General features: G+C 39.1%; 1 protein-coding gene across 2 annotated transcripts; it reads right to left on the bottom strand.

Annotated features, from left to right (window-relative positions):
* Window positions 1–9516: 9516 nt before the first annotated feature.
* On the bottom strand, window positions 9517–52529 carry si:dkey-51a16.9 (RING finger protein 122). 2 transcript variants are annotated; one of them, XM_055163012.1, is made up of 8 exons: window positions 52108–52529; window positions 50598–50715; window positions 42920–43054; window positions 27657–27810; window positions 25039–25078; window positions 24419–24460; window positions 19016–19098; window positions 9517–12627 (listed from the first exon to the last, which is right to left on the bottom strand). In XM_055163012.1, exons 4-8 carry the CDS (start codon window positions 27764–27766, stop codon window positions 12525–12527), a joined length of 378 nt encoding a protein of 125 aa, XP_055018987.1. In that variant the 5' UTR covers window positions 27767–27810; window positions 42920–43054; window positions 50598–50715; window positions 52108–52529; the 3' UTR covers window positions 9517–12524. The 2 variants fall into 2 exon arrangements, with proteins under 2 accessions (XP_055018987.1, XP_055018988.1); XM_055163013.1 differs by lacking the exons at window positions 50598–50715; window positions 52108–52529 and adding an exon at window positions 43456–43542.
* Window positions 52530–56773: the final 4244 nt, after the last annotated feature.

Below are 56773 nucleotides of genomic sequence, written 5' to 3'. Positions count from 1 at the left end.
CTACTACTTCTACTTATCACTCCTAATTTTACTACTACCACTACTAATACTACTATATATATATATATATATATATATATATATATATATATATATATATATATATATATATATATATATATATATATATTTTTTTTTTTTTTTTTTTTTACGAATAAAAATGGTTATTACTACATACTACTAGATGTACTACCACTACTCCTCCTACTACTACTATTACTATTACCACTACTGCTGCTACTTTGATTGGAGTACTCCTGTTACTACTACTACCCCTTCTAACTTCTACTACAGTAACTATAACTACTACTGTCTGTATAAACGGACAGTAAAACTTCCATTTTCAAAGAAGCCAACAGCTCTTTTATTTTGAGGTCCGGACGCCGCTACTTCCTGTGTGTTCCTGGTCACGTGTAACTTGACTTTTTCCCGTTGAGTTTTTCTCTTAAAACAAAAACAAACTCCGCATTTACTTTCAGGTCACGTGGCACAGGCTCCTATACGTCTGTACGTCTTTACGTCTTTACGTTCACTCTCAGTCCATTCACAAGAGTCTGAGCCAACTTTCAAAACGTGTTCAGACTTCATTTAACACTTTTAATACGACTAGAGTTCATGTGGGTTCACGGAGCTGCACTTTTCCCTTTTGTAGCCTGTTTTAGTGCCAATATCAAACGATTATGTATTTATTTATTTTATAATTAGAGACAGGCATTTTTGGAGTGTATGATGATAAGTTTATTTGGATGTTTCCATAATTGCATTATCATACAGTAAATGATAAATTGCAACATTATGCAGGAATCAACAGATACATAAAGACAATTATTTTACGTTGCTCATCACAACTATAATCTCCAAAAAGAAAAAGAAAAAGGGGAAAAAAAATCTATTATTCCAAAAAGGAGTGGGGAGAAGTAACGCTTTTCTACCCCCACCCCCTGTTACAATCCCACTAAAGCAATAATGTGCTTCTGCCAGACTCTTATAGTACGTCACATTACTTCAAATACAAAAATAAATATAGCGTAATTTACATTCAGATAACAATCAACTTAAATTCGTTCTTGTGCATACAGAGCTATAATCATTTCTTTATATTTATGTTTAAACATTATTTGTGTGTTTTGTATTCATATGTATGTGTGTACTCATATTTTTGTGTAGACTGAATTGAATTTTTACTTTTTAAATGAAGCTCCTATTTTTAAAGTTCTTATTACTATATTAAGATCAGAGCGCATCTTTCTGAATGCCTTGCCTAAATTAATTCAATTCTGTAGTTGTAACTCGATAGATACAAAGACAGATAGAGAACACTGATGCTTTTGGGATGAGGCAGTGAGAGGTCAAACAAAGGGTAGTTTTGTTTGTTAAATCCATTGTAATACCCCAGTTTGTCCTCCGAGGGGCGCCATTGTCAAAACAAAATACTGTATGAAGTAGAGATGTGAGTTTTTAGAAAGGCTGTCAATACTACTACTATTATATTACTACTACTACTACTAATATTATTACCACTACTATGTCTACTACTATTACTACAACTACTGCTTGTACTACTATTATTACTACAACAGCAACAACTAGTACTACTGCTGTTGAGATGGTGTTACTGCCACTATTACAAAGTGTACTGCAAGTACAAGGCCATCAATACTAGGCTATCAATACTACTACTACTACTACTACTACTACACCTTTACTACTACTACAGAACTACTACTGTTACTACTGTAATTATATCTGTGATTACCACTAATTCTACTACCATTAATTCTACTACTACCACTACTACTAACTACAAACTAATCCTACTAATACTAATACTGCTACTACTACTACTACTACCACTACTGCTGCTACTTCAATTGGAGTGCTGCTGTTACTACTACAGTAACTACTACTACTACTACTACTACTTCTACTACAGTAACAACTACTACTAATATCTAATATACTAGTAAGTAAAATTCCTACTACTTATAATATCTATCTATATACTGCTACTACTACTACTACTACTGTAATTATTTCTGTGACTATTATTACTACTTCTACTTATCACTCCTACTTCGACTACTACCACTACTAATACTACAGTAAACTAGTGTATAAGTATTTGTTTACCAATAAACCATTACTACATACTACTAAATGTACTCCCACCACCACTACTACTACTACTACCACTACTGCTGCTACTTTGATTGGAGTACTCCTGTTACTACTACTACCCCTACTACTATAACTACTACTACTAATACAACAGTAACTATGACTACTACTACTTATACTATCTATTTACTACTGAGCAAATACTACTACAACAGCTATTACTACTACTACTACTACCACTACTACTACTACTATTACTTGTACTATCTACTGCTACTTCAGTTGGAGTACTCCTGTTACTACTACTACTAGCCTACTATTACTAAACCTACCAAAGTAACTACTACTACTACTACTACTACTACTACTACTACTACAACTACTTCTTATATTATTTATCTACTACTGCACAACTACTGCAGCAGCTATTACTACTACTACTACTTTTACTATACTATTTAACTTATCTACCTTTCTATCTACTACTACTAGTACCACTACTACAACAACAACTACTAAAACTACTATGACTTATAATATTTATCTATCTTTTGCTGGTACAACGACTGCTAGTACTAGTACTCCTTGTACAGTGAGTATTTGCTCGTGTCCTGGTCTGGAATGCTGTCACAGACCTCTTACTATAATGAATGATCTGCTCTCCAGGAAAACACAAACTTTTGGGAATCGCCGTAACGTTTTGACCGCAGAGTTTGCTTTGGTCCTGCTCCTCTTTCACTCGTCGCTGGATTTGGAGTTCTGTGTCGGGAAAAGGGACAATAAAAGAGCGGGGAAAAAAGGAAAAGTTCAGAGGCTCTTGTTTACATGTGGGGAAAAGCACGCACAAGACGAGAATACACTAACATGGGAAAAACAGTTAGATTTTCAAACGCTTTGGTCAATGTTTAGATGTAAAAAGTTCTTTAACTTCAAGATTTTTATACAAGTCTACTATCAAAGGGCTCATATTACGCTATTTTATGATGAATGTTATAATGTTTTTTCCTTTTCTTCATGTCATTTAGATCAACTTGAGCAAACTGGAGGCTTGTTTTTAAGTCTTGTACGTCTTTTGTCACGCTATGGACATCTCTGAACAAGTTGTGAGCAAACATGGAGTCCACAATCACTTGAACACATGATCTGAAGCTTTTTTCTTGTTGATCAAGAAGTTCTTTACAAAAGGACTTTTGCTGTTCCCGCAGCTCCTGAACCATAAGCCATGTAACAGAGTCATCTTCACCCTTTTTTTTTTGTCATTTTGATGATGATTTGAATTGAAGATCCAGGTGGAGTAGGCCAAAGAGGTGGAGTAGGTCTTTGTTTTCAGTCGGCCAGGTATCACTTTAAACAGTGACCATCCACTTTTCTTTTATCTACAATTCAGAAATATAGTAAATAACGTTTGCAAAAATGTGGAAATTACTTTGTAGAAGTGACAAAATGGTATAGAGCAGCATGAGCACCAGTGTGTTTTTAAACTTCATACACTTTTACTAGAATCATTTGGATAATCTCAACTCTGGAATTACCAATCTTTATTGTACTAAAGGTAAAAGGAGCTGTTCACTTGAAAACTACCACTTCATGACATCACAAGGTGGAGCAGAGTATTTTGAGCTTTAGAGATGGAGACAGACTAATAATGCAGGGTTACTCAAACATAAGGTATGTGAATGAAACAAAACACAACTCCAGGTCTGTTTTTGAGGAGGTGACATCATTCTAACATGTCTGTCCCGTGGGCTCGTCTCTCCCCTGGGCCCTGTGTCCTGGTGGAGGTTGGTGCTTGGGCATCATCTCTCCCCAGGGCCCTGTGGTGGTTCCTGGTAGCAGCGGACGTCTCTCTGCTCCTGGTGTAGACGGCTCTTCTGATCTTTCTGTTAGCCTATTTTTTATGTGTATTTTTCTGTATTTTAGCATGTTAGTATAGTGTGTGTGTGTGTGTGTGTGTGTGTGTGTGTGTGTGTGTGTGTGTGTGTGTGTGTGTGTGTGTGTGTGTGTGTGTGTGTGTGTGTGTGTGTGTGTGTGTGTGTGTGTGTGTGTGAGTGTGTGAGTGTGTGTGTGTGTGCATGTGTGTGACTGTCTGGGTTGTTTGGTTGTGTGTGGGTGTGGATGGAAGAAAACGTGGGCTTGTTTTTGCTCACTGTAAAGCACTTGTGTTAAATTTTTTTTGTATGAAAAGCACTTTATAAATAAAGTTTGATTGCTTGATTGATTGATTGAACTTAAACAGGCTTCAAGATGGAACTGTTGAGCTCCATCCTCAGGAGTTTATGCTACACTTTATTCTACGAGTAAACCTGTGGAGAAATCTGTCCTCTGCATTTGACAGATTTGATTTCCACATTCAAACAGCCCCACAGTGGAGAGTTTTAAGTCTCATCTTAAGATCCACTTTTATTCTCTGGCTTTTAACGCTACATGAGTTGTGTGCTCCTCTGTGTCTTTTATTTATTTTAATAATTTTTAATGTATTTTATTGGTTTTATTTATTTATTGCTTTTCTGTGAATTTGCTTTATTTTTTTTTGACTGGTTTTATTATTTTAAGACTAGTATGATTATTTTAGCTGTTTATTTGATCATTTTATTATTGTTGTTATTATTATGTGTTTGTGCAGCACTTTGGAAACTGTTTGTTTGTGAAATGTGTTATAGAAATAAAAGTGGACTGGATTTGACCCATCCTTCAGTGTCTCTGGTTTAAACCTGCATTTGACCCTATCTTTCAATGTCTCTGGGTTAAATTGGCATTTGACCCATCCTTCAGTGTCTCTGGGTTAAATTGGCATTTGGCCCATCCTTTAGTGTCTCTGGGTTAATCCTGTATTTGACCAATGTTTCAATGTCTCTAGGTTAAACTGACATTTGACCCATACTTGAATTTGACCCACGCTTCAATGTCTCTGGTTTAAACCTGCATTTGACCCCACTTTCATTGTCTCTGGGTTAAATTGGCATTTGACCCACCCTTCAGTGTGTCTAGTTTAAACCTGCATTTGACCCACAAATAAGTGTCTCTGAGTTAATCCTGCATTTGACCGATCTTTCAGTGTCTCTAGGTTAAACTGACATTTGACCCATCCTTCAGTGTTTCTGGCTTAAACTTGAATTTGACCCATCCTTCAGTGTCTTTGGTTTAAATCTGCATTTGACCCCTCTTTCAATGTCTCTGGGTTAAAGTGGCATTTGACCCATCCTTCAGTGTCTCTGGGTTAAACCCGCCTTTGCCCCATCTTTCCCTCAGTGTCTCTGGGTTAGACGTGTCGGGAGCAGTGGGGGTGGTCAGGAGCACCTCAGCCGGAGGAAGTCTTAGGTTAAATAGAAAAACCAGTCCGGTCCATATTGAGTCCAGGTTCCATGAAGTCGCCTTAAAAAAACAAAACCATGTCCAGGATTTCACTTTTGGCTGCACAAGTCGTTCTCCTGCTCTTTAATCTTTCTCATCTCTTTTCTTTTTTGTCTGGTACAAATTTGACAGAAATTTAGAGATTGTCAAATATTTTCTAAAAGCAGAGTTGTTATTGAGGTGTTATTAAAAAGATAAGCTCTGGTTTAACGCTGCAGCGAAAAGACTAAAAAGGAAACACAAGAAAATGTATCAAACTCACAGAGAAATACCACATGATTATAGAAGAGGGAGGAGGCCTAACACGATAATCACTATATCCACTTCTCCACTTATATTTCTTTTCTTTCACAAACCAATTTCTTTACATGTTCTCCCTGTGTGTGAGTGGGCTTCCTTTGGGTGCAGCTACAGAGTTCTTATTCAAAATATGAAGAGATAAGGCCTAGTTGAAGCAACACCATATCATTTTCTAGAAGTGGCATGTCAAGTTAAAACTTCAAAAACATTCTCCATGGAGTTTTAAGCCTCACTGTTGAACATTATCTCCAAGATCACAAAGGAAAGCACAGTTGGGGGTGTTGAAATGTTATTAAAATTTCAAACACAATTTTTATACCAAGTTAATCAACATTTGAGGGTGAGGGTTTGGTTCCATGTTCAACCAGTGGATACTTGTCTTGTGTACTTAAGCAATACACTTCCACATTATTCATCCAAGTACAAAAGTGCTATGTATGGTTTGGTGATGATTAGTACTGCAGTTCTTTGAAGCTCCCAAATTTTCAATATGAGCACATCACCCCCATTTTATCCTCCCTTCACTGACTGCCCGTGCACTTTAGGATCCATTTTCTGAGCTCTCTGAGCTCCTCCATCCACTCACCCCTGCAGGTCTCCTCAGTGTCGACCAGCTCTCCTGAGTGTCGCAGCTCCTCCTGAGTGTGCCGACCAGCTCCTCCTGAGTGTGCCGAACACCAGCTCCTCCTGAGTGTCAGCTCCTCCTGAGTGTGCCGAACACCAGCTCCTCCTGAGTGTGCCGAACACCAGCTCCTCCTGAGTGTGAGTGTGCCGAACACCAGCTCCTCCTGAGTGTGCCGAAGACCAGCTCCTCCTGAGTGTGCCGAACACCAGCTCCTCCTGAGTGTGCCGAACACCAGCTCCTCCTGAGTGTGCCGAAGAGCCGGAAACTCAGGGGGACAGAGCCTTTGTGGTGGCTGCACCAAAACTAAGGCATGAGCCTTTGCACATTAGACAAGATTCTTTTCTACCTGTTTTTAAATCTCATCTTAAAATGCACTTGTTCACTTTGGCTTTTGACACAGTTTGAGACACTGACATTTCATTAGATTGTTTTTTTTAGTTTCTGTTTGTATTCATTTGTTGTTTTACAGTTTTTATTGTTTTTATTAGATTCTGTTTTTAGTCATATGTTGTTTTATTGTTTTTATTAGATTCTGTTTTTATTCATTTGTTGTTTTACTGTTTTTATTGTTTTCATTAGATTCTGTTTTATTCATTTTTTGTTTTATTGTTTTTATTGTTTTTCTATTTAATTATGTTCTCTAGCACTTTGGACAACCTGTTTTGTTTTTAAAGTGCGTTATAAAGTTAAAGTAATAATAGTAGTGGTAATAGTAGTAGTATAAAGTAATAAAGTTGCAGTTGCAGTTCCAAATTTAATTTCAATGACACCACAAAGTGACATTTCAGATATGTCTGAAGAAGAGCTTGGCCTGAAACGTCACATTGTTGTGTCACTGAAATAAAAATTGTGAGCTTCAAAAAACTGCTTTCTTCTTTTGCACAATTTTTGTTTTTGGACCCACGCAGTTTTTGTTTTTGTTGGATGTGCCTGTCTCTGTGTACCAGTATTGGCAATGATTAAACCACTGACGCAGATCGGCTAATTTGATTTTAATTCCGTTTACTTGATTGACTGCGTCATCATTTTTACTGACCGTTTCTTAAGAGCAGTATGTCCTCTGTAATATTTCCTGTCATCTTTCCGTTCCATTAAAAACCACTAGATCAACAGTGTAATTGAAACCACGCAGTCTCCCTCTCATTCATCTTCATGCGGCCAGAGACAGTGTGATATAAGAGATGATTTATTCCAACATATATCTGCCGCTCCTTTGTGATGTCTGACAGCTGTTCCAGATGTTTCCGATCAGTCACCACAGCCTGTGAAACTGCACATGTGGAAATCCAAGTGAAGTGGTGACATCCGAGTGTATACAAAGGCTTATAGGAGGAAACTGTAATGTTGTCTAGTCAGCGCAAAACACCACTTTAAAAGGCACAGGAGTGGACTAATGACAGGGAGGAACGGGCCCGGGGCAGAGGGGGACCCACTCTGAGGGAGGCACATTCAAAGTATCGGGGCAAGAACGCCCGCACTAAATGACACTATCTAGTATAATCATATACAGTGAAGTACTTTTAGTCAGTTGAGTCACTTTTGTCAACATCCTTTTCCTCTCATTTTAGGACATCAGACTTTTTACTAGCACTTTCTTAGACTTAGACTTAGACTTTACAGATCCACAAAGGAAATGATTTGGACACAGTAGTTTACTCATCACAATATAATATAATAATAAAGAGTAAAAAATATAAATGGTAATATTAAATTCTAAACAAGCAGCAAAAAACATCAAGAGACAGAAAAATAGGTAATAAAATATAAGATCTCAGCTTTATACCACATATATACATGTCAGCTGTAATTGTACCATAAAATTGTGTATTTTATTATAATTATTATTATAGAAGTTATAGAAGTTATTATTAAGAAGTTATTAGAAGTTATAGAAGTATTATAGAAGTTCTTGATTTACTGGTCAGTCTTTGTTCCTACTCTCACCTATGGTCATGAGCTCTGGGGTAATGACTGAAAGGACGAGGTCGTGGATACAAGCGCTCGAAGTGAGTTTCCTCCGCAGGGTGGCCGGGCGCTCCCTTAGAGATAGGGTGAGGAGCTCAGTCACACGGGAGGAGCTCGGAGTAGAACCGCTGCTCCTCCACATCGAGGAGAGCCAGTTGAGGTGGCTCGGGCATCTGTTCCGGATGCCTCCTGGACGTCTCCCTCAGGAGGTGTTCATGTCCCACCGGGAGGAGGCCCCGGGGAAGACCCAGGACACACTGGAGGGACTATGTCTCTTGGCTGGCCTGGGAACGACTCGGGGTCCCCCCCAGAGGAGCTGGAGGAAATGTCTGGGGTGAAGGAAATCTGAGAGTCCCTGCTTAGGCTGCTGCCTCCACGACCCAACCCCAGATAAGCGGAAGAAAATGGATGGATAACACATGGCTTTAAAGGTCCCATGTTACACAGAACTAGCCAGTCTGGTGCCACCTAGTGCCTATGCTCAATTTCTTTTCTCTCCAGGGACTAGGTCAGGAATCAGAATAAACTAGATGGTTTTCAGAAACCCCAGAAGTGCGAGTTCGGGCACCAGCCAATCAGCAAAGAGCCATGCATTCTGTGTTGTCAACGATTCCCGAGATTGACGATTTAAAGCTGGAATACAGAGAATGTTTGGTGAATTTTAATCAAGGGGAAAGACGTTATTGCCCTTTTTCCTATGGGATTTAGGAAAAGCTTCATATACAAGTTAACCCCGTTAGCGGCGACTGCTTAAATGATTAAAAGTACCCACCTACCGTCGAGCGAACAAATTCTACCATTGTGAGGTCAGACGGTTTCTACGAAGTGAAACCAGCTGATGAATCAGGCTAACACAAAACTGTCTCTCAGGAGCTTTAGGTCATGTTCTAATGTTGTCATCAAAAACAAACCTGGAGTTACAGTATGTTGTGTTTCATTCGCACATGTTTGAGTAATTCTTTATTATCAGTCTGTCTACATTTCCTAAGCTCAAAATGCTCTGTTCCACCTTGTGATGTCATGAAGCTGTAGTTTTCAAGTTTCCTTTTACCTTTGGTTCAATAGATATTGGCCATTCCAGAAATGAAATGATCCAAATGATTCTAGTGAGGGTGTAATGATTGATTGGCCCGAATAATGATGAAACTCTCAGAGAGTTTGACAAACACACGAGTCTTTATTGAAACCAGTTAGACAAAAAAACAACATTAGAAATAACTTAAAACCAGTGAGTCCCGTTTAGTTCAATCTTTAAAACTACATTATACAGTATTTCACTAAATGTGTCATCGAGTTTCCCCTGCTTTCCCTTCTCCACTTTAAACAACAGAAGTTTTACAATCTTCTTAATGTTTTTGGTTTCCGCTGCATATTTCGAGTTCCATTTGAAGTCCCGGGTCCATAAAGACTTCTTCAAAAGCCAAAACTATGTCATAAGATTTCACATTTGGCTGCAGAGGTTTCCCAGTCCATAATCTGTCCTTTTCATGTCTGAACGGTGCAAATTGGACAGAAATCTGGAGATTGTCAAATGTTTTCCAAAAGCAGAGCTGCTGTCGAGGCGTTCAGAAGATTAGCTTTGGTTTAAGGCTGTGGCGAAAACAAAGATTTTATGACTATTTCAAAATTCCGCTTGCATGTTCTCCCTGTGACTGAATGGGTTTTCTATGGGTGTATCTACTATATATAGTTTCTAATCAAAACATGAAGAAATGAAGGTTACAGCTGGTTAAAGTAGCACCGTGTAACTTTCTGGAGGTGGCATGTCAAGTTAAAAACATACTTCAAAATATTCTCCATGTAGATAGATAGATAAACAAATATTTTATGACATACTGTGCAATGTTAGACCCACAGGAACAGCAACATCTCCATGGAAACAAACAGGAAGAGGCCAGGTTTGTGGACATGAAAGCCTGCTCAGAGTAACGACTACTGACAGTTTTTCAGTGCAATTAAAAGAACTAAAATGAAATAAAGATGCTTTTATTTTTGTGTATTTGTTTTTCTCAAAGTTGCACGGTAGTTTCCTTTCTCTAGAATTTCCAGTTTTCCCAATGAAGATTCAGATGGGCATGATTGACAGGTGGATTAGCCAATCAGGAACACGCATGTTATGTACGAGGGGTGTAAGAAAAAAAATCAATTCAATGATATATCCTGATACTTCATTGCACCATTCTGGAATTGATTCAAAATAGATCCAAATCGATTTTAAAATTTTCACAAAAATTCATTAGTTACATTCACTGTTCTCATGATTTAAAAATAAAAATATAAAGTTATATTTCATACAATTGTGTTCCCTTAAAGGTGTAGTTGACTGTATTATTAGAAGTAATTATTCATAAATCGCAACATCATCCATTGTTTTAGTATCGGGATATATTGAATCATGACATGTGAATCATGATATGTTTTGTATCGTCAGACTCAAGGTAATGCATACCCCTAGTATGGGTGTATCAAAACAATTATGTCTCATTATGAGGGTGAAAAAGAAAGCAAATATGACAGGGGACTGAAAAACGGCAGGTTTCCACAGAAACGATGAGTAAAACAAAAACTAAACTTTTTCCATTTGAGGGGTGACACATGTGATTTTGTTTCTAAATGATGGGTGACCAATGCGCTCTTTTCACACTTACGTCACAAACCTGGAAGACGTTTGGAAACATGCGATGACAAATTCCAACAGGCTCTGTTCGTGGTAGTAAGTCTGACAAAATCTAGGAAAAATCGGAAAATGTCCCAGTTTTCTTCATCTCCGTGTCATGTGGTGTTCCGCTGTGTTCCACTCATCAACAGTTATAACTAGGGGTGCAACGATATCCAAGTCTCATGATACGATATCGTCACGGTATGAACCTCACGGTACGATACTTATTACGATATCGTGGGAAAGCTCACGATATGAGATGTAACAATATCCAAATCTCTTGGTATTGTGATATTTTGTGGAGCTAATAAAAGTGTTAATATACTACTTTTTCCTTTAAAATGCCTTGACAAGACTTAATCCAAAGAACTAAGACTCAAAAGTGTTAGAACTGTTATTTCTTCTTGTAGTCCGCATTGAAATGGAGCAAAGGATCATGGTCTATGTAGTTGCCTCTGTTTTTTCTTAGCTCTTGCTGCACCATAACTCTTCATTTAAACAAAGAGACTTGTAATTCGATATATTGTGATGGTCCACGATATTATTGTAAGAACTCTGACGATAGGATATCACGATATTTCGGTTATTGTTACATCCCTAGTTATAACCATAGCTCAGTTTTGATCATTTCCCCACTGACACACAACTCTGAGCGCACAGGGTACATGTGATTAGAAGAGACGAGGCACCAAATTCCGGATGATTCCAAACAGCACATACGTCTGCAGTCTTTATTTTACCACTGATCACATTTACTTCAGTGGGTTTGATCACAGTCGGTCGGTGAGCCCAGTATTGGGAACTACACCGGAAGTTGTTATTGCATGTTTCCAAACATATTCCTGGTTTGTGACGTAAGCCTGAATAGAGCCTATGCATTCCTGAAATAAACAAATGTGATTGGAAATGGATGATGTCTGAATCTGTCTGGAGTCGCGACGGAGGGCGTGGTGACCAGAATAAGGTCCCTCTATTTAAAACATACAAAGAAAATGGTTTAATCGACTAATGAACTTTTAATTGCACCTTTAAGGCTGTAAATGTCTTAAGAGGCCGACGAGCGCAGGGTCCAGCAGTTCTGCTTTAGGAAAGACCAGCACCATAAACATCCATCAGTCCTTAAGGCACCAGGGCTCTGTGCGATATGTAAACAGTCTGTGTGGTGTTACAGAAGGGCGACAGTAGGGGGCGCTCTACCCCCGGGAGCAGATGTAAACAGTCTATCCTCCTCATTCTCTGTACATTAGAGGAGTCTGTTACAGCACTCTCCCTCAGCTCCATGTCACAGTTGTGTCTGTCCTCCTCTGGTACAGTGTAAGGACAGTAGGTGGCGCTCTATCCGTGCTCTGGGTCACTTTGGGGCTCTGGGTGCAGATGTAAACAGTCTGTGCTCCTCTGTTGCAGTATAGGGACAGGAGGTGGCACTCTATCCGTGCTCTGGGTCACTTTGGGGCTCTGGGTACACGTGTAAACAGTCTGTGCTCCTCCGTTGCAGCAGGGGGCGCTCTACCCTTGCTCTGGGTCAGGGGGAGGCTCCGGGTGCAGGCGGCACACTGGTTTGTTGCACATAGGGCACACACTTCTGACCTCCAGCCACTTTAAAAGGCACCTGCAAGAAACAACATATTTTGGAAATTATAAATCTAAAATATGCTTAAAGGTCCTATATTATGCAAATTTGACTCCTGTGAATTTTAAGCCATGTTATAATGTTCCAAACTACTTGCTACAAATACTTCCAAATCTCATAATACTCTGTTCCACCTTGTGATGTCATATAGTGGTAGTTTTCAGATTAACAGCTTGGTAAAGATTGTAAAGATGGACAATTTCAGGTCTGAAACTATATAAACCAGATGATCCTAGAAAAAGTGTATGGAGTTAAAAACACATTTTATATATAATTTCAGCTGACCAAAGTGCTTTACTACATAAAAGTCAACAAAAAACTGAAGAAACAAGAAACGTCCTTCCCCTCAGCTGCTCCTCTTGATGTGGAGGAGCAGCGGCTCTACTCCGAGCTCTGCCTGTGTGACTGAGCTCCTCACCCTATCTCTAAGGGAGCACCCAGCCGCCCTGCAGAGGAAACTCATTTGGGCCGCTTGTATCCGCAATCCTGTCCTGACAGTCATTACCCAGAGCTTATGACCATAGGGGAGGGGAGGAGTGTAGATTGACGATTAATCGAGAGCTTTGCCTTTGTGCTCAGCTCCCTCTTCACTACCACAGTCCGATACAGCGACCGCATCACTGCCAACGCTGCATCGATTTACCTGTTAGTCTCACGCTCCATCCTCCCAAGACAAGACACCTTGATGCATATACAGATATACAGAAAACACGACAAATGTGAAAATTACCATAAAACAGTAAGATAACCTGACTGGCTCAAATTAAATGTCAGGGAGAAGAGGTGAGTTTTCAGTCTAGTCTTAAACTACAGACTGAGAGGATCTGACAGAAAAGGAGGGCTGTTCCATAGTCTGTGTGCTGCCACAGAAAAGCCTCTGTCACCTCTCGTCTTGAGAACAGTTTAGAGCACTTCCTGTATTACCACATGACATCACAAGGTGGAACAGTTTTATGTTGGAGGAAAGAACTCAGCCTAAATCTGCAGGGTTTGTGAGTTAAACATGTGTGACTGAAACAAAACACAACTCCAGGTCTGTTTGTGATGACATGGATCAAAAAACAGCCTAATATGGGCCCTTTAAACGACTTTTACAATAAACGTTGCTGAAAAACATCATAACAACACCAAATCCACGTCAACTAATCTGACAGTTCCACAGCAGACTTCACCTGAGAGCTCTGACCCGTCTCCAGCTCAGGTTCAACTATAGGGGCTCTATTATCTAATATTGTGACATCATGTGAAGGCCATTGTATAGCAGGATACATAATGTGTGCCCTCCTGTGCGACACCGCTCCATTGTACGCCGTTTGTTCCCGGTTAAATGTGAGGATCTGTTTTGGCTCTGGGCACATTCTTAAACAGCAGCAGGTTCAGTCGTGGACACACACAGATCAGCGCAGACGAGAAGAATGGGGACAGGACGCGGTTAAATCACTGTTTAGGGAAACAAATCTGAGGACCAAAAGTACAGAGCGGTGGAAGTGTGAGCGGGGAAACACAAAATGGTCATTATGTCATTGCTCTGCCTGGAATGTTCCACAGTGTGACATTAAACAGCTCTGTGTTACATTTATTGAATTACAGGTGGTTTCATAGCTCAGAAGTACAGCGCAAAAACTCCACAGATCTGAGATATAACTTGGTCTGGTTTGGTCATGGAGATAGAAAAGTTTAATATCATATTGTGAAACATTCCAGATAAAACAATAACACCTCCATTTAGAAACACAAGTGACGGAGCCTTCACCAGAAAAGTTACACAATGCACATTTACAGTAAGTAGATTTCAGGTGTTTATGACTTGTTAGATTGCTCATTTCCCTAGAACTCAGCGCTATTTCCTGCATTTTTTTTTTTTCATTTTTTCCCCACAAACTGACACTTCAAAGCGCATTGTGCAACTCCAAACTTTTTCCTCCAGTGAGCTACTTTTACAAAACAGACATGCCAGAGAGCTACTAGTTTTAGTGGTCACAAGAAATGTAGTATATAACAGAGCCATAGTAAGTCTTAGATGAAGTACAGTTAGATCAGGGTGAGCAGACTAGGGCTGTCACAATAACCACAAAAATGGATCACCGCGGTACTAAGACGTCCACCACACGTGACCACATGACCTGACCCAGAGTCCTGTACGGGTCCATTTTTAGAGATCCCCACCCGCCCGGACCCATTAACATTTCCTCCATTGCCACCCGTGCCCGTGATAACCCAGGACTAACACAGGACTAACTGACTCGTGCTTTGCGGACACCCTGCTCTGCGTGCTTGTGTTTATTTCTCTCTTATGTCCACGGATACCCGAGCCGGTGCAGGACTCTGACCCGAGCTGTCACAGTGAGAGCTGGAGAGATGCAGCGGCACTTGGTACAAACAAAGTCAAATGTTACTTCTCCCACACTACACACACTATATCCACATGACAACCAAGGTACATGTGCATCATCAGAGAGAGTTTTCAGAGCCGCTGGAAATATTATAACTCCAGGGGATGTGGGGTGAGAGAGGGGGTGCGATATCACCGCATACTTCACTGTTGAGCCGCTATACCGCACCGCAAGAGAAATTCCTAACCACAACAGCCCTAGAGCAGACGTCCCTATTTCCCCAGGACAGTCCTAGTTCTGAGTCCTGTGTCCCCTGTCCCAGCAGATTTATACAAAACCACTGATTTGTCCCAGTTTTGCACAAGAAATGTAGCCAGGCTGGTGCCATCTAGTGTCTCCGCGCAATTTCATTTCTCTCCAGCGACTAGGTCAGGAGTCAGAATACACTAGACAGTTTACAAGAACCCCAGAAGTAAAGAGCTGTGAAGCCATGATGTCAAACTCGTCGCGTCTGTCTGGGTCCCTTTTGTGGTACAGCACAACAGTAAACAAAGCGTAGAGATGGATGTAGACGAAGACAGACATTCTGTGATTGCAACGATTCCTGAGATCGAGGATTTAAAGTTGGTGTGAGATTATTTTGACCCCCACAGTATATTGACCCCGGGGTGAACATACCGCTATAGTAAAGTGACCCCCTATAGGATTTTGACTCCCCTTACTTTTTTCTTTAGTAATTACTTTTATTATTGCTACATGATAATTTTTTAAGGTATTTTAAGGAATGTTTTGATGGAGAATAAATGTAATGTATTGTTAAAATTGCATATACATAACAATCTTGTCACTTTTTATATTGTATTTTACATTGTTATGGTTTTTAGTTTGTTATGTTCAGATAATCCTTAATCATAATGTCAATTTAGGCAATGGTTTGTAAAGATAATGACCTTGAATTTAGTCATGTTGTGTTATTAAATCTTTTCATATCCCATATTTAACTACTCAATTGATCAGCCCTGTCTATTTTAACAAGATTCCAAATCATTAAACATCACTTTGATTACCTAAGTCATTAATAACTACTTATCTCATTTTCAGTAAAATATGTTTAAACAACTAAGTCATTTTTAACATTCAAAAGTTATAATCGACATAAAAAATGCATCTGAGTTCTTCAAAAAACACTTTTAAATATGTCAATATGTTTTAATTTGCAGATATAGTATTAATAGTTAAAGTTTTTCTATAGAATTCAAGTTGTTTATTAATCAAATATAGATTTTCATAGGGGGATCAATATTCTATGGGGGGTCAACATACCAGAGTAGGATTCTGACCCCAGGGTCAAAATACTATATAGTATGTTGACCCCGGGGTCACATCACCAAATAGAATGTTTGCTGAATTTTGTCAAGGGGAAAGACGTTATTGCCCTTTTTCCAGGGGGATTTGGTGCATTACACACGTCACGACCAAATAGCAGCGATTGGTTAAATGAAAAAAGTACCCGCCTACCGTTGAGAAAACAAATCCTAATGCTGCGAGGTCAGATGGTTTCCACGAAGTGAAACCGGCTGACGAATCAAGCTACAAGAAATGTCCCAGATGTCCCTACTTTTGACCAATCTGATCCCTGCCAACAGTAAAGAGGATCCTACATTGTCATTTGTTGAGGTAAAAATGACCAAAACACAAAGAAAATGTGACTAGTCATGAATGGGCCGAAACAAGTACAGAAAAGTTTTCCTTAATTATGCACTTGTTTCACAATTTTATTATTACCAACCACCTCAAACCAGGGGTGTCCTAGTTTTAGATTTTGAAAATTTGAGCACCCTGCTGTTTGATGCCTATAAAACATAAACCTTTATCCATTTATTAGTGTATAAAGTCAGGCATCAAAATGACACATGTAGAATGGTTAAATGAATCAGCTACTAGGAAGGAGGTGGAGAACTACAGGTTGGAGACGTCTCGTGTAACTTGTCTGGTAGAGGGTCCGTCATCTGCTTGTCTCCGTGGAGATGTGGCTCGAATGTTCCACAGTATGGCCATAAACCTAAGAATCTCCATGGAGACTTGCAAGCCACATTACAGGTTGGTTTTGTGGACCCTGCTCACAGAAAAAAAATCATGTTTTTTAAGGTATTTTTGAGCAAAAAAGAAGTTGCAGGTTGCAGAGCCGCTTCAGAAAAGTTACACAATATAACAGATAGTATTCCACAAAACCACATACTAATTAGACCAAGTTGTGCATCTGTGTGTTTGCAGTAAAGGGTTAAGTGTGAAGTGTGTCAGTGCTCCCGAGCTCCGCCTGAGCCTGGAGCTGAACACGACTGAACCTGCTGCCGTTTAAGAATGTGCCCAGAGCCAAAACAGATCCTCACATTTAACCGAGAACAAACGGCGTACAATGGAGCGGTGTCGCACAGGAGGGCACACATTATGTATCCTGCTATACAATGGCCTTCACATGATGTCACAATATTAGATAATAGAGCCCCTATAGTTGAACCTGAGCTGGAGACGGGTCAGAGCTCTCAGGTGAAGTCTGCTGTGGAACTGTCAGATGCAAATTAGTTGACGTGGTTTTTGGTTAATATCTCTGTAATTACTAGGACTATCCACATGAAACTTGGCACAAAGTTCAATATCGTCACTGTCGGTTTAAATAAACAATAGTGGTTTTTTTTTTTTAACAACAGCTTGAGCAAGTGGCTGACGCACTGAAGGGTGGGTCAAATGCAGATGGCAAATTATCAACAACCCTCAACATTAAATAATACTTTGACAAATGGAAGATGTGCAGGAGCAAAATACTGAAACAACAGACATGGGTGGTACAAATTAAGAAAGCACCAATATGATCCTGGTGTCAGATTTCAGCTCCAATACTGAACATTTTGGTAGATTGGATATCTGGTTCAAGAAATCAGTTCAGTTGATATTTTGTTCTATAATCTAGTGTAATAAAATGATTCGCAAAACATGTCATAATAATAAACTTGTACTTTACAAAGCTGTTACTGTTACTGTGGCCCAAAGCAAGAAAAATGATCTGACAAAGGCTTTTTTGCTGAAAGGTTATTTAAAAATTAAAAAGAAGAAAAGCTTTTGGACATCGGCCATCTGAGCTCTGCATTTTTTTTTCACTTTAATAAAACAGACTTTTATCATAGACTTTTACTCTTATTTGAGAGCGCTTTTCTGAACACTCAAAGACGCTTTACAGTTCATTATTAATTCACTCCACACTCAGTGGTGGTAAGTTACTATTGTAGCCACAGCTGCCCTGGGGCAGACTGACAGAAGCGAGGATGTTAATCTGCACCATCAGCCCCTTTGACCACCACCATCACTCACGCATACACCACTTTCATACTAGGCAATGTGGGTGAAGTGTCTTGCCTAAGGACACAGTGATAGTTTTTTGTGAATGGCGCCCCCTGTGGCTCCTGATTTTCCCAGTGTCTCCCATCTAAGTCCTAACCAAACCCAACCCTGCTGAGCTTCTGAGATCTGACCCCAGATCAGGCTCTGACAGGCCGGTATGTATGTAAATCAAATACTTTACTCTCACTCACCCATGGATTTGAGCAAACTGTGTTTTGCCCCAGTACAGATGTACTGTATAAGCAGCTCTTGAGGTAAAAATACCTGATACTCAGGATGGGTGTGTTAGCATGCTAGCTGTTGTTAGCTTTACTGCTCTAAACTCTGCTCTGGCTTCTGAAAGTTCTGAAAATCACTTGTGAACTCATCATGGTGAAAAATGTGGATGTTCTGAAGGCATAAGGTAAGTGAGGAAGAACTTTGGACCACTGCAGATTTGTTTTTCACATTTTTAGGACTGTAAAAATCTAATTAATTAATTAACCTCCAGGACCACTACTTTGTACTTATCCTTGAGTAAACTTATTTTGAAGTAGCAATACACTTACTTGAGAAAAATGTATGGCTCCACTAGCACTACTATCTAATGTCATACACAATAATTCATAGTACATTAGTATCATAGGAGTTGTGCGTACTTTTTGTGGAAGGCGTGGGAACAGGGGCACACTCCCAGCTCGTCCTTGGTCCTAAACTCCTCCAGACACACGGCGCACGTTTGCTGAAAAAAAACCAAAGGGGGAATGAGCTATGACCAAAAGTCTCCTCTGACGTGTGCACTCTTATCAAGCAGTTTATTACTCACACGGGATTTAATAACATCGTAAAAATCACGTGGAGTCAAATACAAGAGATAACAGGAGGAAGTGAAACTGTTAAAGGGACTATTTACTATTCAAGATCACTGTGACAACTTTGCATTTTACATTATAGTATAAAGATGCGCTCTGGAACTTTTCAGGTGGAGAGTCAGACACAGACACTTTCTTGTCTCTGAGGAGATTTTATTGCTTTGCCTGGAATTTTCCACAGCATGGCATTAAATGTATCTGTCTCCAGGGAGTCAAGCAGGTGATAAAACCAGGGCAGGTTACAGGTCAGATCTGTGGAGAGGTTTTTCAAGGCAGTTTTTGTTTATTGCGATAGGTTAGTGTTTTTATTATCAAATAAATATCACTCCATTCACAAAAACATTTCTTGGTCCAGGAAAAAATATATCGAAATTCACAAATATAATTCATGATGTACAAATAAACGTAACAAAATTGACAAAAGCATTTCTCTACTTAAAAGAAAATGTTACGTGATTCACAAATGTCAGTGCAGTTACATTTATTTGCAAACCCATGAACCTGCATTTACAAAACACCATACAAATTTGTGACGACCCCTGCGTTTATTTGTGAATTTTTGAGACCTTCCTGATACTTACAGTTGATGAACCACTTTCCCCAGCCATTTTCACCAGTCAACTTGAAAATACTCTGGAACCTATGGACCTAACTACTAGTCTGATTGATCAGCCGGTTTCACTTTGTGGAAACAATTTGACCTCGCAGCATTAGGATTCATTTGCTCGACAGTAGGCAGGTTGTGACGTATGTAATGCACCAAATCCCGTAGGAAGAAGGGCAATAACGTCTTTCCCCTTAATAGAATTCACCAAACATTCTATTTGTTCCTCAATCTGGGGAATTGTTGTCAACACAGAATGTCTGTCTTCGTCTACATCCATCTCGACGCTTTGTTTACTGTTGTGGTGTCCCAAAAAAAAAGGGACCCAGTCATGGCTTCATAGTTCTTCGCTGATTGGCTGGTGTGCGGTCTACAACTTCAGGGGTTCTTGCAAGCCATCTAGTGTATTCTGATTCCTGACCTAGTCACTGGAGAGAAATGAAATTGAGCGGAGGCACTAGGTGGCGCCAGCCTGACTACCTAACTACTACTACTATGCACAATAGTAGCTCAATGTTGTCATAACTTCAGTGTTTGGCTTCTGAAAAAAACAAAACAAAACAAAAAAACATATTTGTGCATCAAACGCTGTCAGGAAGGTCTTAAAAATCCACAAATAAATGCAGGGGTCATCATAAATCTGTATGGTGTTTTGTAAATGCAGGTTCAAGGGTTTGCAAATAAATGTAACTGCACTGACATTTGTGAATCACTTCACATTTTCTTTTGAGTGGAGAAATGCTTTTGTCAGTGTTGTAACATTTATTTGTAAGTCATGAATTATATTTATGAATGTTGTTATATTTGTTTCTAGACCAAGAAATGTAATTGTGAATGGAGTGATATTTATTTGATAATAAAAACCCTAACCTAAACACAAACCCAGATGTGGGCATTATACAGCTCCCAGGTCACATATGGGTCAGTCCGTATGAAATCAGCCGTTTTCAAGGAATCTCCCATGTGAGCCATCTCAGATTTGGATGAAAAAAATTCAGAAAATTTCTAAAATCAAATCAAAATCAAATGAAAGAATCTCAAATTCTACCTCAGTCCCTTGAGTTGTTCCTGAGTTTTTCCTGAGAAATTTTGGGGCCATGCTCACTTTTTCTGAAGCCTTAATTTATAAGCATGTTTGAGAGACCATAACTTCATAAAAAAAATAGAGCTATGAAGCTGAAAATATGTATTATTATAGATTATAGACCATATTTGGGGCTCTACACCATCCACAGAAAAGTGTGAGATTGTTGTCAGAAATGGTCATTGTCTCAAATATTCAGGTTCAACAGTTAGTTTGTAAATATCTGCTTGGAGTAAATAGATCTTGGACTTCAAAAAAAATAAAATAAAATAAAATAATAAAAATAAAAATTTGCGGCAACCAAATTTGAAATTCTGAGGGCACACAACACCCTCTTAATAAAGATACCCAATATTTCACAACAGATTTACAATCTATGACCAAGAATCTGCAATAATACACATTTTCAGCTTCCTAGCTCTATTTTATGAAGTTCTGGTCTCTCAAACATGCTTATAAATTAAGATGTCCGAAAAAGTGAGCATGGCCCCAAAATTTCAACGGGCCATAACTCAGGAAAGACTCAAGGGACTGAGCTAAAATTTGAGATTCTTTCATTTGGTCATTTTAGAATTTTTTTTTTATTTATTTTTTCAGCCAAATCTGAGATGGCTCACAGGGGAGGGCAGCTGAATTCATATGGACTGACTCATATGGACCTTTGTTTGACTCTGACAGGTCTGTTTAAGATCATTTGAAATGACAAAATAAACATATTTTATCATTTTACCTCAGGCATGGTGTGACAAAGTCGTTCTTTGTCCCATTTAACATTCAGATTAGTTAGTTAAACATTTTGATTTTGAAAAGGGGCCTTAGGCCCAGGAAAAGAAATCCTCACTTTGCTTTGAAAGTGACCTGGAAACTCACCGGGGGGAGGTACTTCCTGCTGGGCGGGGGTAGAAAGCAAAGCTGCTGTTGGCAGTTAGGAGAGAGACTTCTGTGGAAATCATTTGGTGCTTTTGATCTGAGTCACTTATTTTCTGTTTTTTGTACTTTATTTTACATTACTCCAGAAGTCTGTTTTAAAATCAATTTTGTCTGGTTAAAGAAAAATGTTTTGTTGTCGTTTTCTTTATCACTCCACCTTTCTCTCTTTCTCTTTTCCACCATCACCCCCTTCTTCTCCTCTCTCATTCTCTCTCCCTCCTCCCTTTCTTCTTCCACTCCTCTCTCTCTTTCCTCCGTGTTGTTGTTGTTATAATGACTCTTTCTCTCTCCTCCCTCTCTCTCTTTTCATGTTGTTTAAACACATTTTATCTATTTTCTTTCTTCCTCTCCGCCCGTCGCTCCTCCGTGTTTTTATAATGACGTGTCTCTTTCTTCCTCTCCATTTGGCCTCCGTCTCTCTCCCTCCTCCTCTCTCTCTTTACGTGTTGTTCTAATGACACATTCCTGTCTTTATTCTTCCTGTCATCATTCTGTCCTCTCTTTCTCTCTTCCATGTTGATATAATGACTCCATCCCTCTCTTCCTCCCTCTTGTACTTCTAATGACTCTCTCTCTTCTCTTCTCTCTCTCATCCATCTTGTTCTAATGACACGTTTCTCCCATCCTTCTTCCTGTTGTCTGTCCTCCCCCTCTCTCTCTCTTTCCTCCATGTTTTATAATGACATGTGTCTCTCTTTCTTCCTCTTCCTATCTGTCTGGTGTCCTTCCTTTTCTCTCTCTATCTCTCTCTTCTCTGATTCTTTCTCTCTCCCTCTCGTTTATGTTTTTATAATCACAGATCTCTCTCTTCTCTCTTCCTATCATCTGGTCTTCCCTTCTGCTTCTCTCCTTGTCTCTTTCTCCATCCATCCATCCCTCCCTCTGCCTCTCTTCCTTCTCCTCTCTCTCTCTCTCTCTCTCTCTCTCTCTCTCCATGTTCTTCTAAACACATCTCTCTCAGTTTTTCTTTCTTCTTCTTCTGCTCCCTTTCTCCTTGTCTCTCTCCCCTCTTTCTTTGTCTCTCTCCCCTTGCTCCCTCTCTCCTCATCTCTCTCCCCCTCTCCTCTCTTTCTGTCTGCTCCCTCTCTCCTCATCTCTCTCTCCTCTCTTCCTGTCTGCTCCCTCTCTCCTTGTCTCTCCTCCTCTCTCCTCCCTTCCTGTCTGCTCCCTCTCTCCTCATCTCTCTCCCTCTCTCCTCTTTTCCTGTCTGGTCCCTCTCTCCTTGTCCTTCATTCCCCCCTCCCTCTCTCCTCTCTTCCTGTCTGCTCCCTCTCTCCTTGTCTCTCTCCCTCTCTCCTCTCTTCCTGTCTCCTCCCTCTCTCCTTGTCTCTCTCTCCCTCTCTCCTCTCTTCCTGTCTCCTCCCTCTCTCCTTGCCCCCCTCCTCTCTTCCTATCTGCTCTCTCTCTCATTGTCTCTCTCTCTCCTCTTGTCCTGTCTGCTCCCTCTCTCCTTCTCTCTCTCTCTCCTCTCTTCCTGTCTGGTCCCTCTCTCCTTGTCCCTGCCCTCACTCTCTGTCTCTCCCTCCTCTCCCTCTATACTCTTCTAATACTCCCAGCTCTCTCTCCTCTCTCCCTGTCTGCTCCCTCTCTCCTTGTCTCTCTCCCTCTCCCTCTCTCCTCTCTTCACATCTGTCTCTCTATATATATTCTTCTAATACCCCTCCTCCTCTCTCCCTGTCTGCTCCCTCTCTCTCTGTCTCTCTCTCTCCTTCTCTCCTCTCTTCCCCCCTCTCTCTCTCCTCTCTTCTCTTCCCTCTGTGTGTGTCTTCTTCCGTCCAAACGTACATTCAAGCTCGGTACATTCTTCCCTCGACATTTTATGGAGGTAATTTCACAGTTTTTTTTTCTTCCCTAATGGCCCCAGCGCTTCTTATCTGAGCGCACAAGATTACAGAGCAAACACGCAACATACACACATCACACACACATCACACAAACATCGCACACACATCACACACGACCATATCCGCCGCTCAAGTCGATTTCAGACTCACCTCAGTTGATCTGTGTGTTTTACTTTTAAAGGTACACTGTGTCACTTTGCTTCCTACTTCACCACCGAATGTGATGACTTTGAGTGAAATGGCATAAACTGAAATGACTTTTTATTTTATTTATTTACTTTTAATTTTATTTACTTTTTATTGCAAAAAAATGGGGTTGTCAAAAGTATCAGATATTAATCGATATTTAAACTAGTATCGAGAGTAGATACTTTAAGCAAGTATAAATACTGAAAAATAAAATCACAGAACTAGATATGGATTGAGTTTTATCAGAACTAGTGTAATAAGCAAATACTGTTATTATGTGTTGAAAATGTCCATGTTGTCTGAAAAAGAGCTCTTAAAATTATAATCAAATTTGGTATCGAGCATCAAGTCAGTTCTTTAGTATCAAAAGTGAGTTTGAAATTTTAGTATGAAAACAACACTACTCAAAAATACCTTGAAATACATTTACTCCTACTATTTGCCATAATACACTGTTTAATAGTGAAGATAAAAGTTCTAAATAATCAGTCAGTGCATCTTGTATTATTTATCATAGTGAAATACATTTAAAAACATACCCCAAGTAGACCCATTTTCTTGCCAGCTCCTTTCAAAACCACCTGTGGATGAGACATAGATGAGGTTAAAGGTCTGATATTACACTAAATGAACTCTTGTGAGCTTTAAGACATGTTACATTGTTTGGCAAAGGAGAAATTCAATTTGTCAACTGGACAAACGTTTATTTAGGTCGAAAACGTTTCACAGTTCATCCACAGCTGTTTCTTCAGTTCAGAACTAAAGAAGCTTCTACATGGATTTTACCCGGATGACTCAGGGATTTTACACACATGTTATAATGTTATTACCTCCACAAAAACACACCTGGAGTTGTGTTTTGTTTCACACATGTCTGAGTAATCCTGTATTATTAGTCTGTCAACATCTCCACAGCCCAAACAGCTCTTTCACCTTTAGTTCAGTAGAGTTTGGCAATTCCAGGGCTGAAATCATCATCAGTGTGTGGAGTTTAAAAACACAGTGGAGCCCTTCCTGTATTACCACAAGGTGGAACAGACTGTTTTCTGTCTGAGAGAAGAGGCTAAAGGTGCAGGGTTTGTGTGTTAAACATTGTGAATGAAACAAAACACAACTCCAATCATGAGGATAACCACTCTGCCACAGTGACAGTTCTTACCTTGTTATAAACATACTGCCGCGCTGCTTCTCGTCTCACTCTGTAAAAAAAAATAAAATAAAATGACTTGAATATAATCTTGTTATGTTGATTTGCTTCTCCTCTGCTATTGTTTTGCAGCAGCAGTAGCAGATAAAGTACAGTGAACTACATATCCCATGATCCTCTGCTGTCCTCTGTTTCATTTAACTGCAGCCAACATGAAGATATTACTGTTACTAAACATGTTTTCAATGTGAATCTTTTAGAATATGACAGTAAGGCCAGGACTGAATGCTTGTCTCTGCTGTTTTAGAGAAAAAGTAGCACATCCTCTGAACTGACAATTACTCTGTGCTACACAAAATTCACAACATCACTGATACCAATAAGGTTTCAGTGATACTGGAGATTTTTTCAAGAAACACTAAGTATAAGTAAGTTTTCAGGTCTAACTATATGCATAGAGATAGTACAGATGTCTGTACTTGAATAAATACTAAATGGGTATGTATGTATTGGTACTTTGGGGCATTTCAGGCAAAACAATAACGTCTCCATGGAAACAAGCAGGTGGCAGAAACAGCAAAAGAGAAGAACAACAAATATACTTGAGGACAAATCTGACATCACATCAGCTGAAAAGTCCATATGGGTTCAGCTCTGGTTAGCCACACACAGTGAGTGTGGTACTGTGCCATTAGATCATTGTTATCATTTTGTTCTTATGAACTGTACAACATGTGATGAAAATTACAGGTTAAAACCTGACTTGTCCCAGGTTCAGTGTGTGGAGAATTCCACTGGTTCAAGTTGGAGCGTGTCTGTGATACTGTCTCTCATCACTTCTCTCCCTGTGGTGTTTTACAGCCTCCTGTTGGAGGCTGCACTGTTGGAAAGGTAAACTAGAGGACAGACCCTGAATCTCTGCATTTGACTATTTAAAGACGTCTTGATGCAGACAGTACACAGCAGACTTATCAGCAGCTCTTGAGCTTGTCAAAATACACGATCTGTACTGGGGCAAGAACAATTGGTCAAAAATTGGGCAGAGCACCTTTAAGAAAACTTTTAATAAATTAAACTTCTCAGAGTAGTTTTCAGAGCCCATACTTTTACTCTGACTTCGCTTGAGTAATATGTTATAACACAGGTCTCCAACCTGTAGCTCGGAAGTTTCCAGTAGCTGGAGACTGGAGGTGTCACCTGCATATCTCCATGGCGATAGACATACACTGTGGAACATTCCTGTCTCCTTTTATTTCATCCCCTGAGGCTGTGTCTCTAGAATAATATTATTTTGTGGCTCTTACTTCAAAATATTTTTGACATTTTGTACGTCACCTGCTTGTCTCAGATACTTTTATTGCCATACTGTGGAACATTCCTGTCCTTTTTCAGTTCTCTTCTCTGTCCTCGTAACAGCTTTCATAAGATGTTGTTTGTCTTCTGTCTGTCCTGTACATGAAGCTCAGTTAAGACGGATCCTCTGTCACTGTACAACTGTACATCTACAAACAGATCACCAGCCACACCAGAGCGACGTTTCCCAAAACCCCTCCTCTGCTCCTCTCACATGCTCCTCTGCATCATCTGCTCCTCTCACACGCTCCTCTGCATCATCTGCTCCTCTCACACGCTCCTCTGCATCATCTGCTCCTCTCACATGCTCCTCTGCATCATCTGCTCCTCTCACACGCTCCTCTGCATCATCTGCTCTCCTCTCATCACTGCTCCTCTGCATCATCTCTGCTCCTCTGCTCCTCTCACACGCTCCTCTGCATCATCTGCTCCTCTCACACTGCTCCTCTGCTCATCTCTGCTGCTCCTCTGCATCATCTGCTCCTCTCACATGCTCCTCTGCATCCTCTGCTTCTCTTCTCTGCATCCTCTGCTCCATCTGACCCTGTCCTCTGTAACATTTTATACAAGTTCTTCCACCAGAAAAGTATCTACAGTGACACTTGCTGCTTTCTGGGTCAAGAACTCATGGTTGAAAAACAACAGAAATATCACTGTACCCTTGTTTGGAAGATTATTCTGCAAAGTTCTGTATTTGACTTTTTAATTATCAACTGTATTTGTTTTTTTTAAAGCACAATATGCATAAAGCTCCTATGTTATGCAAAACTGACTCTCATGAACTTTAAGTCATAATGTTCCCTCCTCAAAAACAGAGTTGTGTTGTTTCGTTTCATTCACACATGTTTCGATAACTCTTTATTATTAGTATGTCTACATCTCCAAAGCTCAAAATGCTCTGTTCCACCTTGTGATGTCATGAAGCGGTAGTTTTTTTAAGTGAACATCTCATTTTACCTTTAGTTCAGAATAGATTGACAAGTCCAGGACTGAAATTATCCAAATGATTCTAGTGAAGGTGTATGGAGTTTTAAAAGCACTTCTTGTATTACCACATGACATCACAAGGTGGAACAGAGTGTTTTCGTTTGAGAGAAGAACTCAGCCTAAATGTGCAGGGTTTGTGTGTTAAACTTGTGAATAAAACAAAACACAACTCCAGGTCTGTTAGTGATGAGGAAACAACATTACCCCTTTAATATTTGGATTTTGTGCAGCAGCAGAAGACGAGGTGTGTTTGTTTTATTAAAGTTTGTTTAGATTTCTACAGGTTTTACCTGATGAAGCAGCAGCAGAAGACGAGGCAGGGCAGCAGCAGAAACAGCCCGATGCCGATGATGATGATGTAAACATTCAGAGGAAGATGAAGGAACTCCTCAAAGCTCATCCTGGAGGTCCAAGGTCAGAGGTCAGAAGCCACCTCACTCTCACCTGAAGAAAAAAGCCAAAATTATTTTATTATTCACTGACAATTATAGACTAAACAGAATGAACAACACACACAAATTTATATTATAATAAATGGATAGTGAGATGAGACGGGAGACAAAAGTGAGTGCTAGTAACCATAATGAGAAACCTAAAAGTAATGATCCTTACAATGTGGAAACAGCACATGTGGCTAACGTTAGTGCTAAAAAAAAACAATTTATTGGCCTGTAAATAGAGAAGAAGGTTAGGGTTAGAGCCAATGGCACTATTTTCTGATGTACTTTATAATGTAGTTGGGTCCGTCCATATGAAATCACTCGCCCTCCCCTATGAGCCATCTCAGATTTGGCTGAAAACATTTCTAAAAAGTTCTAAAATTACCAAATGAAAGAAGCTAAAATTTTAAAATCTCTTGAGTCCTTCCTTAGTTATGGCCCGTTTGAAATTTTGGGGCCATGCTCACTTTTTCATTTTTTTGGAAACCATAATTTATAAGCATTTTTGAGAGACCAAAACTTCATAAAAAATAGAGCTATGAAGCTGAAAATGTGTATTATTGTAGATTTTGGGACATACATTCTAAATCTGTTGTCAAATATTGGGTGTCTTTATTAGGGGGGGTGCTGTGGTAGCCAGGCTGGCGCCACCTACTGCCTCTGTTCAATTTCATTTCTCTCCAGCGACTAGGTCAGGAATCAGAATACACTAGACGGTTCGCAAAAACCCTGGAAGTCCAAGTTTGAGCACCAGCCAATCAGCGAAGAGCCAAACATTCTGTGTTGTCAACGATTCCCGAGATCAAGGATTTAAAGCTGGAACAAAGAGAATGTTTGGTGAATTTTATCAAGGGGAAAGACGTTATTGTCCTTCTTCCTACAGGATTTGGGAAAAGCTTCATATACCAGTTAGCCCCGTTAGTGGTGCATTACATACGTCACAACCAAATAACAGCGACTGGATAAATAAAAAAAAGTACCCACCTACCGTCACGCGAACAAATTTTTACAAAGTAAAACCAGCTGATGAATTCAGGCTAGCGCTGTGGGCCCCCAAAATCTCACATTTGGTTGCCGCTCAATTTTTTTTTCAGTTTTTGAGGTCCAAGATCTATTTACTCCAAGCAGATATTTCCAAACTGTTGAACCTGATTATTTGAGAGAATGACCATTTCTGACAACAATCTCTTTTCTGAGCTTTCATGTGGACGGTGTAGAGTCCCAAATATGGTCACAGACCAAATGTGACCTTTTTGGCCCCTTCTTTGGACCCTCAGTTCCCCATGTGGGCACAGTTAGATGTTGATCAAATTTTTACTAGAAAAACTTTGGCATATTCTGATTAGTTTATAAGTAATAAAAACATTTACTATTAACTTCCTTCATCTCAAGCAGAATTTTTGAAAATGAGCTCTTAAGGGGATTTTTGGTGGAGCTTAGGGACTTTTCCAAGTGCTAGAAAGGTTCAATTACCTTCAATAGACTTAAACACTAACTACTTGTTATAATAGATTGTCAAATTTTATATTATTATTATATTATTATGGACTGTAAAAAATAAAAGTATTTTGTGGAGGAGAATTTTAGAACAACTAAAGGCTATAATGTTGTGATTTTGATAGAGAATTTTGCAGATTTTAAGTGATTCAACTTATTTCAAAATTATTATAATTTTTTTTGTGTGTGTGCTGTTTTTGAGTATTTGGTTTGTTTACAGTTGGTACTGAAACTCAAAATAATGTGCTAAAAACAAGTGTCAGCCATTTCAAAGTACTTTTTACTTTTTAATTCAGTTAAAAAAATGTACACGTTCTCAAATATAGTAAAGTGAAAGTAAAAATGTACCTTAAAATGTACCATTAAATTTATACTTGAGGATTGCACTTTTACTGTTGTACTTTGTTTGTTTTGTACTTTCCAGCCCTGAATACTAGTGACCATACTAAAAAGTTTCTGTCAATTCTGTGTCAATATTTTTTGTGTATGACTCTGGTCTTGTTTTATTTCCGCTGGCTTTGTGTTTGTCCCTTTGTGGCCACCGTACAGCTGTCCCATGATCCTCTCTGCTGTGTAAACTAAAGCTCTTTGTTTTGGATTCATTATACAAGTATGAGATCACAAAGAACGACTCATCACCACCGCTCGGCTCCCGTCGCACAATGCATTTACACAGCACACACACGAACAAATAAATATCACTGCTAAAATGAAGAACAACTAGCATGCTAACACACCATTCCTGATCATCTGACACACACAAAAAAGTGCTTTCTGATTAGATGCAAACACAGTGAACTTATTTTGACTTCAAGAGCTGCTTATTCAGTATATCTGTACCGGGGCAAGACAGTGTGACGTCAGTGTTTAGCTCCAGTCAAATGAAGCTCACTGAGAATATCAGTTATAGGGGCAAACTTGGAGTCGAGTTCCACATGAGGAATTGATTTATGGACAAAATAGCTAAATAAAAACACCAGGATCACGTATAGAGGGTTAATATGAACATTTTAAGACGAAAACAATGAGGTGAACAGCAGCATTTACAGAGACAGTTGATGTTTTTCAATATAAAGTGAACTGGAGCCAAAAGTCGATGGAGCTGGAAGTGCGTCCATGCTCACTTCTTATTTGGAAAGTGGGTTAGCTATGCCCATTTATATATACAGTCTATGGCTCAAATACATGGGAAAAATTGGGTACAGAGCCTTTAGCGGAGTAGCTTTTCTAAAATTTCAAGATCACTTTAAATACCAAGGGAAAGGCTTGATAAAAGATATCAATTTCTATATCACAATGATAATAAAAACACATTTTTGGGACATAAAATAAGTACTGTATTTTTCAGAATATAAGGCGCACTTAAAATCCCTTATTTTTCTCAAAAATTGACAGTGTGCCTTATAATCCGGTGCGCCTTATGTATTAATTCTGGTTGTGCTTCCTGACCTCGAACCGATTTTCACATATATTCCACTGAGTCATGTCCTTTAGTCTGACAGAAGCTGACAACATCAGCGCACAAGGAGTCAGCTGTTTTTTTGTTTTTGTAGAGCTTATAGTTTATGTTAATTAGCCATGTGGTTTTAAGTTTCATTTCTGTAAAATGTAAACGAATGTGCGCAAAGCTGCATTAAACACATTATTACTCAATGTATATTCAAGTCGTCCTCATAGGAAATAAAAAAACAAACTTAAATGATCCAGCCACATTCACATTTATAATAAACATTCACCAAGACAGGGAGGCAACGCCGGGCAAATTACCACGATCTGTCAATGGATCATGGACGCCTGGGCTGAGGATCAGCCTCAAGTGTTGTCCATTTGTTTCACTTAATGCGCCTCATAGTCTGGTGCACCTTATAGTCCAAAACATATGGTAACAATTTCTTAAAAATACCATGTGGTCTCATACTAGGTCTGATATTCAATAACAGAGCGTTCTAAAAGTATGCTGGAAAGGTCCCATTTTCTTCAGTTTATGTAATAAATGCAGTATTCATAAAGATGTATCTAGTTTTGATATTGGCTGCACAGTTGATAAGTATCTGGGTATTGACACCGACAACCCTAACCCTAACAAACAGGAGGTGCTGTCAGGCTAAGTTAGAGGTCAGATCTGTGGAGGGGCAACCCCACTCACAGTAAGAATGCATGGTTTTTCCAAGTTATTTTTCTTAACAGTGAAAACTATTGTAATTGAACACATTTCACTTCAGGCAAAGCAGTCTCCATAGAGACAAAGCAGGTGCAGGATGCTTTATTAGAAAAGTGACATGGTATGCCTTTAAGGAGTCATAAGTATGAGAGGAATTCTGAAATGTAAATGAACATTGTGAATTGCAGGGACTTGCTCCCATGTCTTGGAGATGTTTGGCCTTTCCCTGTTTAAACCAATGAGAGTGTCTGGGCTCAGTGGTATGTCTTATTGTCTGTAATTACATTTCTGTCCTGCAGTATTTATACATAGAAATAACAGAGGGCCATGTCTGTGCACAACACTCACATGGTGTTTGTGAATTGTTCACATGCCACAGTGACAAACAGCCCATGATTTCAATTAGACTCATAAGGAAACACGAATATGTGTCTCTGGTTCTGCTGCTTTCTAAAAGCACTTAGACAGATCGTCTGCCTGTTATATAGGATGAGAACATTGCACTACAGGCTCCATCCTCTTCAGTCTACTTCCTTATGTCAAACCAGACTCCTCTGAACACAGCCCTGAAATATCACAAAACAAGCTCAAACTAAAATGTTTTGGTATGTTATCAATATTGTAAATGATGGGGCATGTTGGCAGAATGGTGAGCGTTATTGCCTCACAGCGACAAGGTTCTGGATCTTTCTGTGTGGAGTTTACATGTTCTCCCTGTGTTTGTATGAGTTTCCTCTGGGCATTCTGGTTTCCACCATTCACCCAAAACATGGATACAGGTCAAATTTTCTAGCTAAGGTAATCCTGACCAACACTAGGTCAAGATCTGGAGATGGGTCACTCTGCAATGTAACCTTGTGCTGCAATTCTTTTCATGATATTTGTGTACACGAGTGTTCAATAGTTCACAAACTCTTGAGAATCCATCTTGGAATGCACCCACTGTACGATTAATTGGGTGGGAGGACCCATCACGTCGCATGTAATTTGCATGTAATTGTTTGGGAGATAGTTGGTTCGTTCATGTGTATTTTTCGGGAGCTTCTCTCAGCTCTATGTTCCATCATTTCTAAGGCATTTTTTCTTTCTTACCAAAATTAGGCCCTATGTTCCAACATTTCCTTTATCATCACTTTGCATCAGATTTTATCCCCATTTCTCTGAACATGGTTGTCAGTCACACCCAACCTATTATCCAGCAACGCTTGACTACAGATGTGATGTAGATAGTGCAAAGGATCCTAGGATGAAATGACTCTGAATCAGCCCTTTAAATCAAATCAATCAAACTTTATTTATAGAGCATTTTTCATACAAAAATGCAACACAAATGCGGCATTAACATAAAAATGACTTGACTTAACAATTTAATTTAGAGAAAAATCTTAGAAATGAGGGAACACTGGGCTGTGGGAACACTGGGCTGACCTCTGTTTTTCAATATGGCTGCAGGAGACATTTAGGTCACAGATGTGGCAAAAACAATAGTTTATCAAGAGACAGAACAAGAGCAACAGCTCAGATACAGCTCATGTTCAGTTCTTGTGTCTTTAGCATCAGACTCTGAGGAATCTTTAACACTTTGATGTAGAGTTTATGAGCGTTGTCAAAATGGAATGTCCCTCTCTCTCTCTTTTTCTCTCTCTCTGTTTCCCCAAGTGTCTGTCTAACTGTTCACCCTCTCACCGAGTCAAATGAGGTTCAATCTGCCACAAATATGTGACTTTCCCAGTTATTGTCAGGACCCATTTCCCGTGTGAGAATGACAGGTTAACTACACAATTTAAATAAAACATTTAAAGCTGACATCTATATGTTTTTTTTTCATCAGTAGAAGATGGTGTGCAGTACATGTGTGTGTTTCTGGTGTTGAGTAGAAGCGGGTGTACAGTACATGTGTGTGTTTGTGGTGTTGAGTAGAAGCGGGTGTACAGTACATGTGTGTGTTTGTGGTGTTGAGTAGAAGCGGGTGTACAGTACGTGTGTGTGTTTGTGGTGTTGAGTAGAAGCGGGTGTACAGTATGTGTGTGTTTGTGGTGTTGAGTAGAAGCGGGTGTACAGTACGTGTGTGTGTTTGTGGTGTTGAGTAGAAGCGGGTGTACAGTACGTGTGTGTGTTTGTGGTGTTGAGTAGAAGCGGGTGTACAGTACGTGTGTGTGTTTGTGGTGTTGAGTAGAAGCGGGTGTACAGTACGTGTGTGTGTTTGTGGTGTTGAGTAGAAGCGGGTGTACAGTACGTGTGTGTGTTTGTGGTGTTTGAGTAGAAGCGGGTGTACAGTACGTACGTGTGTGTGTTTGTGGTGTTGAGTAGAAGCGGGTGTACAGTACATGTGTGTGTTTGTGGTGTTGAGTAGAAGCGGGTGTACAGTACATGTGTGTGTTTGTGGTGTTGAGTAGAAGTGGGGTGTACAGTACGTGTGTGTTTGTGGTGTTGAGTAGAAGCGGGTGTACAGTACGTGTGTGTGTTTGTGGTGTTGAGTAGAAGCGGGTGTACAGTACGTGTGTGTGTTTGTGGTGTTGAGTAGAAGCGGGTGTACAGTACATGTGTGTGTTTGTGGTGTTGAGTAGAAGCGGGTGTACAGTACGTCTGTGTGTTTGTGGTGTTGAGTAGATGCGGGTGGACAGTACAGTGAATGTGAGACAGTCGCTGCAGTAATCTTAGTGAGGTCTGTGAATCATTGATAGAGCCTCAGCGCTGAGCAAATGAACGCGGAGCAGAGAAGCCAGGGGGAAAAATACTACTACTGCTGCTAGGGGTGGGAAATGTGGAAAAAAAATTTGTACATCTGGAGATTTTTCTGTATTATTTTGATACGGGTTCAGACAATATTTAAACCATATGTCAGGAAAGGCTTAAGATGACCCTGTAAATGTCCAGAACAATTACCAGAAAAGTCACTTTATACACATCGTTGGGAAATTACTACTACTACTATTACTACTACTACTACTACTACTACTACTACCACTAGTGTTTTAATTAAGCAATTTTCTCTGGCTATAATTTGGAAGTGCTTTTGTCCCCTGAAAATTGAAAACACATTATTCACTATTCTGTGCGAAGAACATTCAAAAAGAAAAACAAGAAAAGTTTGCTGAGTATAAAGTAAATAGCGGCTCATTCTGAGTGACGTCTGTGAGTAAACTCTGGTCGCAAACACGGTTTTCTGGTTTGGCCCATAAGACGAATCAAAGGAGCATTTTAGAGCAAACAAAAGACGCCTGCGAAAATGTCAAGAAAACACAAAGGAAAAAGTAAACAGTTAGTTGTGTAAATATATGTACAGTATTTAGTATTGTGGTGTTTAGTACTGCAAAAGTCTAAATGAAAACATCAATTATGCTTATATCTGGTGCCAACATATCAGTTTTTAGAGTAAATTTCATTTTATTTTGAATTACACTGATTAATAATAATAAAGCATAAATACATGAGATATGAATTAAATCAAGACCAAAATGACAAGTCAGTAGTAGTAGGCATAGTGGCAGTAGCAGTAGTAGTAGTTCAAGTTGCAGTAGTAGTTGTATTAGTATCACATTTTCATACAGCGCTTTTCCAACTTCAACAAGTGCTTTACAACAAGGAACCACTCACTTATTCACACACACATTCGTACACCACTGTACGCACTAGGGGCGAGGTGGGTTAAGTGTCTTGCCCAAGGACACAACAACAGCCTGTGGGAGCTGGAATCGGACCGCCAACCTGTGGATCTGACCGCTCTACCAATGATGTTTATGTTGAGAGAGGGATTCGAACCACCAACCTTCAGATCAGTGGACAAATGCTCGACCAATTGAACTACTGTCGCCCATAAGTAACGTTAGTATTAGTAGTGATAATAGTAGTAGTTTAGTATTATGTATTGTAGTGTTGGTATTAGTATTAGTAGTAGTAGTAGTAGCACAAGCTGCAGTAGTTATTGGCTAGTTGGATTAGTATTAAATATTGCAATGTTAGTATTAGTAGTGGTAATAGTAGTAGTTGTATTAGTATTATGTATTTTAACGTTGGTATAAGTAGTCGTAGTAGGAGTATTAGTACAAGCTGCAGTAGTTATTGGCTAGTTGTATTGGTATTGTGTATTGTAACTTTACTATTAGTAGCGGTAATAGTAGCTGTAGTAGTATTATATATTATAGCGTTGGTATGAGTAGTAGTATGAGTAGTAGTATTAGTAGTGGCAGTAATAGTAGTAGTACAAGCTGCAGTAGTTATTGGCTCATTGTATAGGTATTGTGTATTGTAACCTTACTATTAGTAGCAGTAATAGTAGTAGTTGTAGTAGTATTATGTATTGTAGCGTTGGTATAAGTAGTAGTATTAGTAGAAGTAGTAGTAGTAGTAGTAGTAGTAGTAGTAGTAGTAGTAGTAGTAGTAGTAGTAGTAGTACAAGCTGCAGTAGTTATTGGCTCATTGTATAGGTATTGTGTATTGTAATGTTAGTATTAGTAGTGGTAATAGTAGTAGTAGTATTAAGTATTTTAACGTTGGTATGAGCAGTAGTATTAGTAGTGGTAATAGTAGTAGTAGTAGTAATAGTAGTAGTATTACAAGCTGCAGTAGTTATTGGGTAGTTGTATTAGTATTATGTATTGTAAAGTTAGTATTAGTAGTGATAATAGTTGCAGTAGTAGTAGTAGTAGTAGTAGTAGAAGCTGCAGTAGTTATTGGCCTGTTGTATTAATATTAAGTATTGTAACACTAGTATGAGCAGTAGTTTTAGTAGTGGTAATAGTAGTAGTTGTATTAGTATTATATATTGTAGTGTTGGTATGAGTAGTAGTATTGGTAGTGGCAGTATTAGTAGTAGTAGTACAAACTGCAGTAGTTATTGGCTAGCTTTATAAGTATTAAGTATTGTAAAGTTAGTATGAGCAGTAGTATTAGTAGTTGTATTAGTATTATTTATTGTAGCGTTAGTATGAGTAATAGTATTAGTAGTTCCAATAGTAGTAGTAATAGTAGTAGTAGTAGTAGTAGTAGTAGTAGCACAAGCTGCAGTAGTAATTGGGTAGTTGTATTAGTATCAAGTACTGTAATGTTAGTATGAACAGTAGTATTAGTAGTGGTAATAGTAGTGTTTGTATTAGTATTATGTATTGTAACGTTGGTATGAGTAGTAGTATTAGTAGTGGCAGTAGTAGTAGTACAAGCTGCAGTAGTTATTGGCTAGTTGTATAGGTATTGTGTATTGTAACGTTAGTATTAGTAGTGGCAGTAGTAGTAGTAGTACAAGCTGGTGTAGTTATTGGCTAGTTGTTAAGTATTGAAGTATTGTAACGTTAGTATGAGCAGTAGTATTAGTAGTGGTAGTAGAAGTAGTTGCATTAGTAGTAGCAGCAGCATTAGTAGTAGTAGTAGTAGCAAACTGCAGAAGTAGTTGGGTACTTGTACTACATATTAATGGTAGTGGTAAGTGTAGTAGTACTAGTAGTGAAAGTAGTTGTCATAGAACTATTAGTACTTGAGTTACAGTAGGATAATAGCAGTAGTAACAGTAGTAGTAGTAGTAGTAGTAGTAGTAGTAGTAGTAGTAGTAGTAGTAGTAGTAGTGGAAACCTTTTGATCTTGTTGGCAAAATGGTAGTACATTAGAGCTTAAAGTAGTAGTACTGCTAGTTGCTGGAATAGTAGTAGTTGTACTTGTAGTCATAGTTATAATAGTATTCACAGTACAAGCCAAATGTTCTGCACCATTAAATATTTTTATAGTCTGAATTTGAATTTTTAAAGAGCCAGCAGGAGGGAGTAAAAGTAGGTTAAGTCTGTAAAATGTGAACGGACCACTTCAGTCTTGCTCTGACAAGTTTGGACATTTTTACCTCGAATGCTCCATCTTAAGAAATGAAGAATTTAAAATAGTGTCACAATACTAACGTTTGATTTCAATACTAGGGTAAAGGATCAATACTGAAATTTCAATACAAGAATGACGAAAAAAAACAAACAGTAGAACGCAATTTTATCGTAAAAATTTATCGTGTGGTTGTTACAGTTCAAGACTACTCCAAAATTGTTCTAGAAAAGTCAAATTTCGTTGTATATATGAGATTTTTTCAGTATCGACACTTGTAAAATTAAGCAACTATTTTCTATACTGGCTTCAATATCAATGAGTATCAGATTTTTTTTTACAATTTTGAACTGAATTTTGTTTAAACATGTACTTACCTATGAAAATTTATTCCACTTTAAGTCCAGCTGCAGTGATGGAAAAACTTGGAAAACTTTCTCATGACTTCAAAATTCAAAAATATTTAAAAACACACAAATTTTAAAAATCCGTAACTTTCCAAAACAGTTTTCAGTCCAAGTTAGTAATTTGAATTTTACATGATGTCACTGAAAAAAATAAGATGTACTCCTTAAGCAATTTCCCAGAAGTTTTAGAATCAAAATTTAGCAAGTTTTAAGAGTCAAAATTGTACCAAAAATCTGCCACAAATCCAGTCTCAATTCATCAAAAGTGCAAAACGTATTTATCCAAGTCTTCTTTAATGAATTCTAATGAGGTTCTTGCTCGTTTCTTGTGTTTAAAAATTCCAGGTGGAATTTCTTGTCTCCAAAACTGGCAAATTACTCCATAAATCTTAATAATTTTCACATATCAGGATCAGTAGTCCGTCCTTCACATGTACAAGTTGTTGGTGAAGTAGTTTTCTGGAAATAGAGGTTTAAATTGAAGTGTTAAATGTTTCCAGTAGTAGTAGTAGTAGTAGTAGTTGTTGTACTAGTGGTGGTAGTTGCTCTCTGTAGCTCGTCCTTCTTCTTCTGTTCCCACTGCACTTCACAGCCTGCAGTTTGTAAACAGATCCTGGTCATGTGACTCTCTCTCTCTCTCTCTTTCCGATCTCTCTCTCCTCCCACCCCCTCTCTCTTTCTCGTTCTCTCTGCTCTCTCTCCTGCTGCTCTCTGCTCTCTCTACCCCTCTCTCTTTCTATTTTCTCTCATACCCCACCATTTTTTCACTCTCCTATCTCTCTGCTCTCTTACTCACTCTTTCATTTTTTCTTTCTTTCTCTCTCTTTACCCTCTCTCTTTTCTCAGTCTCCTTTCTTTCATCCTCTTCTCTTTTTCTTTTTTACTTCTCCCTCTCTCTCTTTCTGTTTTCTTTACCCCCTGTCCTCTCTCTCTGCTTCCTCTAGCTTATCTCATTCTCTCCCTTTCTGTCTCTTTTCTCAGTCTCCTTTCTGTCACCCTCTCTCTCTCTCTTAATGATCTCTCTCTCCACCCACTCCCTCTCTCTCTTTTTCTCTCTCTCCTACTTCTCTCTGCTCTCTCTACCCCTCTCTTTTTCTATTTTCTCCCAAACCCCACCATTTTCTGACCCTCTTCTCTCTCCTTACCTCTCTCTCTGCTCTCCAATGCACTCTTTCTTTCTCTCACTCTCTTTACCCTCTCTTTTCTTCGTCTCCTTTCTGTCATCTTCTCTCTCTGCTCATTTGCTGTGTCTTAAGCTCTTCCTCCTCTTTTCTCACTTTTCTCTCTAATCCTCTCTCTCTTTCTCCTATCTCTCTGCTCTCTCTCTCTTTCCCTCTCTGTGCCCCTTTCCCTCTCTCTTTCTCTCTCCTACTGCTCTCTCACAAGCTCTCTCTCCCACTCTCTTTCTATTTTCTCTCATACCCCACCGTTTTCTCACTCTCCTCATTTACCTCTCCTTACCTCTCTCTCTCTCTGCTCTCTGACTCCCTCTATCTTTCTTTCTCTCTCTCCCTTTTCTTCTCTGTTCTCTCTTCCTCTTCCCCTATCCACTCTCTCTGCTTCCGTACTAGCTATCGTTCATTCTCTCTCTTTACCCTCTCTCTTTTCTCAGTCTCTTTTCTGTCACCCTCTCTCTCTCTCTTTCTGATCTCTCTCTCTCCACCCACTCCCCCCTCTCTCTTTCTCTCTCTCCTACTGCTCTCTACTTTCTCTCCCCCTCTCTCTTTTTATTTTCTCTCATACCCCCACCATTTTCTCATTCCCCTCTCTCTCTATACCTCTCTCTCTGACTCACTCTGTATTTTTTTCTGTTTTTATCCTCACTCTTTTCTCAGTCTTGTTGCTGTCATCCTCTCTCTCTCTCTCTCTCTCTCTCCTCTCTCTCTCTCTCTCTCTCTCTCTCTCTCTCTCTCTCTCTCTCTCTTTTCTCGGTCTACTCTCTTACTTGCTCTCTTTCCCTCTCTGTATCCTTTTTCCTCTCTTTCTCTCTCCTATCTCTCTCTCTTTCCCTCTCTCTGTCCTTTTCCTTCTCTTTCTCTCTCTTATCTCTGAGTACTTTCTTGCTCTTTTCCTGTGTGTGTCCTTTCCCTCTCTTTCTCTCTCTCCTATCTCTCTCTGCTCTCTCGGTTGCTCTCTTTCCCTCTCTGTGTCCTTTTCTCTCTCTCTTTCTCTCTCTCCTATCTCTCTGTGCTTTCTCACTTGCTCTTTCCATCTCTGTATCCTTTTCTCTCTCTTTCTCTCTCCTGTCTCTCTCTCTACTCTCTTCCTTTCCCTCTCTGTGTGCTTTCCCTCTCTTTCTCTCTCTCTCTCCTATCTCTCTGTGCTTTCTCACTTGCTCTTTCCATCTCTATATCTTTTTTCTCTCTCTTTCTCTCTCCTGTCTCTCTCTACTCTCTCTGCTCTTTCCCTCTCTGTGTCCTTTCCCTCTCTCTGTCTCTCTCCTATCTCTCTCTGCTCTCTTGCTTGTTCTCTTTCCCTCTATGTGTCCTTTTCCCTCTCTCTTTCTCTCTACTCCTGCTCTGCTCTCTCACAAGCTCTCTCTCTCCCCCTCTCTCTTTCTATTTTCTCTCATACCCCACCGTTTTCTCACTCTCCTCACTTACCTCTCCTTACCTCTCTCTCTCTCTGCTCTCTGACTCCCTCTATCTTTCATTCTCTTTCTTTACCCTCTCTCCTGTCTAAGTCTCTTTTCTGTCACCCTCTCTCTCTCTCTCTCTCTCTCTTTTATCTCTCTGCTCACTTGCTGTGTCTTTCTCTCTCCCTCCTCTTTTCTCCCTCTTCTCTCTCACCCCCTCTCTCGCTCTCTCCCATCTCTCTTTGCTCTCTCAATCACTCTCTCCCCTCGTCTCCTCCCTCTCTCCTCTCTCTCTGCTCCCTTGCTTACTCTCTCTCCCTCTCTGTGTCCTTTTCCCACACTTTCTCTCTCTTTCTCTCTCTCTCGCTTTTCTTTCTCTACTCTCTTGCACGCTGTCCCCCTCTCTGTGTCCATTTCTCACTCTTTCTCTCTCCTATCGCTCTCTCACTTGTTCTCTTTCTCTCTCTGTGTCCTTTTCCCTCTCTCTTCCCTGTCTTTCTTCCTCACCTCGTCTTTCCCTTTCCACTCTCTCTCCCTTCTTGACTCACCCTCCTCCTCCTCATCCCTCTTTTCCTCTGAATCAAATACTCAGGAAATGGTGGAGAGTGTAAATTTGGTAGGGGACCAAGTGCCTGAGTGAACTTTGATTCATTCTTCTGTAAGTCTGGACCACAAATGCCTCAGAGCCCAGGAAGCTGCAAACAAACACGCCGGGGTTTACTGCAAAATTAAAATCTTTCTGCCATGTTATAACAAAAACACGCCTGAAGAGAAATGTCATTCAAGCATGTTTGTAATTCAGTAATTCAGTGATCTCTCCTGAGCCCTATTCAAACCCTCGATTCACTGTAAGATTCTGTCCAACGCTCCGCCCACGTCACCCACGTCACCCATGCTCCCACAGGAGAATTCTCCATAAATATACAAAAACATGAGACAAAAATGTACACAACAACTGGAGAAACCCGACACGATGGGCAGGAGTTTGATCAGTGAGATGCAAATTGCTTGTGTTGTGATAGCGCTCTGAAGGGGGAGTGACTTAGCACATAGAGCAAAAATAGGGGAGATTCAAGACGTCTAAAACTGAAGTGAAACACATTGTTTTTTGGCAAATAGAGCTATTTCAAAACAATAGAAGGTAACATGGTGATGTAAATGTGTTATGTGTTATGGTTAATACTCCACAGAAGTAAAACAGCCACTCTTCAAACACAGTTTTTGAACTTCTTATTGTCCATGTTATATGTATGGTTTATTTAGTGTTGTTAAATATACATTTTATATTGCAGTTTTTGTATAATATTCAGACTTAAATAGCACACTAAGCAGAGCTGCACAATATTGGTGTTAAAAAAGTAGAATTTGGTTCAGAGTACACACTGAGGACCATTTACCTTTAGAGAGAAACAGTGCCGTCGCTCCACACATTCACATTACATTTACACACAGTGTGTAGAGCACCAAGGGCTTGTGGAGACACTACCAAAAAATCAGGTTCACGAATCCTTTCAAAACTATTCATCCAAAGTGTGTGGCCAGTGCCAACATAATCCACCGAAATCTCTCTTTCTGTCTCTCCCTCTCTCTCTCTTCCTCCCTTACTTTCTCTCTCTCTCTCTCTCTCTCTCTCTGTCCTCAGTGTCCGGATCTCCACACATGCAGCAGATAGTCTTGTGGAGAAATTTTCACTTTTGAATTTGTATTTAAAGTTCCCTGATGGACTAAATTCTATTGTGGAATTATTTTTACTTCGTATAATGTACATTATTTACCAAAGAAATGTGCACATTATTTCTCACAAGAGTATAGACTTGTTTTCTGTGTTTACAGTGTTCAGTTCCGTGTTCGGTCTGCAGGCACTGCACAAATCTATGTTTAGAATAATGGTGGTGGTATTTATTTATGAACCTTTTTTAATAACTTTTTATTTTAACTTTCATGTTCATGGTATTTGTTTTGCAAATAAAGTGAATCGCACTGAAAATGTTTGAATTATTGTTCATTCCAGACAGGGTGGGGTGGATTGGTGGGCACCCACAGAGCTCTAGCAACAGCCCTGGACAGAAAACTGAAATCTGAACCGATAAACTAATACAAGAATCTCATGTATATCAGAACATGTTTGTAGAGGTCTAAACTACAGGGTGAGCAGCTTTTACACAGAATAAGACCCCATGGAGACACTGGGAGGGCATCTGACCCACTGGGACATTTCAGAACACACTTGTAGAGATCTAAACTACAGATACAAGATTGATCTATAAAAGATACTGTATTTTTTTTCTACAGAGGGCATTCTATTCTCTAGATAATTACAGCCTTTACGGTTTGATAACTGTGCCAACTCAGATTGCACTTTTGATATGACTGTGACATAATGTGCAGCACTAGTAAGAAGTTATGGTAAGGTTCACTTTGTAAGGTAATGTGCCCTCTGCATTTGACCCGTCCTTCAGTGTCTCTGGGTTAAACCTTTCAGGAGCAGTGAGACGCTAGTCTTGGTCAGGACTACCTCAGCTGAGGGATTTGACCTGTTGTACATGTTTTGGGTTCAACCTGAGACACAGAGGAACATGCAAACTCCACACAGAAAAACTCGAGAGTCGAACCTGCAACGTTTTCGCTTTAAGGCAAGAATGCAAGCCTCAGACGCCGAGCCGACATCACGCACCTGTACTTGTAGTTTCATAAGGTGCTTGCTCCTATTGTGCTCATGGGCAAGACACTTCACCACCTTGTCCATGTGAGTGTGCTGTAGGAATGGCAGGAACGAGAACCACTTCTTTGTCAGACTGTCTCACGGCGTCTGTGGCAACAAAAAGAGATTTAATTTTAAATGACTGAAGTAAAACTAAAGTAATTTGGATGATTTCAGATCTGGAGATGCCTGGAAAATCTCTACGGTTAAAGGTAAAAGGAGTTGTTAACTATAAAACTACTGCCTCATGAAATCACAAGGTGGAACAGAGCATTTTGAGCTTTGGAGATGTAGACAGACTAATAAAAAGGATTACAAAACACTACTTCGGGTCTGTTTTTGATGAGGGGACAGCATTCTAACATAACTTAAAGCTCACAAGAGTCCATTTTGCGTAATGTAGAACCTTTAACTGTGTGAATAATCAAACAAACTACTTATTTTGGTTTGTCTGCGGAAATTGTTATGTAAAAAAAATACAAAAACAAAGTAATATTTCATTTCATTACTTCGATTTGTCTCCTCTCATTACGAGCAGTTGTTACTTGTTTGAAGTACAGCATCCCCATCTAGTGGAGACAAAAAAATGATTCAACCAGAATTTAAAGTAGGTCTAAACACATGGCTGAGTCTCAGTTGTCTTTCCTCACTTCCTTCTCCTCGATTCCTCTCCTCGACCCTCCTCCCTCATTTTTCAGCTGAGGGAGGTTTCAGGAGGCAGACATCATTTAAAAGAATCAAACTTTTTTGGTCTCAGTGAGGAGTTTAGATCCTCTCTCCTCGCTTTGTCTCCTCTGTGGGCAGGACTTCCGCACCAATTTCCTGCAGAATCGAGGAGAGGAATCAAGGTGAAAAAAGTGAGGAAAGAGAAAAGAGACGCGGCCCTAAGCTCCATCCAAAACTGCATTTCAAATAGAGCTGTTAAACTGAGGACTAAAGGGCAGAATGAGGAGGAGGAGCGGGTCTGGAGGTATAAGGAACAGTGTGATTGGTCTAACAGGTGTCCACAAACACCTGTCTGCTATCAGGACAGTCTTTTGTGATGTCACCAACTACTGGAAATGAGCTCTATTCACGCTGACATCATAAAACCGGCAGATGTTTAGAAACAGCGGATAACGACTTCCTTTGGGCTGTTTTGGCGATATTAACTTCTGGGAAAATCTGGTAAAAATGGCCCGGTTTTCTTCATTTAGATGCCATTGTATTATTTTTTTCCTTTTATAAATTGCCTATTAATTTGTGTTTTATAATTAAAATCCAACCATTTTCTTCTGCTTATCCAGGGCCGGGTCGCGGGGGCAGCAGTCTGAGCAAGGTCCGTGTGACTGAGCTCTTCACCCTATCTCTAAGGGAGAGCCCAGACACCCTGCAGAGGAAACTCATTTCGGCCGCTTGTATCTGCGATCTCGTCCTTTCAGTCATTAAATTTGTCTAATTTAATATAAGAAAAAAAAAAGAGTAGTAGTTCTATTGTGTTTTTCAGATCAACAGTTACAACCTGCCTGTGAGCGACATGGAAGGCACGATTAGAGTCCTGTCCTCCATGGAAAGCTTTGGCAGATTGTGAGATGCTGCTGCTGAATCCATGGTTTTATCACATGCCCAGTGTCGGTAACTGTACCGGAAGTTGTCATCCACATGTTTCCAAACGTCTTCGATCACTGCTGCCAGGACACACTCATTTTTATACATTTTTGACCAGAAACCTGCAGAATTACACTAATATTGCCAAAAAAAAGTAGTAGTAGTAGACAATTCTGTTAAAACACAATATACACAGTTTAGTATTGAAAGGGGGGAGATTTTGTGTTTAGTCCCTCTTAACACAATGGTCTGAATCAGGACTAAACAAGGACTGAAAGCAGAAATAAGGCTAAGCTATAGGTTGAATCATGTATTTTAGGGCTCAAGAGCTTTAGTGTACAACTTATCTTTGCACTAGTGGGAGCGATTTACTATTTTTTTTCCATAAGATTTGAGCTGATGACTGAAAAACTATGGTTTATTATAGACACTAACTAAAAACAAAAGATTATTTCAGATTCTGGAATATGATAAATACATACTTCCAGATGGGGGAAAGAGCCAGTTTTCCCAATTGATACTCTGCAGTGACTCACACTGTGGGGTGTATAGTGTATACAATTGTCATAATGACACAAAGCACACTTAAGCAAACACTGCCAAAATAATTTTTAAAATAGTATAAAAACTCAAGAAAAAAATCTAAAACAAAATGGATTTAAGGAACAATTTTCATTAGCCTGTGATCAATATGAGTGTTTATGGTTCTGTTTAGGTGTTTCATTTTCAACACAAAGGTGAGAGTGACTAACTGCAAAACTGCTACGTGACTGTAATGTTTGTGAAATCCCACGGTCGCCCAGGGTAGGATCCATAGCAAAGGAGAAACTCAATTCTGTCAACTGGACAAAAGTTCTTTTTTTCGAATACGTTTCATTCTGAAGATTCAGCGAAACATTGCGAAAAACTTTTGTCCAGTTGACAGGATTGAATTTCTCCTTTGCTATGTGATTGTACTGTTATTTGAGAGGGGCTTGTTCAACAGCACAAATTGGCTCACCTGAAGTCAGTTCTGAATGGATCTTAAGACAGGGCAATGCCTCTAGTTAGCATCACACCGCCAGGGAAGATTGAGGACATCAGTCGCACAGTATCAGTTGATTACAGTGCACTTTGCTATGAAATATCCAGAAGATAAATTCACAATGTTGAAACAGATTTTTTATTCTATTAATGATTAGACCCAAGAGCTCACTGTATTACACAAATCTGCATTTGAACTATATTTATTTTAGCTTTCCCCATCTGTATTTAATATGATTGGTGTATAGAAACTTGTCTGAAACCCAACAACAGCACATTTAGATTCCACTGGTATTATCCGGCTTAGGGTTATAATGAGTAAATGTCATAAAGTTGTTAGAATAATAATGTTAATATTTCATGTATAGCAATTAATCACACTTCAAAATGTGTTACAGTGGCAGATCTAAAGGCTGTCACCCCATTTGCACTTCTGCTGTAAAAACACACTGCAATACACATTTTGTCCAACAGAGGCCGCTGCCCGCCCACATATGCGCGCTCTCCAAAGCCGCTGTGACACTAGGCGGCGCTGTTTTCTGTTTATATCTGGTTTTGAATGAAGCAATCTCTACTACGCAATTTTGTTTTTTATAAATGTTTGACCTACATTTGATCCGTGGCCAGTTTGAGCGAGTTTGAACACGTGGGTAACACCAGGAATTGGCTCCTCTGCACACAGGGCTGTCCAAGTGTTGTTAGAGGGCAGAAATAAAAAAATAAAAAACAGATATGATCAAAACCGCATGATATCGAGGGATTGTTTTGATAGTAAATTTAATGTGTAATACAGCACCATCTAGTGGATACAATTTTCAAATTAAAAACGTAGGCCAGCTTACTTTATAGTAGGATTCTCAAAAGTAATGAAAATCATAATAAATAATCATAATAAATAATAATAAATACCAAAACTAGTGTCAAAACTAGATACTCATTTGGCAGGTATTGATACTAAAAGGTACTGATACTAAAAATGTCTAAGGTGACCACATTTCAAACTCAAAAACTGGGACACCCCTGGTTTGTGGTGGTTGGTAATAATAAAATTGTGAAATGAGTGCATAATTAAGGAAAATTGTTCTGCACTGGGCCCATTCATGATGTACATGAGTCAGTATAGTCACATTTTCTTTGTGTTTTGGTCATTTTTAAGCAACTTTTCTGTATTTTATATAAACAAATGACAATTTATGCCTTTCTTTACTGTTGGGAGGGATCAGATTGGTCAAAAATAGAGACACCTGGGACATTTCTTGTATAAAATTGGGACAAATCACTGGTTTTGGATAAATCTGCTGGGACAGGGGACATAGGCTCAAAACAGGGACTGTCCCAGGTAAACAGGGACGCGTGGTCACCCTAAAAAAGTCACACAGACTAGTACATGCCCATGGACCACTATGGAACCTCTCTGGACCACTGAGGCATTACACAGATATAAGGCCACATGGGAATATAAAAAAGTACGACGATTAAATCTTGAAAATGTATTGGTATTAAAAGTCAAGTCTATTCATTAGTTTTGAAATCAAGTTTGAAATTTTGAATGTCTGAAACAAAATAGATAAATATCGTTCTTCCTCCAAAGCCTGATCTCTGCTCCAAACCACAAGTTTTTCCTGACCGAGGATTGGCTGTGGACCTCTCCATTAAAAGTCTCAAGCTGATCATTGACCATAAATACATAGACTATATTTAGAACAGAAAAATGGAGGAAAGTCCAAAATAGTCTCTACTAAAACTCATTTGCTAACTATGGTATGCATCTTTGTAATATCTTTATTTTTTTAATTCAGGCCATGCAAGTACTATATATATATCAGAATAAACAAATATTGTACTCAAGTAAACGTATTGTGAACTTAAAGCAAACAAACTCAAGTAGAAGTACAAGATAAAGGTGCAAGAAATTCCACAAGTAAGAGTAAAGTATTTGGAGAAACTACTACTTAAGTAAGAGTAATTGTAAGAGTAACTATCTGGACATAACATAAAAAATCTGCTACAGCATTCAATACATTCTCTACTGCCTTGATCCAGTTTGGAACAGGTTAGAATCAGAACTAAACCAGAACTACACCACGCAAACAATTTGTTCTCTTGTATTTTGAGCTCCTCCTACTACTACTACTATTGCTGCTGCTGCTGCTACTACTACTACTACTACTACTACTACTACTATAGTGCAATGACTCCACAATACTGTATTCATTCTAATCTATGATGCCTTTGTCCTGGTCTGAATCAGGACCTGTCTTGTGTCTAGTAGTAGTAGTAGTAGTAGTAGTAGTAGTAGTAGTAGTAGTAGTAGTAGTAGTACTGGTAGTAGTAGCTCTAAATACTACTACTACTACTACTACTACTGCTGCTGCTGCTGCTGCTGCTGCTGCTACTACTACTGCTACTGCTACTACTAATACTCTTTGAATTATATTGTGTACAGATTGTGCTATACAAATAAACTTGCCTTGCCTAATACTAATGCTACTACTACTACTACTACCTCTACTACTAAACCAGGACAAACAGAGACTAAACTATTTGCTGTCCTGTATTCAGAGCTCTGCCTACTACTACTACTACTACTACTACTACTACTACTACTACTACTACTACTACTACTACTACTACTACTACTACTACTACTACTACTACTACATTTTTAATTACTTTGTGTATGAATTCTGCTATACAAATAAACTTGCCTTATGTACTACTACTACAACTACTATTACTAATAATACTACTACTCTTTGAATTACATTGTGTACAAACTGTGCTATACAAATAAACTTATCTTGATTACTACTATTACTACTACTACTACTAAACCAGGACAAACAGAGACTAAGCTATTTGCTGTACTGTATTCAGAGCTCTGCCTACTACTACTACTACTACTACTACTACTACTAGTCTTTGAATTACATTGTGTACAAATTGTGCTATACAAATAAACTTCCCTTGCTTTACTACTAATGCTATTATTACTACTACTAGTACTACTAATACTACTAAACCAGAGCAAACAGAGACTAAACTATTTGCTGTCCTGTATTCAGAGCTCTGTCTACTACTACTACTAATACTACTTCTACTACTACCACACTTTGAATTACTTTGTGTACAAATTGTGCTATACAAATATACTTACCTTGTATACTACTACTGCTGTTACTACTACTACTACTAGTACTACTACTATTATGATTATAAGCCAACTAACTTGACATAACTACCACACATTCTTTGCTTCCCTCTGGTCTGAGGCAGGTCAGAACCCAGACTAAACCAGATGTAACCCGTAATAGAATCTAACCTAAGTGTGCTGTGTTGTGTTGTGTTGTGTGTCAGATTCAGATCTGCTCAACTCCTCCTGTCTCTAGAGCGCGGGGCGGGTTCGGCTCTCTAATGTATGTTAATGTGCCTCTGCTTTAAGAACTGGACTAAACGGGATCTAACTGGTCTAAGCTCTGGACCGGACTAAACCGGACTGGAGTCTGCAGGCAGGACTGGATCAGGGACCTGCCCATGCGCTCACTGAAGGACAAAGTTGTTGATAATTTGTCCACAACTTTGACTCTCAACTTTTTGTGCAATACATGTCAAATTAACCATCATTTTTGGGTTTGTTATGTAGTTTGCAGAACTTTCTTCACATTAGTGGAGAAATGTTCTGATTTTTAAAAAGTTCAACAACATTTGAGCCTTAGAGGTTTGAAAAAGAAGAGTAGTTAAAATTGTACTTAAGTAAGAATACAGTTATTTCAAATTAATATTACTCAAGTACAAAGTAGTGTGTCAAGAATACTGTTACACTGTCACATATATTACGAACAATTACTATTACTACCACTACTACTACTGCTAGTGCTACTACTACAACTGCTACTGCTACTTCTATTACTAGTGCTATTACTACTGATTGAACTTTTGACTTTACAGAAGGGGCTGTTTTTGACTTAAAGTGAGTCGACCTGTTTGTCTTTAGTTCTGCCTAAAGCTAAAAACACAGAACTGAGATTTTGTTAGAATAAGGGTGTGGCAGACACTTTGGAAAATATTTTTTGTATACTTGCTATAACTAAACTTATTATAATGCTTAAAACAAAATTTCACAGAAACAGTAACGTGCTTCGGGACATATGGCTCTGACCATATACGTCGATCAAATGGACGTGATGATTCTATCTATTGTTTATCGCTATGGCGACGTTCAGAGTTCTCATCATTCTGAAATCCATGGATATAACTCTATGGGAGATTCACTGTGTTATTGTTCACTTTTAAAGAAATATCCAAACACAATCCACAAATGTTGAACCTTAACATTATTTGTTTGGGGTTAGCTCTACAAAATTATCAGATTAATGTTACTGCCTGAATTCACTTCAGCTGACAGCAGTCCAACCACCAAAATAGTAATTTCACTTTTGTTTATTTATACTGACAAAGAAGACATTGAACTTTGTGCCAGTTTTTGTTTCATGTGGATAAGCCCAGTAATTACAGAGATATTAACTATAAACCACAGTTTATGACAGTTCAACAGCAAATTCTAACAATGTTTCAGTGTTCTGCAGTGTCTGTAGAAACAGATTTGCATCAGGAAAAAGCATTATATTTTATTTTCATTTTGTAGTAGTGGCAGTATAAGTAGTAGCAGTATTAGAGAGGTGACAAAACTTCAGGTGGTACAGTGTTTGTCCACTGATCTGAAGGTTGGCGGTTCAAATCCCACTCTCGACATAAACATTGGTAGAACGGTCAGAGCTGATCCACAGGTTGGCGGTGCAATTCCAGCTCACACACATGAATGCTGTCATTGTGTCCTTGTGCAAGACACATAACCCACCTTGCTGCCAATGTGTGTGTACACTGGTGTGTGGGTGAATGATTGAGTAGTCAGAATGTGACCATTTGAATGGTGAATTAAATGGTGAAATGGTGAATTTCACGTAACTGTACTCATAGTGGTAACAGTACGTGTACTGTGTGAGATGTTACTTTTGTGAAATACTTTTACTTGAGTACATACCTGAGTATGGGTCCTGTGTTACAGGTGAGTCATGGTGATAATAGGATTGTGTTGGTTAATGACACAGTAGTGGATGTGTAAGCCGCTGTCTGGACAGAGCAAGGACACTCACCATCAGCTGTAACACAAACAGAGAGATTCTCTTTTAATTTGGTCAATGGTAAATGGTCACATTTTATTCAGTACTTTTCCACCTTCAAGGTTCAAAGCATCTTCGAGGTTCAAAGCAAGGAACCACTCACCCATTCATGCCCATGTCTTGCCTAAGGACACAACAACAGAATTCAATACCAACACCCATGACCAGGTGGGTGAAGTGTCATTAACTTGACCCCTACTGTACTTTTTATACCTGGATTTTATATTATTAATCTAATGTCCAGAAATGAATTTCTGCTAAATGATACTGACATACTGCACAAAGAAGAATTTGAAGAATTAGATAGAACCTTTAATGTGGTTACTATAACCAATAGGCCCATACATTGTATGAGCAGTTAAAGGTGCATTGTGCAACTTTTCTGGTGGAGGGTCTGCTACCTGCTTGTCTATAGCATTTATTCATTAGGGGTGTTTAAACTGCTACAAAATACAATTTATTTATTTAATTTTTAATTTATTTAAAAATACAACAAATTCCTTCTGTGAACAGGGGCGACTCTCCACAGATCTGAACTGTAATGTAGTGCAGTGCTGTCACCTGCTTTTCTCCCTAGATAAGTTTAATCTATACTGTGGAACACTATAGACAAAGCAAGAACACTTCCATGGAGATAAGCAGGTGGCAAATTCTCCACTAGAAAATGTTACACAGTGTACCTTTATGTCCCTGTGGTCAAAGTGACATTGAACTTGACATTTCTGTAACCTCTAATAGGCGACCTCCAAAATACATTGAAATATATGTTCTTCCATGTTCTATTTGAATAGTAAGACAGTAATTTGTATTAAAGCAAAATGAAACAGTGACACTTGCTTTATAAATTCTAAAAGATCAAAATTAACAGAATAACTGACTGACACTTGATAAAGCTTTTATTTAATTACAAGGTAATTATTATTATCATTATATTTTATTTTTTGTCACATTTGTAGTCTCCTTACGGGGAGGTTTTGCACATTAAAACAGTCAGGTATCCATAACAACTTGACATTGAACTTGGCATGTCACAACCTTCTAAATCTCCAATGCCCTACATTTAAAAACATGGATTTCATAAAGACTATTTGTGAATTTATTCTTAATTTGAGACTTCAAATGTGTACTAAATGATGTGAGGGCGAGAAAAGGTCAGGTCCATGAATGCATGTAGTGAAATTGTAATTACTGCACGATCTAGCCTAGTTGTAGGTGCAATTTGAAATCTTAAATCACAAAAAATGTAAAGAAATATCGGGTTTCTGTTAAAACGGGCGTGCTGTTGCTGGGTAGGTCTCAAACGCCCTTCTCCAAATCATTGTGCATGACTTTAGTGGCTTGTGTACTGTCTCCACTCTCTATACTACACACCAAATCCAGTATTTTTCCATCAAGTCCTGCGCTCTGGCCCACGTGACGCAGAGGGAGCAGAAAAAACGCTGTCATGCTCGCATCCTCACTTCACCGCTCCAGTCCTCTCTACGCGCGCACCGCTTTCCTAATTCAGATAAATGCGCACAAACGTCCCCGTGTTGCTGATGGTGTCACTTCATATTTATAAAGTCCATGGTCCACTTTGATACCGCTGAAACCAAATCTTGCAGTGCGGGTCGCTTTCCCTAACCTCGTGCGTACATGACCGAGTAACCACTCCCACTCGTGGCTGGTGGAAAATTACCAGCTTACAAGCAACAGGCAAATGAATGGTCCACGCTCGTAGCGACACGGCGCGCAAACGGGCTGGATACCTGCGCATATCAGACCATGTCTTTTACGGAGAAGTGCTATTTATAAAGTCAGAGAGCCGCTAAACTAAAGTGCTCCAAACCGCTGTGTCCGCGTTTGTTTTGTGCCGACACGCGCAGTGCTTTAAATGCGCTGTATAGAACAAAGATAAGGCGCAGTTTAACCCGCACAGACATTATAAAAGCGTGCAGGACTATTCTGCTCTGATAAGCCGAGTCCATTCTGCGAGAGCGGAGTCTGCCCTCTTTTTCTCTACGGGCGGAGGAGTCGCGTGGGCGCTTGAGCGAATTGAAAATGACTGGCGGGTGTTTGGACCAATCACGGCAGAGATGATGAGTCCCCGCTCTCGGCTCGGCCAATTAAGATGGTGTGGGGGCGGGGCCTCGGTCCAAACTTTCCGCGGCGCCATCGGCGGAAAACTAAACCGAGATGGACTCTCCCAGTCTGAACCGGTTTCAACCGGCTCAGAGCGAGTGCTTCAGAGGAGAGAGCGCAACGCAGCCTCCGCACCACCCGCTCAAAAAACACATTTAAACACTAAAATTACACCTACTTTGATTCGGAAAATGTATCGCAGGGACAAATTCCGACCGTAAGAGCAGTTTGGGAATCCACAGTCTGCAGACATCATCAGAGTGGAGCTGGACTCAGACACAACCAACGCTGCAAAAACAGGAATCATTTAGTCTGGTCAACTCTTTCCTCTTTACCTGGTCACGGTGCGTGGACTTTCCCCGCGGGATTCGCTCTTTTCTGTCAGAGCCGTGGACTTTAGGTAGGTACAGGACTGTACAGTGCACCGTGCCATGCTGTCATCACTGTTATTATTGCTCGGCCAATTTCCTGTTCATAATAAGACGCATTTCACGTGTTCATTAACTTACCACAGCATGCTGCTTTTAGAAAACCTGCACAATCAGAAGGTTTTCTTCAACTGGCTCATGGCTGCATGGTTGAGGACTTTTCAAGGATTAGCAAAGCTGTCAGTTAAAAGTGTTGTAACTTTTGCAGGCTAACAACTGCTGATATAACAATTAAACCTTCTTTTTACCTTATTAAACGTGTTAAAGTGCACATTTAGCTTTGCATTTCCCATTATAACTTAACAGCATCTTTCTGGCTTGTTCGTGCGCGCTATTGATGTTGCTACTTTGTTATTTTAGCAAAATTAGCGTCTTGTCATCGCAAAAGTAGCAGCCCGGGCTAATCCTTGCAGCATTTGTGTAACTTTTAGTGAATTTGTGCGCTTAAAATCCACGCAGATCGCTTTAAAAGTGCAGCAGAGGTGCTCGTTGCTTTGGGATTGTTGGTGGGAGTGGTAGCAGTCGCCAATGAAGGAGCACATGTCAAGTGTTTGCGAGTGCGACGCCTCCAAAAGCGTGCTAGAGGGAGTTAAAGAGATACGCTCTGTTTTGGACCAGGCTGCTAATGTCAAAGAGATCAGAGATTTTTAGAATAGAATTTTCTTTTCTTTCTTCTTTCCTTCCTTTTTTAATCCTCATTTTATTACAAGTTCAAGAGAATTCAGCCCGTTCCAAACGAATGTCATAATATTTTTACTATAATTTCACTTATAATGTGCTTTAGTGTATATGCCACATACGTTAAAGTCTCATATTATTGCAGTATTATTTTTATTTTTCACATTTTCTAGTTTGCTTTAATTTTGGAATACATTTAGGCTAAAAATGTAAGTGTATGGAACCAGTTTCTTTAAACAAATCTTCTTTATAGTTAATCTTATGAGACCATCTCTATAGATTCTTAATAGTTTTGAACGATAGACTGTTCAACTAATTAAGAGAGACTTTTCAGGTAAATAAAATGTCTAAGTCAAGAGTTGTGATAGTTTTCAATAGAGAAGTGGTTTCACTTTCTTTTTTTATGATGCAACTGTCCTTCGAGACATTTACAACCAGAATGACAAGGACTGAATGGTTATCCAAGTTGCAATTTGAATGGAAACCGCAGTGCTTATTTGGGTAATCTAATATGCCTGTCACGCTTACACATTTTGAAGCACGATATATTTCTACAGAGATACAATGATAAACGGTATTAATGAAACTACTTAAGGCCACTGACACCATAACAATGAAGCAAGATTATCCCAGTTAACCACTTTCACATTTTTTAATCATTAAAAGACCTGAGCTTCAACAAATCAATGGCAGAATGCTGCAGTAATTAGCCATAGAACTTATTTATTCTACCATCTAACGCTCAAATCTTATGGTATTACAACAAAAATAACTTAAATCTCCACATTATTGCAAACAAAAAGTGCAAACGTTAAATGTTGAACCCCAAAAGTATATTGTTCCATCTTTCATATATTGAGCAATAAGTCAGTATAGTATTTATCATGACAGGCCTTTAATCTAATGTCCTATTTCAGTAAATCTAAGATTGTTCTATAGATTGCGGTCACTGTACGGTTACTATACATGTATAGACTTATGGAAGTTAAATGTTAACCTGTGTAGGCCTAATATTTTTCTAATGCAAACTATGCCTTTACTAGCACTTTGTAATTTTGCTATAAGAAATAATCTGTTATTGATTGAATTGATAGATTTTTTTTTAGTTAATATAGTCTTCTGTTTTAGTGTTTCCCATTAACATTAGGGATGTAACCATATTCAAATCTCTTGGTACTATATTTTCATGATATAAATCTCACGGTACGATATTTATTGCGATATTTTGTGGAGACGAACAAAACTGTGAATATGCAACTTTTTCCTTAACCCAAACATTCAAAAGTGCTAAAAGTGTATTTCTTCATGGAGTCTGCGCTGAAATGGAGCAAAGGATCATGGTCAATGTAGTTCCTTCTTCTTTTTAACAATGTATTTAAGCAGAAAAACTTGTCATTTGATATATTATGATGGTCCACGATATTATTGAGAGACTTTTGATGATAGGATATCACGATATTTTGGTTATTATTACATCCCTCATTAATACAGGAGACTATGGCAGCTTCCCGTAGTCTAAAAATCTTTCCCAAAACAACCTGGTCTGTATTGGCAAAACAAAATGAGACTTTGTTATTCGTTGTAGTCATAAACTTATAAAAGAGACTACATTGATCAAAATGCTTAAAGATTAAATATAGACAGAGACATTTATATTCCACAAACTGAATGAGATAAAATTATTCCAAAAATAATAATAAACATTGATGGTAATGATAAAAACAGGTATCAAAAAGTGTAATTGGAGTAACTGGTAGGGCTGAAGAATTTCCATAAATGTCAGATATTGCACAGGGCTGCAGCTAACCATTATTTTTTAAGTCAATTGGTCAGTAATTACTTCTATTGTAATGACACTTTTTAAATGCATTATCAGTCAAATAAAGTTTGAATTATGAAAAATGAAGGATACTCCTAAATACTGCTAAAAGGAAAATTTTTTAGGAGTAAAGTGTGTTATTGATGAACATGAGAAATAATTCTGTGATTTAGTAATTCCACATCTGAAATGTACGGCAAATTTAGATTATTTTTGCCAAATGATGTCATTTAAATTAACGCCAAAACTCACCTACAGTCTTTTTTTACCACAAACTTCAAGAGAGCCTCAGACACATGAGCAGTGATCTGTTTGCATGAAAGCGTTCAAATAAAGCTTCGTGTGTACTCTTGAGGCAGCCAAAACAAAATATGGGCCTGTGCAGGAGATTTAAGGCCAGATAGTTGATTTGTGAAAATATCGGTCTCCAGTTTCTTCTAAACATGTCTAAGGAGCACTAAAAATGATGTCTGAACTGATACAAGAATCTCATGTATTTCAGAACATGGAGTCAGCAGCTTTTACACTTAATGAGACATGTTATTTTTATTTGTTTGCATAGGACATTGTGTCATGTAAATAGAGGCAGCATTTGAGGTTGGCCTAGAGCGACATTCAAATGGCAGTTCTGATTTGATTGCGATGAATCTCTTCGCCCTGGTAACTGGTATTGAATTAAGAATGGGCAGCCATGCCACTGCTAAACTAAAACAAGAATACGTTTCAGAACACGTTTGTAGATGTCAAAACTACAGGGTTTGCTCAGAATGAGTCCCAAATATTTTTGCAAAGGAAACAACATTCATATTGCACTTTCAATTCAATTGTAATTATTCTTGCAGCTTGATTAACTGGTATTGAACAGAGCTGCAAGACTAATCACAAATTAATCGAAATTGAAATGTGAATGGACACAATTGGCAAATCGCACGCACTGAAAAAGTATAATTTCCTCCACAAACGACAAAATCTCTTGTCTTAATCTACATAA

The sequence above is a fragment of the Boleophthalmus pectinirostris genome, unplaced genomic scaffold (assembly GCF_026225935.1).
Source record: "Boleophthalmus pectinirostris isolate CB_2022bp ecotype Guang Dong unplaced genomic scaffold, ASM2622593v1 HiC_scaffold_5, whole genome shotgun sequence".
Taxonomy (NCBI): Eukaryota; Metazoa; Chordata; class Actinopteri; order Gobiiformes; family Gobiidae; genus Boleophthalmus; species Boleophthalmus pectinirostris.
This window is presented reverse-complemented; position numbering and strand designations above follow the sequence as displayed.

Bases quoted from the DNA above. Each gene is read 5' to 3' on its own strand.
- si:dkey-51a16.9 (XM_055163012.1), bottom strand. From the start codon at position 27,766: ATGAGCTTTGAGGAGTTCCTTCATCTTCCTCTGAATGTTTACATCATC. The intron at 24,461-25,038 runs GTAAGAACTGTC...TCTCATCCACAG, and splicing joins GGCAGTATGTTTATAACAAG to GTGGTTTTGAAAGGAGCTGG. The intron at 19,099-24,418 runs GTATGTTTTTAA...GTTTTTTTTCAG, and splicing joins AGAAAATGGGTCTACTTGGG to CAAACGTGCGCCGTGTGTCT.